General features: G+C 43.3%; 2 protein-coding genes across 7 annotated transcripts in view; both read right to left on the bottom strand.

Annotated features, from left to right (window-relative positions):
- Positions 1-1,366: 1,366 nt before the first annotated feature.
- On the bottom strand, positions 1,367-54,863 carry FAP (fibroblast activation protein alpha). 5 transcript variants are annotated; one of them, XM_083407951.1, is made up of 28 exons: positions 54,710-54,858; positions 50,733-50,819; positions 47,720-47,804; positions 43,853-43,921; positions 41,736-41,831; positions 40,541-40,635; positions 40,389-40,463; positions 38,534-38,586; positions 36,849-36,921; positions 35,015-35,135; positions 33,592-33,746; positions 31,881-31,984; positions 30,828-30,963; positions 25,791-25,835; positions 25,000-25,104; positions 24,822-24,892; positions 22,971-23,024; positions 22,664-22,785; positions 18,083-18,130; positions 16,404-16,502; positions 15,194-15,263; positions 14,240-14,434; positions 10,122-10,176; positions 6,813-6,912; positions 4,169-4,233; positions 3,283-3,355; positions 2,909-2,982; positions 1,367-1,724 (listed from the first exon to the last, which is right to left on the bottom strand). In XM_083407951.1, exons 1-28 carry the CDS (start codon positions 54,794-54,796, stop codon positions 1,626-1,628), a joined length of 2,511 nt encoding a protein of 836 aa, XP_083264077.1. In that variant the 5' UTR covers positions 54,797-54,858; the 3' UTR covers positions 1,367-1,625. The 5 variants fall into 5 exon arrangements, with proteins under 5 accessions (XP_083264077.1, XP_083264073.1, XP_083264074.1 ...); XM_083407947.1 differs by having other exon boundaries at positions 50,733-50,816; positions 54,710-54,830; XM_083407948.1 differs by lacking the exon at positions 43,853-43,921 and having other exon boundaries at positions 54,710-54,863.
- A 2,220-nt stretch (positions 54,864-57,083) lies between these two features.
- Positions 57,084-60,948, bottom strand: part of IFIH1 (interferon induced with helicase C domain 1) — a 28,033-nt gene continuing 24,168 nt past the window's right edge. For both annotated transcript variants that reach the window (XM_083407182.1, XM_083407181.1), the window contains exons 14-16: positions 58,801-58,991; positions 58,063-58,156; positions 57,084-57,956 (exon numbers count right to left, since the gene is read on the bottom strand). In XM_083407182.1, coding sequence (XP_083263308.1) covers positions 57,771-57,956; positions 58,063-58,156; positions 58,801-58,991 — 471 coding nt within the window. In that variant the 3' untranslated portion in view covers positions 57,084-57,770. The remainder of the gene's footprint in view (positions 57,957-58,062; positions 58,157-58,800; positions 58,992-60,948) is intronic.

Here is a 60,948-nt window from a genome sequence, read left to right as displayed (position 1 = left end):
ATCCAAAGGCCTCAAACTCCCCAGACACATCCTCAGAAAACAGGAAGGGAAGACATCAGCCGTGGAGCTGGTTGGAGCTGCTTTGGGACTGTGGAGAGGGGAAAGCTGGGAGGTGGGACACAGTGTCCTCCCTACATGAAAAGGAGAGGACCAGAGAAAGCCTCTCCTCCTTGCAGAGGGGAGGAGTTGTGAGTGGGAGCTGTTTCCCGCGTTGGCAGGGGGCGTTTGGGCCCCTGCCCAGCCATCCCAGTTGCCGTGCCAGGTGGAGGCTTGGGGGCGGGGTTTTGCCGCTCAAATGTGGCTGCGGCAGTGCTTCCCGGCCATTAACCCTTGATAGACTCACCCCTCCCTGAGGGGCTGGAGTCACTCACTGTGGTTAATCCAGTGCCTAAGCCAATACCTCTCACATGCTGTAAACAATAAAGTTGTGGCCTTTTTTAGCCCATTAACCTAATATACCATGTCCATGTGTCTTTCTGATCCTCAAGTGGGTGGCGGGTCCTTGAATCACAAACAACACCATCATCTGCCATAAGTGAGCCCAGTAAGGCTTTGGATTTGACAGTCCCTCCCCCTGGCATCATAAGGTGGGCTAGAGAGCAGTAATGTGTTCCTGCCGGGACATTTCACAGTGCTTCCCCCAGAGCTATTCACACCAGCACAGATTAATTAGCAGCAGATTCGTTTCCGTTTGTGCATACACCGGAGGGCATTGAATGGCAGGAATGTTTTTACAGTGTTCGTCTCATTGGCTGGAGGTGAATTAGGAACGGCTTAAGGACTCCCATCAATTTGTGGTTTGAGAAACAACGCATCCAACAGTAGTATTTCACAACAAAGGACAGGATGCATATGCATTTCGGATAACGTCATGTGAGCATATATTAAAAAACCAAGCACCAGGAAGGCAGTGAGTGCACAGGAAACAAGTGTGAACACAGTCTAGGCTACCTTTACCTGTAGGAACAAAGCAAGCTGCCTTAAACCGAGTAAGTCCATTGGTCCAATTGCCAATATTGACTGGCCGCAGCTCTCCAGGATTTGAGACAGACCATATTTCACCTGGAGCTCCTAGAGATTGAATTTGAGATGCTCTATCACAGAGCTATGTCCCTTTCAGAAATACTCCCTTACCATAGGGACCGAGAAGGCATCAGCCCCTCCAATAACATATTTGATGGGGCTGCACCCCCAAAGTTGATGGGCATTGCCATTCAAATAGTGTGCATGCACTGCATCATGTGATCGATTGTGTAGGCTTGCGTGCCCCAATATTTTATTCAAGTTGGCACCCTGTTCCCTACTCCACGATGGATCCATGTATCTGACCCCTGAGGACTGAAGGAGGAAACGAAGCAAAATGTGCAGCCTTCAAAACACTTGTTTTTATTTTTATTTTATTGTTCATTTGTTTCCTAACAAATACGTGTACCTGGACGCAAACTGTAATATTATTTGCTAATGCACATGTGTCCACAAGAGACTGTCCATACCAAGCCTTCTTTAATTCTCACTTTCTTATCCTGCTTCCAGAATATGCTTAATCTGTGCAGCTCGTGTTGCTTTCTAGCAAAGCACGCGTCGTTCTCCTTGCTGTACAGGCCCATGGAGAGGAGGGACTCTCCTTAAGCCAGGGAAAAACACTGCTTGAGGAAATGGGTCATGTGGGTGTAGAGGTGCTTAAGAGAAAGGCCTGGAATCCCATGGTCCTGGTCCGCATACCACTGAAGAGGAAGAGAAACACACATTGTAACCCCATAATTAATTACAGTACCAGGATCTAAAGCGCCAGTGGAAACTAGTTCTGTGAAGAGCAACCCTCCCCTCCCTGCTGCCCCCAAATGCTACACGGCAAATCACACTTTTGAAAAGAGTTTCAAAGGCAGTCTCAACCTGTGATGAGGCACAGGGAAGGTCCGCTGTTTCAGGAACCAAAGAAGTAAACCTAGCCCTCCTGCCCAGGGGACACAATAAATAACTGTGGTTTTCCTCTTCCCATCTGCTTAAACTTGCATGCAAGGAAATGGCCAGGGCTGCAGTCCCAAAGATCCATCAGGGATCCAACTGTCTCCCAGCTTTTACAGCTAACTAAGCATTAGCTATATAACTTGTTTTCAGTCACACATCTTTATTCTTGGAGCACAAAAGTAATATTGAATAGTGCACCTCTGAGCATGTACAGAGTGGGTAAGGTAAAGGTAAAGGTACCCCTGCCCGTATGGGCCAGTCGTGTCCGACTCTGGGGTTGCGCGCCCATCTCGCTTAAGAGGCCTGGGGTCAGCGCTGTCTGAAGACACTTCCGGGTCACATGGCCAGCGTGACAAGCTGCATCTGGCGAGCCAGCGCAGCACACGGAAACGCCGTTTACCTTCCCGCTAGTAAGCGGTCCCTATTTATCTACTTGCACCCGGGGGTGCTTTCGAACTGCTAGGTTGGCAGGCGCTGGGACCGAGCAACGGGAGCGCACCCCGCCGCGGGGATTCGAACCGCCGACCTGACGATCGGCAAGTCCTAGGCGCTGAGGTTTTACCCACAGCGCCACCCGCATCCCTACAGAGTGGGTAGAACCATTCATATCTATCAGAGATCAGGGAAAGGTGACTTTCAGGTATTTTGTGGTGCTTCGGGAGAAGCAGTTCATTCTCTCTCTCTCTTTGGTTGTTTTGTGTTTTTTTAACGACATTTTAATGTGAAAAACAATTCGAGGGATTTCAGAGTTCTAACCTATTTAATGTTTTCAATACATTTTTTTTTAAAAAAAAATGCCCGAGATTCTTTAACTGGAAACTCAGCTTGGAAGTTCCTGCAAAGCATGTGCTCTCCTGCTGAACTACATCCAGGCTCTGATAAACCTAATCTTGGAATCAAACAGTGCAACATTATAATTAAATTGTTTGATAATATCTACCATTGCCTGGAAATCCACTTGTGCATTGACTAAGGCTTTGGAGATCTGTGCTGAGTTCTGAAAATGTACATTATCTGAAACGAGAAAGGGAAACGAGAAAATGAAAACGACTGGTTAAAAAAAAACCCCAAACACACCTGGTAAAATACCAGAAAGCACACAATTGTGCTGCATTAGACATGCCATGAGTTATTAAACTCTACAGCAGACATAGAATCATGATCAACAATGAGTCAGCTTTGTTTCATGTGCTGGGAAGAAAAACATAAAATGTCTTGCAAGTACTGACCCTAATCGTGGGCACAGAAGAAAGCTTAGAGTTTCCTAACCAAAGTGATTTCCCGATATCTGTACTAGCTTTTCATAAACCTCACCATCTGCTGTTCCATGGATGAGAAGGTACTCCACATCACGGAAGTTCTCTGCTTTTGCCATCACTGTTGAATTCTGCAAAGTGGAGGGCGGGGAGAGACAGAAATGAACAACTCAGTGGTTGCCAAACATAAAACCCTTTTATGATGGTAGCGACCATCAGCAGTAAGAACGGCTTGGCCCCATAGATTCCCTACTAGGCAGGTGGCTGCCGAGCTTTCTTCCCCATGGAAAGCTTGAACATTGCTGAGGGTCTTGGTGGCTCACTTAATGATTCTTCTACCTGATGTAGCAATTGTGATGTGCTGCTTTTTTCTCTTGCCTTTTTAATTTCCCAGAGATTGCATGTTGGTGTGTTACAATTTGAAGATAAAGAGAGAAAAAATAGAAAAGGAGTTTAAAGAAAGTGGCTGGATCTAGACACATAAAAAAACACCATTTCAGGAAAACGTGTTGTCAACCTCATAAGGGGAAATCACGTTAGCGAAATATGGAACTCTACAGTGTCACCTGGTGTCACAATGTTATAACACATTTAGAATGTTTTTCCTTTACTAATGTAGCTGAGTCCAGTGGAGAGAGAGAGAGAGGGAGAGAAATTAAGAAGCTAAGAGGCCAACTTCTAATTAGTAGGTCCAGACTCTGACCTTGAGTAGACAACAGTGCACAATGTAACAAACCATTCTCATCAAACGATTTTCAACCCCTTTCCCTCCTTTCTCTTCTGCTACCAACTTCTCCGAATCTACACTCAAGTATCATGGAAGCAGTGGATGGTAGAAGTGGCACACGTACCACAAAGCCAAGGAAAGAAAGGCAGGGAAGGAAGTTGAGGTTAACTGGTAAAAGGAGAAGAAGAAAGAGAGGAAAATGTTTCGTTGTTCTTACTCTGTAGTGCTCCAGATTGTCTTCTTTGGTTGGGAGGCCCATAAATCGCTCTGTGTAGATGGATGCTGCAAAATACAATAGCATGTTGATGACAGGATATACACGCAAAAGTCCATATGCAAGAAGGTCAATGGCTAGTAGCCATTAGAGAGAGAAGATGGCCTGCCTCCATGGATGGAAGCTGTGCTCCTCTGAATACCAGCTGCTGGAAACCACAGAAGGGAAGAGTGTTGTTCAGCTTGCAGGCTTCCCATAGGCCTCTGGTCAGCCACTGTGAGAACAGGTTTCTGGACTAGATGGGCCATTGGCAAGATCCAGCAGGCTCATCTGATGTTCTTCTTGAATAGCAAATGTCAGCAAGGTTTACTCCTTGCATTCAGATGTTCAAAGATATTGCTCTTAATTTCCCACAAAGAATGTTAAAACCTGACGTTTGCCCTGCTGTAACTCGTGAACCACTGGACACAGGTCACCAGACATACATTAGTGGCCAAAACATAGAAAGCTTTTGGAAAATCTGTATTTCTGAGCTTTGGTGGCTCATAACATCAGTCTTTCTGGGAATAATACCATAAAGTCATATATCATTAGAAAGACAATCCAGTGCAGAATATAATGCAACAAAGTTTGTTGAATCACCTTTATATTATCAAAGGTTATAGCAAAATAAAAGAAGGCATACACCCCAAAAATAAAAGATAAAGGGTATTTCATAACGTCTCGCCATTTAGAGTACCATTAATCACACAAATTCTCCCCATGCCTTTTGCTGTCAATCAGTCCCAGACTAGATGGCAGCTGCATTGCATTTAGGCAGCAAACCTTCTCCAGTTCTTCTTCTTATGCACCTTATTCCATCACTACCAAATATGGATATCCTGTCTTCAGAATAAAAATAATTCAACATAGTTTGTTGCATTATATTCTGCATGAAAGTACAGTCGTACCTCTAGTTGCAAACTGGATCCATTCGGTTTGTAACATGAGCAGAACACAACCCGTGTCTGCTAGGGTTGCGATTTGCTGCTTCTGCGCATGCATGTGACGCCATTTTGCATCTCTGCGCATGCGCGAGTGGCGAAACCCGGAAGTAACCCTTTCTGGTACTTCCGGGTCACCATGGGACGCAACCTGAAAACGCTCAACCTGAAGCAAACGTAACATGAGGTATGACTGTATCTTTCTAATGATATATAATTTTAGTCTTAAAAACACTGTTAAGAGCCATCAAATCTTAGAAATACAGTACAACTTTTCCTAAAAGTTTCCACAGTTTTGTTATTAGTGTATAAAATGGCCCGCAATTCATGTACAGTAGCCTTCTGAGGACTCAATAATGAGCTGTCTGGGGCTGCAAAAATGCAGGGCAAAGCACAATACATGACTCCCAGCATAGTTGCATGTTGTGCAGTCCTGGTCCACATTAAAAGCATGATTCAGCCGAAGTTTACATTCTGAAAATCCCACTGATCTCACTAGGAAAGGAATTGAGCACATGTGCTTATCTCTGCCTTTAGCATCAAAAGAACTTAACAGTGCTTAACTTTGGCGGCACCAGGCCCTAAGGAATTTGCAGAGGGAGTGTTTTTGCTTTACTTCTGGGAATAGCTGCTTTGCAATATGGGGAAAGAATCAGCAGTAGTCGGGGCCAGTCGTGGGAGGGGACTGGTGGAGCCGTAGTTATAAATGTTAGGCTGGCGGTATCTTAAGGCTATGAACATCCACCAAAACAAACTCTTTTTTTTCCTTGTAAAAGGGCCACAGACAACCACGTAATCCAGTCTGTGCAAATATTTTTTTGCAAAGGGAAGGAAAATTTATTAAGCTAACTGCTTCTTAAACCGTGTCTCGTATTCAGAACTCAGGAAGGCTATGGTGAGTGATTTTAATACAATCCTCCGCAAAATGCATAAATTGCAAGTTGGTTTCTTTACGCCAAAGAAACTTTTATTTATAAATTCAGTCTTGCTATATGTGGAAATGGGTTCCTATATGTGGATCACTGCACATCTAAGATGCTGCTGGAGAGGGAGGAAACCTTTGAATCTGGTCCCAAGAATTACACACTTGGCTGTGAGTGAAGGATGGTCTCTGCTGTACTTTGACAGAGCCTCCTTGCACCCACTTTCCCCTACTTTCCATCCTTTTAGAGTGCAATCCTAACCATGTCTACTCAGAAGAAGCTAGCCTTGTTGAATTTGGTGGGGCTTACTTCCCCCCAGGTAAGTGGGGTTTGGGTTGCAGTCTTAGGAAAACATGGACCCTTGCTATCACTCAGCAGGGTGAGGGTGGCACACAATTTTTGTAACAATATTATTCCAAATGAAACACATTCCTTGACTGCCACCTCGGTTTCTCATATTTCCCCAATATTCACTGCTGTAATAACCAGGAACTGCGCAAACCGGCCTTGGGGATTGGTGTGTGTGTGTGTGTGTGTAACCCCAAAAGGCAACCTTAGCCAAAGAGAACCATGCTTGGTGTGTGTGTGTCTGTGTATTTTGAAGAATTTGTTCCTAGCTGAGGCCAGCAGTTCTTGTAAATTTCGCAAGCGGCAGAGCACCTCACAGTGACATCATTGCTAAAACAATTCATTGTCTATGCCCTGCTTCCAAGGTGTGATGTTGACAAGTTGTTTCCATACCATAATACTCCCAGCTGGAGACAGGAGCCACTGCCATCCCACACTGAAACACTCCAGTGCCAGACCCAAGTGCCAGCGAGGCAACGTAGCCACCGTAAGACTAGGAAGAAACGGGATGGAAGTTAGTAACCTTGAAATGAAGTATTAGCTCTCTAAGAATCCAAGTGGTAAAGCACGAAAGCCAAAGGGAATATTTGCTTTGGCAGCAGAGGCAGCAACATAAGCCAAGGATTCTCCAGCATAAGTCTGAGTAATTCTCTACCAGGCACAGGGGCAAGCAAATGGCTTGTGCAGTTTCTTTCCATTTATGCAGTAGCTTTCACATTGCAATCCTATGCACAGTCACTTGGAAGCAAGCCCTACTGAACTTACTCCTGAGTAAACATGCACAGGAATGGGATGGACAAGCGGGAGCTACAAGGGAGCAGCCCACTGACATTCCACATGGATCTTCATCAAGTGCCTTCTCAAAGGAAATAAATCACAGAGCTACTGACAGAACTCTGGTGTGTAGCAGCTAAATAAAGACTTGGAGCATCAGAGTGCAGTGCCTTCGTGCCCTGTATTCAAGACACATCATGAAGCAGGCTCTGATCATCCCACACAGTTACATAATCCCTTGCTTCTGATCACACCCACAATGCTGAAATGCTTAGTTGCCTGCCATCTAGGGTGGAATGGTGGCTGTCACCCACGTCTGCTGCCTCCTGGCAAAATATCCAAATAACTGGGGACTAGTGGGTGAGGATGAGTTCACAGCTGGACCAATTGACTCAGAGAGACAGAGGGCTTAGCATCTGGAAAGAGCAAGAAGGGGACCATGGAGGCCAGTAAGAATTATTATTATTATTATTATTTTTGCAGGGCACAAGGGACTGAAGGGGGAAATCTGTAAGCATCACTTCTCCCTTCCATCCTTCAGCTGATGGGTAAAAGGTAAAAAAGGTAATGGACCCCTGGACGGTTAAGCCCCGCCAAAGGCGACTATGGGGTTGCAGCGCTCATCTCACTTTCAGGCTGAGGGAGCCGGTGTTTGTTCCAGGTCATGTGGCCAGTATGACTAAACCGCTTCTGGAGCAATGGAACACTGTGAGCCAGAGCGCACGGAAATGCTGCTTACCTTCATGTCACAGCGGTACCTATTTATCTACTTGCACTGGTGTGCTTTTGAATTGCTAGGTTGGCAGGAACTGGGACCGAGCAACGGGACCTCACCCCGTCATGGGGATTTGAACCTCTGACCTTCTGAGTGGCGAGCCCAAGAGGCTCAGTGGTTTAGACCACAGCACCACCAGCTGATGGGAATATCCACTGAGCAGAACTTGCCTTAGAGGATGTTCCACGGTTTTTGAAGTGCCCAAAGATAATCAACGTGCTCTAAAGAATTAAAACTTAAAAGACAATTCCTTCCCATGGGCCAAAAAACTAAAATGCCAAGAAACAAGAGAGCAAAATGGAGGGGAGATGGGCAGAGAGAGAAGCTTTGACACACAAATGGCAATGTCAGTCATAAAAGACAAATTATAGTGGTACCTCGGGTTAAGAACTTAATTCGTTCTGGAGGTCTGTTCTTAACCTGAAGAACCATTTTAGCTAATGGGGCCTCCCGCTGCCGCTGCACCACCGGAGCACAATTTCTGTTCTCATCCTGAAGCAAAGTTCTTAACCTGGGGTACTATTTCTGGGTTAGCGGAGCCTGTAACCTGAAGCGTCTGTAACCTGAAGCGTATGTAACCGAAGGTACCACTGTATTTTATGAACTTTCCCGGGGGAAAGAAACATGTTCTTCCTATGTTTTTTATGCTACTTGCCCTTGGGTTTTCTCAGGACTGGGTGAGCTTAGCAAGCTCAGCATGTACACCCACCCACTATTTCCCACCCACTATTTCCCAGATACTAAGCCCAACTTCAGAATACCTTATCCATAGCATCATTCAATCACACCCTGCTAGAAGAGGACGCCTATAGCTATGTCAACGTTGGCCACCAGCCCAATAAATAAAATAAATCAAAGTTTGTTAATATAAGCACTCGGCATCAAAACAATAAAATAAAATAGTTTGACCTCCAACATATCCAATACCAACAAGTTTACTCTGTCCTGTATTGTGCTTCTGGGCAAGCTGCTCTTATGGGAATCCAGGCCAAGGAAGAAAAACAGGAAAAACAAGCAGTGACAGACCTAAGATAATTTTTCCTGGCGAAAGAGCACAGCTGAAGAGAGTGAGACCGTAACACTTCTTGGGAGATAATCAGAGACTAAGTAACGTTAACAAAATGGAAATCATCGGAGACTTGAAATTAATTGTTGGCTAGCAACTGACTTAAGTCTTCAGGCTCTGTACTGGATCCTGATGGGGAATTGTTCATCCTAGGTTTAACAAACTGCCATTAAATCATAATAGGCTCATCCAGACTTGTGCTTGTTCCACCACTTTCCCCCTGCAAAACCCAATCTTTACTGCTGAATCAGAGCAAGTGACAATCGGGTTCTCTGCAGATTGACGTTTGTTCCGATTCAGAGCTAAAGAGTAGGTTTTCTCAGGGAAAGTGGCAGGGAAACAGAAAACCACTCGGACCCATTCTGTTTGGGTTTCCCCTCCAACCCTCTGGAACAGATGTGCAGGGGGAGAGGGAGAGAGAGATGAAGTTCCACTGCTCAAGCAGAAGTCCTTGTGCTTAAGAGATGATATGTTTAGATCAGGGGTCTGCAACCTTTAAGACAAAAAGAGCCACTTGGACCGAAGAAAAAACAACTGGGAGCCGCAAAACCATTGCGACATTTAAAACAGTGGGGAGTGTCGGGGCACACAATGCGCCTCCTCCCCTCGCTAGTATCCGCCCCGGAGCCGCGGCAAAGGTGTAAAAGAGCCACATGCGGCTCCGGAGCCGCGGGTTGCTGACCCCTGGTTTAGATGCATGAAGCACAATTAGATTACAGTTTGCCCAGGTTTGGCCATCATGATGTCTAAAATGGAAGCAAAAAGCTTTCAAAGCTGTCAGCCACACCAGAGGAGGAAGGGAAAGCATGTGATCACAAACCTCATCTATGCTCATTCTCATAATGCTAAACTATGGTTCAGCATTATCTCAGAATCTCATAAAGAATCATGCCCAGAGGAAGGAGAGTGTTGACGCAGCTGGGGTGGTGATTAAATCTAGAATATATTACAGACATGCAACAGTCTAGCTGTCCCATGGAGAAGAATGAACAAAGGGGGGCCCATGCATAAGAAACCTCCATGTGCTTCACCAAGGCATTTACAAAAGGAGCTGTAAGCAGAAGAAGGTTAAACAAAGTATACATACCCATCCCCATATGGCTATCCTTTTTTCGTCAATAAATCCCATGTCTATAAACTTTCTGTTCAAAAGGGGAAAAAATGTTTCGTTAGTTCAAAAAACAAAGGTGATAAAATAGCTTTTGTTTTTGAATATTTTGGGGTTCCATTAAGATTTGTGGTTGTTGTTATGCAGCAGAAAATTATGGTTATTGCTCTAATGAGTTCATACGCTCTATGATTTAAACTGGGGTTTGAAACTAGCAGTGCTGCACACAATGGGACACTTTGGATAGTAACATGAAGCAATAGTTTAGGGCATTATGGGGAGGCTCAGTACTCTTCCCTGTCTTCTTCTGCTGTGCTACAGGAGGAGGAGATTGAAAGCTTCTGGTTTTAATTTAAACTAACCAGAATTCCCCCGTTGCATCTTGAATTCATACAAGCCAGAATCAAACTGTGGCTCGCTATGTTTGGATGTGATGAGGAACCCTGGTTATCTTAGAACTGATCTACTCCTCTTGTCGCATATGCTTGCAAGAATCTTATGCTATAAAATACTTGGTGTACTCAATTTCAAATACTGACTCAGTTTTCATGAAGAGCAAGGTACTGTGATGATGCTAATTTAACATGCAAATTATCAAAGCATATCCAAAGCCTGATTCAAAATCAATCAAGCCTTCTCCCATTAATAATTCGAATCAGTAGTTATGACCTATAAAGCTCTAAAGAGCTTGTTATTTCAACATGAGTTTGTGATTATTATTGTTTTTTAAAGTCTTCATGAAAAGACTTTCTGCCACTCACTTTCCTCTCTTTTTGTCACCTCTCTTTTCACCTCCTAGCCACACACATGAAATTAAGACAAAGACTTCACGTTGCCCACCCTTGTAATAAACAGACCCCAAATATCCACCCATCTTAGGACATGCTTGAAACCCTTTTGCTCTGGTATTTTCCAGTGCAGGACAGTGGCTACCGTGAGGAGAATCCCAAGTTGAAAACCTGACCCATCTATTATGAATGCCTTTAGGCAACTTAGTCTCTCCCAGCAAACCTACACAGCTGATTTGCACAAGACTAAAACTTTTCCTCTGAGTAACTCAGTAATGAACAAGGGGAAAGCATTGTGCCTATTTGTAGCTCTCTAGCTAAAAGAACGAGGAACATAAATGCAGGCTGAAAGGTACTTAAAGAAAGCTCAGACAGGGAAGATAGCTGGCAATTTAAAGCAAAATACAGTATTTTGCATCACAACTTCTGGAGAACCAATAAACAATATTTTGGAGAGTTTTGCCGGCTAAATCACTTGGATTATTTACATCAGATAATCTAAGGGGTTTTTCTTCAGCTGCCAACCACAAGAATGTCTTCATTTCTAAGTTGGTTTTGACAAAGCAACAAAAACAATATACAATCCAGAGAACTAGTCAACAATTCTACAATACATTCATTCCAGATTCCGCCTCAGAGGGTAATTCTGTATTGTCAGTCTATTTTTGGCTACAATATGAGCTTATTCCACATGTGCTTTTATGTATCAACATTGCAAGATATTGTATTGTTATTTTCATCAATAGCCTTTGCTATTGCTTTTGAGTCCTAGTGATTTCGTCTGTAGTTTTTGAGCTTGAAGAGAACCAAAATGACTGCAGATTGCATTCCTAAGACCACGGTGCAGTGTGCTATATCTAAATGGAGTTGTGGGAAGGTGCCAAAGGGGGCTGATTTGACACATTCTCTTAAAGCAGCAGCCAGTTCCATGAAAAATGTTAAATAATAATAATAGCTAAAGCCAAGCTATGAGAGGGCAAGTGGTTAAAGAAGAAGAGGAAATGACAGAACGGCAGAAACAAGTAGGTCAAGCAGCTGTTTACTATTCCCCAGTCTGCGGCTTGCTGTTTTAAATTATTATTACAAAATAAAAACTCGAGGAAGCCAAATTTCAAAGAAAAACAAACAAGGCCATTTTCACACCAGGAACCTCATCAACCTCCCTGAGGAGGAGCCCCCACAGAGCAAGTGGGCAATTCAGACTGGGTAGAGAGACTCAGCAAATTTCTCTCGCCACAGCGTTCTCCGTCGGAGTTCTTGGCCTTTGCAGTTACCTGTTTGCTTGCAGATTTGGAGCTGAAAAGCTGCCACCATTCTAGTGCAAAGCACACTGAATGCACACTGGGCCCAAACAACCGAAGTCAATTGAATGCATGGTTTCAGATATATTTTTCCTTTTATTTTTATTTTGCAGCAAGTTGAGCCATTTCCACACACACACACACACACACACACACACACACACACCTTTTACAGCAGACTGCCAACAGATGTGGGCAGTCTCAGATTTTTCTTTTTTGGGGGGGAAAATGTTTCCACTCTCTCTTGTATTTTTAATGTTGCACACCATTACGATATCTGCTAATGTTTCGTTGTCTATAAATTTCCCGAATTAAATGAATGAACGAACAGAAGAGCAGCTTGGTTTTATCTTAACCTAGTTGGATGAGCACCCGCCACATCCTCTGTTGTCTCTGAACACTTTAGAGCAATTAAAGCCAATTCATAAGTTTTATGGTTACTATAAAACAAGGTGTTCTTGTGCTGTGCAATAGAAAAGCAAGTAAGTGATGGCTGTGGGGCTCAAAATAGTGTAACGTCTCATCTGTGTCAATCTTTGTTGCTGGGTGTTTTTTTAAAGTGAGGTTAAAGCAACATGATTCTTGATACGAAGAGGAAATGGAAGAGTCAATAAGCAGAAAGAGGACATAAGAGATAAAACCTGTTTAGATAGGCATGTTATCAGGTATATAGATCACAGGTGTTGGAGACCAGAGTTCATGGGTTCTACTTCCGACTCTGCCATTCAGAAGCTACCCTACATCATTTGCAAAGCCCTTTTACCAACGGATTGTAAAAAATAAAATAAAATTTAAAAATTCAAAGAGGTTCACCAATAAAATAAGACATAACATTAAATGGTTAATAAAAGACAGTTAAAAACATTCAAAAACTGATAAACAATTAAGATCAACAATAAGCTAAAACAGATGCAATTACTACATGTCTAGGTGGGCAACAAAAAGCTGCCTACCTGATATCAACAGGCAGGGAGTTCCAAGGTGTAAAAGACTGATTTGTTTCAACTGCAGAATTAGAAATACGTGGCACCCTGTAGCAGGGCCACTTCCGCAGACTGAAGTGGTCGAATGGACGCATATGGCATTAGGGAATATTGCAAGTAAACTTGTCCCAAACCATTAAGGGCTTTATATACCAATGGTAAAACCTTGAACTTGGCCCAGTAACAAATCGGCAAACAGTGAAAATCTCTGAGTTGAGCTGTTATATGCTAATAGGGTCTCACTCCTGTCAGCATCAGTGCTGCAGCATTCTGCCCTAACTGCTGTTTCCGGGTCAAGTGCGACAGAAGCCCCACATACAGTGCATTGCAGGAAATCATTATTGAAGTCACCAATGCCTGAACTACTTTGGTCAAGCTCTCCCAATCCAGGAATGACCACTGCTGTTGTAACAGTCACAGCTGCTTCAAGGCCCCACTTCAGTGGGAAAGCTGGGTCCAGAAGCAACCTCTTTCATCAAGTAATGCTCATTTTGCCAAAATGGGATTATTTGCTCGGTGATAATGGATGATGAGTGTGGGAACAAGCAAAAACATTGCTTCATCCCCAAACAAGTGACCAAGCATCTCATGCATGAAAAGCACACCCAGATGTTTGTTAGTATATCTAAATTCGAGGTGTTCTTTGTAACGTTCCCAGAAGAGAATGAAATTTGAACTAGCATGATAATTAAGAAAATTCAGACAAATTCATGGAGAACTTATTCCTGGAGAATCTACTACTTTCAACTCCTATGCACTACCTCCACTGTTGTACACCAGTGAACATCAGTTGCTAGGAAGCGCAGGTGGGGAGAATGTTGTTGCTCTCAGATACTGTTTGTGGGCTTCCCATGGGTATCTAGTTGGCCATTGCAAGAATAGGATGCTGGACTGTATGCAGCTAATATTTAAGATGCCACATTTGTCTAGCAACAAGAGCTATATCAGCACTATACAGAAGCCACACAGTCCTTTCTCCTAGAGGCTTGCAATTTAGGTTTGCAGAACTGCACTCTTTCCCTTACCTTACAGCTGAGATCTGATCTTCAACTTCATAAACCCCAAGTTTCCGATAGACCGCGTATAACATTTCATCTCCTTGGAAGGCCGTCCCCCTTCCATCCACGAAAGCCACCACAATCTCTTCTTTGCTCGCAAGGTAGGTCGTCCAGCTAACCCCAAACGTATGTTTCACGCTTTGACTGCAAGGTCCTCCGTACCTGCAGCGAAAATTCACAGAATCTCAAATTCAGCGCTATGGACTACGAAACACTCCCTTTTTATTAAAGAAAGGGGGGAAAGGAAATGGTGGTCAAAAAAATAAAGCTTTAACAAATACAGAGCCTAGGCAAAATGGTATTGCTTAGGTTCACACCTGAGAAGGCTTGGGCACATTGCTTTCCTTTTTGTTTCTACCTTGTGGTACATAATATATTGTTACTAGGTAAGGTGTTTTGTCACGTTGCGTTGCCTAACACAGGGCTGGGGGATGCGGGGCGCTCCAGATTACTCCAGCTCCCATCAGCCCCAGTCACATTCCCTTGCTGGAACCTGCTGGGGGATGCATGGCAGAGGGTGGGGGCAGGGGAAGAAAGTGAGTGTACAGGAGGCTATAGTCAAGGGGTGGAAAACAACTGAAGTTCCCACCCTCCCATTCTCTATCCTGGCAGACAAGTGGCATTATCACACTTAGAAACACCTTCCAACCAGGCGAAAGCACTTGAGGTAGATGCAGAGCAAGGCTGGTGAGGGGCTTAGCCTTGGGCAGAGATGTAGCTTGGGACGAAGAGTCCCAAGGACCAGATAAAAGTGGCCCTCAGACCTGAGGTTCACCAGGCCTGATCTTATAACTTAAAGATATTTTACTACTCTACGGTCATTAGCCGTGAGCGTATTTGACAATAAGGGACACCCAAATGAAGCAAAGTTATGTTAAAGAAAGGAAGCAAGCAAGGAAAAATAAACACAATTTTACATACACCTGTATGAGAAGGGGATACTTCTTGGATTTATCAAACCGTGGAGGGAGCACCATTTTGTACCACAAGGCTGAAGAGAGAGAGGGAGAGGGAGAGAGGGGATTACAAATAGCGAATGCTGAAGATCCATCGCACATCTTGTGATAGCGAATTCTGCAAACGAATTGTGCATTTTGTGAAGAAGTAGTTTGGAGGGGGGGGTCTCTCCTGAATCACTGGTGCATTAAGTTTCATAGAGTGACCTTTCCCTCAAGTTCTAGTACTATGAGGGAGAAAAGATGTCTCTGTGTCCACTTTCTCCACAACAGGCATCATTCTGCATACCTCCACCATGCCCCCTTCCTGCCAGTTGTTGTTTTTTCTAAATTACAAAGGCCTTTCTTCACAAGGGAGCTGCTCTAGCCTCTTGATAGTTTTGGTTGCCATTTCCTACAATATCATTCTGGTTGTGGGGCAATCAGGACTGTGCACAGCATCCCAGTCACGTTAGGCGTCCTGCACTGCTCAAGGTGGTAAACTGCCATATTTCTGGGCAGTTATGGGGCTCTTTCAGATGACCTGCTTATGTGTCTTTTACCCTGATTTGCCTGCACAAAGCTTATGTGGGGGTTAGACTATGGGCTTCTCCACACTTCCTCTTTCCCCTAGATAAAACCACTCTTTAAGGCTCAGTCGGAACAAACAGCAATTTGGGCTTTCCCTGGATTGCCATCTGTTCCAATCTAACTCTAAAGAGCGGGTTTTCTCTTAGGAAGGAGCAGGGCAAGGGAGAAAATGGTTGAACCCATGCTTTCTAGTTAGGGCACAAGCAGATGTGTGTACAAGCCTTATGTCTACTTATTACTAAACATTTGTTCTGATTTCTTTGCAGGGAAAGTATATGACAAAGAGCATTCATCCTGTTTTGCTTGTGCTGTGGTTATACATTTTCCTGCATCCCACACTTTTCAGTGCAATTTCCCATCACTTTCCCAATTGCAAAAAGTCTCCTTAAAAAAGAAAAAAGTGGGTTTGTTGAGTGACAGAATGCTTTAATCCACTTCAATTGCACCAACTTGCATTTCTGGTAGATGATTGAATCCTTGGCAGTCTGGAAACGACTACAGTAACCAAACATGAAGCCTTTAAATAGCTACCATAGTCACTACTCTTCCCTTGTCACTCATAATGTAAAAGCAAAAGGGGAGGGTACATAGTCGATTGTACTTACTTATACCATCCACTTCAAGTTTGTCAAAATCTGTGGTAGGCATGCTGATCTTTTGCAGAGAAGATTCCAAATCCCTGTTGTCTTCCAAAATTCGAATTTCTACATAGATGAAAATTTAGATTCACAAGACATTTGCCATTGGTTAGCGTTCTTGTTATCATCATTACTGATTTCTGAATCTCCTTCCAAGTTTGTCCTATGACATTTCACAGACATATCCTCAAAAAAGAAAGCTAAAATAATTTTTAGAAACGGTACAAGAACAACCGAGTACGGTTGCAATCTAATTATTATGTGACAGGACACAAATAGAGAATACATGTCAAATCTGCTAAGGTCATGTGTATAAGTGAATATCCTGTATGCAAATAGCAAGCACCTGTGTGGTTTTAGCAGTAACAGAGTGTTCTCTTCTATGGAGGAGAAAATAGGAAAATATTTGCTGGGACTAAACCTCCTTGGATCTATGATAACATCTATTGCTGAGTTGGGATTTATTGCTGGGTTGTAGTGCTTGACAGAGTGTTTTTAAACCCTCTCTGGCAGGCATAGGCAAACTCAGCCCTCCAGATGTTTTGGGACTACAACTCCCATCATCCCTAGCTAACAGGACCAGTGGTCAGGGATGATGGGAGTTGTAGTCCCAAGACATCTGGAGGGCCGAGCTTGCCTATACTTGCTCTCTGGGGTTTGAGCAGGAAAGAGATGTATTATGTAGAAGAGCTGGGAGACGGAAGTGGTAGTCTTTGAAAGAAAACGTTTCAAAATCTATTAAGTAATGAAGTAATAGGATTAAGTACCTGAAGTGTTTAATGCGTTCCATCAATTGATTAGTTAAAAGAGCTCACTCCCCCCGCCCAAAGGATCTGTATATAATTTTAGATTGCCCTATGCTACAGATGTATGACCTAAGATAACACCAGACAGTGCTAGCACATACATAGCAAAACAGTTACAGCTAGATTACTTTGACAGCAAAACTCTCCCCCTTACCCAGCACTTAGGGAAACCACTTCCTGGTCATGAAATACCAGAAGATTTCCAGCGTAATCATGAACAGGAAATACCAGAAAACTTAACAACTGACTTAGTTTTGCAGGCAGGGCAATGCTTAGACTGCTGTAAGTTTAAAGGAAGTGCAACTCGTAACCACGTTGGCGACAAATATTCACACAGTTGTTCAAAAATAATTTTACACCATTTATCAAATATGTGAGAAAGAGACAATTACGTACAAAGTGCCATGAAAACTTACAAACCACCTAAAATAAAGTGAACTTGCAACATCAGATTTTACTAGGTTCTTACAAATTCTTGACTCGGTTTTTTGTTTTTTCTTGTTTTTTAAACAAGTTCAAGAAGATTCAAGAAAATGCTTTGAGATCAAACTCGAAATGTCTTCATCTTTAGCTTTATAGCCTGTTCCTATATTTGATTGTAATAGGGACTTAGTCATGGGTAAGAGTACATAGGATTTCAGTAGGTTTAAAAGCACATTTAGGCTGCCCCTAAAGAATCCTGGGAACTGTTGCTTGTTAAAGGGTGCTGGGACTTGTTGCTCTGGGATGCGTAAACTACCATTCCCATGATTCTTTGCTTTAAATGTGCTTTAATTGTACACCGTGGATCTGAATTTAAACCAATCAACAGGGCACACAAACATGCATAGTGAAAGATACCTCTGTCATATCTGCTCTCGTAAATAGTAGAAATGGGAATGCCTGGACCTGCGATGGTGATTGGAAAAAAAGAGAATTGACATTGAGAGAAACAAGAACTGCAAAAAAACCCAATGCCACCCCCAGAATTATTACTTCTGAAAATAGCACGAATTTTGTTGGCTAGATACTTGCATGTAACATGTTCCTCTTTTATTCATCACAGACAGTATTAATATGTAAGATGCTAAGGAGCTTTGGGTGTTAGGGTGGCAGTATTTATATGTACACCAGCAGAAAGCACTTATATTTACACACACACACACACACACACACACACACACACACACGGCAACATTAATCAATTCTTCCTTCCTGCCACATCCAGCTATATTGCATGCATTCTGGAGGGTCCTGCAATCTTCAGTAACTCTTTTGAAATCTGTTCTGAAAGGTCCCTCACCACCACAACCCTACATAACTCTCTCTCTCTCTCTCTCTCTCTCTCTCTCTCTGTGTGTGTGTGTGTGTGTGTGTAGGGAGCTGTAGGAAGCAACAGAAGGAGGAATATGTCCTGCTGCACGGGGGAAAATAGTGGTGCAATTGATTTCCGACAAGCACACAGAGTGCGAATGTATGTGGGGTGTGGGGGTTCGTTTAATTTCACTGCACACAGGTGGTGTAGTGACAATAAAGGTTTATTTATTTTATTTATTAGTTCCCCGGAGTGAAATGGTTCCTAGCATTCTTTCTTAGCACTTTGCAAACTACGATTTCTAGGCTTCTCCAGGGATGGGAGAAAGGACAAACAGTAAAAGAAGATGTAGAAGTTAAGATACTGGTATAAGGGTATCAGTACAGCTCTTCTCTAGTGAGGCTCCAGAGCCAAAATGTGAACCTAAACTATATCTGTCTGTCTGTCTGTCTGTCTGTCTGTCTGTCTGTCTATCATCTATCTATCTATCATCTATCTATCTATCTATCTATCTATCTATCTATCTATCTATCTATCATCTATCTATCATCTATCTATCTCTCTATCTATCTATCTATCTATCTATCTATCTATCTATCTATCATCTATCTATCTATCTATCATCTCCCTGTGGTCTTTGGACTTCCCTGCAGCTGCTCTTTATATAAGTGAGCTGGGGGGGGGGGGGTTTAACCCCATGTGGTCCTGGCAAAAATCACACACACACACAAACACACACACAGGGCTTCAATTTTCATTAGGACCACAACCTCCATTGCTATCCCTCCTGATGATTGCAGCTTTGGAAAGAGAATATTTTTTGACAGGACTATGCGTGGAGGGGAAGAGTTACATTCTCCTTCCTCATCTCCCTGCGGCTCCAATGCCAAATTCACAGTGCTGACATCATACAACTCTACTGGGCCCTGAAATGACCATTTCCTCACTTGCGTTCTCACACAAAGGCGTCCTGCAAACATATTTGTTGACAATCTTTCCCCCGCCCCCGCCCCCGCTTCTCCCCCTCTTATTTCGTTGCACCTTTAAATCATAGGCACCTCTAAACCAGGAGCCTGCCTCTTACTTTAACCCTGTAAATGCCATGATTGCTATTGGTATTAGAAGAAGAAGAAGAAGAGTTTGGATTTGATATCCCGCCTTTCACTCCCTTTAAGGAGTCTCAAAGCGGCTAACATTCTCCTTTCCCTTCCTCCCCCACAACAAACACTCTGTGAGGTGAGTGGGGCTGAGAGACTTCAAGGAAGTGTGACTAGCCCAAGGTCACCCAGCAGCTGCATGTGGAGGAGCGGAGACGCGAACCCGGTTCCCCAGATTACAAGACTACCGCTCTCAACCACTACACCACACTGGCTCTCGATAGCGCAGTGCATAGCAAGAGTGGCTGAATAACTATGTTCGGTGTCACGTTGGCATAAACGGCACCTGTGCCAGAAGCGCTGCTGGGGAAACAAAGAAATGTTAACCTTTACATATTTCAGAGAATCTCTTTGCTCTCGCAGATGAAGTGATGCCCAGCTAATAGTTACATAAGCTGTGCCCCAAATTACCCATGCACAAAAGGATCCGGAGAAGTTGTCGGAACTCATTTCTCAAGGTGAGCACATTTCCTGTGCGATAACATCCTTGGCAAGGATGATTGAAAGGCATTATCATTTTGTTATGTTTGGTTCTTTGCTTAGCAAGGGGGGAACTCTATTATTTGCACGCTTGAGCATCCGGTCCAGATCATAAAACACTGATCGGAGTAGCTATTTTCTCCTTAGCATGATCCCATGGCTACCGTCATGGCGATATTTCTGCCTTGTGAGCAGTTTCATGTGTTCCGTACTCATCCATCAACCTGTACACATCCAGATCTACTACTTAACACTTGATCTCTACGCTTCATTAAACACCAAATGAGTCATTTTGGTTGGACTTTGTGATGCTTTTGGATACAGTTCCATGAGAGCAAACCTGGTTGAGCTTATTTCAGAAATTAACACAGAAACCCTCTGGATGGATCTTTCCCCCTTCGCCGACTCCATCAAATAAAACGTCACATGGCTCATAACAACTTAAAACTTGACATGCCAAGAGCTACTCATTAAAATAATGGAAGGCTACGGCTTTCTTTCGTGTTGGCAATTTGTTTCTGCCTTCTCTGGTTAGGAGGATCGAAAGTGAATTACAGTGCCTTGCAGGTCAAACCTCCAAGCTTTTGCAGTTTAAACAACCATGTAATGAATTAGATTATTCCAGCCCTTATATGCATGATCTTAAATTTTCCTACTAGTAATTTAGGCTGTTAACAGAACCATTCATGAAAAAAATTATATACTGCTGTCATGATAAGCTGCCCCACTCCTTCCCAATGCAAAGTGTGGAGACAAGATTCCACACAAGAAGCATACTGAAACTCTGAAAGGTGAGAGCAGGCTAGTTTCTCACAAAGACAACGACATGTTGCCTCATATCTCAGGGTCTGTAGAATTTCAGGGGAAGTGGGGCGTTCAACCAGTTCTCAGACTTGTATCCATTGCTGCATCAACAAGGGTTCACTGGTGCAGCAATGGGACTTCTCTCTGTCCTCCCTGCGCCCCCCAGAATCTGTTCTGGAAGGTTCTCCAACACTCTGGAGCCAATCTGGAGGTCATGCCCTGTGAGGGGCTGCTTAAGGGAATAGAAGAGGATGGGGCGGTTCTGTTGCATACTCAGAAGTCCCTTGTGCCAACAAAGTTGCAGTGTTGGTTAGCAGACCTCAGTCTACTGCCCCCACCCAACATACTCTACCCCCACAAGGATTCAGGTTGCTGTTTTATGCACACTTTCTCACGGGGCTGGCTCAAGGCATTTTTCTGCAAGATGGTGCCCCGCTCCCATTTCATGCATGGAAACTGACCAGACTGGGAGTTGAAACGTACTGCAACACTGGTGATGTGGAAGCATCCTCCATCACATCTAAAGGATACAGGATCGCTTAGAGCAGGCATAGGGAAACTCGGCCCTCCAGATGTTTTGGGACTACAACTCCCATCATCCCGAGCTAACAGGACCAGTGGTCAGGGATGATGGGAATTGTAGTCTCAAAACATCTGGAGGGCTGAGTTTGCCTATGCCTGGCTTAGAAGGTACATACACACAGTGGTTTATTGCTGGTCCCTGCCGTCTAGTATCTGCTGCCTGAGGTGAGTTCCTCCCTTTGCCTAATGGCAGGGCCAGCTTCACTTATATGGGTGATTAAGTCCTACTGAACTTGATGGGACCTACAGCCAAATAAACTTGCCTAGAATTGGGTTGTGCAATGCTTTGGAAATGGATCTAGCACCAACTTTGTGGATCAGTTACTGACATTCAGAATTTGCAAACGAAGTTAGGAAGCAATTTCATTCCCAACTGTGCTTTAAGTTTGAAAATGCAGAATTGATTTCAGTGTTACAACTTCCCAACAACACCGCAACCATTTATAGAGTGCTTTTGAGCATTCAACTGCAATCATTACAACAACCTTGTAGGCCAGCGATATTGTCTTCAAAATTACGGGGGGGGGGGGAGCGGGATTGAGACAAAGAATGGCTACCTAAGGATTTCATGGCAGAACTGAGATCTAAAGGGGGGGGGGGGAGCACAGAATATCCTAGTTAAAGCTTGAAATATCCTAGTTCAAAGTTTTCTAGATCTCTTCGAAGCATGGAGAGCCAGCATGGTAGTGTTAGACAAAGGCTGCAGTCCTAACTCCCCTGAGAGTAAGCCCTATTGAATTCAACCAGGACTTACTCAAATTCCCACTTGGCCATAAAGCTCACTGGGTGATCTTGGGCCAATTACTTTCTTTCAACCTGATGAACCTCACAGGACTGTTGTGAGGATAAAAAATGGGGCTTGTTTGAGACCCATGTGTGCCAACTTGAGGAAAGGATTGCTATAAATGTAATTCATTATGAAGCCCTGTGCAAATTCACACTGAAATAAGTGTCCTTTTGCTCCCTGGGGCTTTTACTCAGTTAAGTGTACATAAAACGGCACCTGTAATGTTCCATTTATTAATAAGATGCTTTGAAGCAGAAATACCTGACAGGTTCCTGAGAGAACAATGAGGATTTAATAGTTCCACACATTTCACATACCGTAACAGAGCAAAGCATAATAGTTGGCATTGTAACTGAAACTTGCTGCATAGTACTGGCATCTTTCTTTTCTTAAATAACAAGTAATGCACTGTCTTGTCCCAGGATTTCTTCTGTTAATTCTGTAAAACAGCGGAATTTAAAAACAAAAACAAAACTTCAGCCTCGATCTAGAATGCAGAAGCAGGCATGGAAACTGTAACACATTCTTGCTGCATGCGGTGCAACACAGTGTTTGGAAATAACTTACTGGGCACGTCTCAGAAACCAAACGAACAACAGTGCAAAATGTTTGATGATAACTTACTTGTAAATATTTCTTCTTCCTGGATAGCCTTCAAATTCATTGCTTGAATAGAATCTGAAAGGCAATGTATGTTGTTAAATAAAGCATGCTTTAAGAGAGCAAGGAGATCATGCAGTGTTGGCTGCCATTAGACATTCAACAAGTAGAACCTACAACAAAATGTTGCAGCGTGCAGCGCTCCTGGTCAGGGTTCCAACAACAACAACAACAACAACAACAATTCATTATTTATACCCCACCCATCTGGCTGGGCTTCCCCAGCCACTCTACAACAAGCTAGCCATTCCCCCTTTCCCAACAGCATGTCAGCATTCCGTGACCACGGAGCATGGTCAGTCCTCAGTAGGCTGTTATAAGGGGTTCTTCCCCTTAAAGTGTTTTCCTAAAGATTTGCTGTACTTTTGCAAGTTCCCTCGAGCCTACTGATAGCAAAATACCTGAATCAAGGCTAATATGCCCATATACACACATGTGATATTAAAACTTTTTTTGGATAATTGCGCTACACTTCAAGTATTGCAGTCATCTTTTTAAAAAAATGTATAGTTAAGATTGTTCAGAGACAGGAATGTTATGTTACAGGTCTGTGTTATTGTTAGTGCAATCCTGTAGCCAGAAGCACACCACAATGTATTCAGTGGGGTGTTTCTCAGAGGTAAGTATGCACAGAACTGAAGCGTGAAATTATTCTGAGAGTTAGACTAGACAAAGAAGATATTTGATTTTTAAAAGTCAGGTGGTCTGACAGAATTAGGGGACATATGCTCCCCTCTGGTCAATAGGCTTCTATGGACATATCTCTACTTGAATTAGGAACTGGGCACCTAATAGGTTTTATGCTCACAGGCTGCTCCCCTGCCCCCAATCAGAGAGGAGGAATGTGGGGTGGAGTAGATTTATTCCCGTTCCATTTTCTCCTCCTGAAAAATGGACTGCTGCTTTTGTAACTGCTCTGTAGCATTAAGTCTCAGAAGCTGTGTGACCTCACCGTTGAATTGGAACCAAAAGGTTTGTGATGTGCCAGAATATATACACACACACACACACACCCCCCGAAGACCTTCTCGGTAGTGGTGCCTACCCTGTGGAACAGCCTCCCCTCAGATGTCAAAGAAATAAAACAACTATCTGACTTTTAGAAGATGCCTGAAGGCAGCCCTGTATAGTGGTACCTCGGGTTACATACATGTCAGGTTACAGACGCTGCAGGTTACATACACCGCTAACCCAGAAATATTACCTCGGGTTAAGAACTTTGCTTCAGGATGAGAACAGAAATCGTGCAGCGGCAGCAGGAGGCCACATTTGCTAAAGTGGTGCTTCAGGTTAAGAACAGTTTCAGGTTAAGAACAGACCTCCAGAATGAACTAAGTTCTTAACCCGAGGTACCACTGTATAGGGAACGTTTTTAACTTTAGGTTTTTACTGTGTTTGATGTTTAATTTGCTAGAAGCAGAGTGGCTGGGGCATATAAATGGGTGCATAATAATAATAATAATAATAATAATAATAATAATAATAATAACACCAATACTATTTAAGCAACATATAAAATGTGTCTATCTCCTTGGTTATATTATTAGATACCTCTAGTAACATGCATCTTTACCTAAAAAAAGCAGTCTGTCTGCCCTTAAAGCACAGGTTCAACCCAACATCAAGAGCTTTCCAGACAATAACTAAAATGGGTAATCCATTTTGTCTTGTCATCTGGAAAACTCTTTGCAGATGCCCGACCTCTCAACATGGGGTTCTGCTATTTGTCTGAGGGAGAAAATCATTTTTGCATTGAACGTAAATTTCCATTGACAGGTGGCATAACCAACACTCTGTTCTTGGAAGAATGCTTACATGGCGTCATCTGTGACTCTGTAAATGTATATGGCCTCCCACTTTCCACTAGTGATTTGGACAGCTTTTTCCTATTAAAAAAAAGGGGGGGAGAGAACACATGTAAAGTCAGGTGTCTTATTTATGGCAACTATACTGCAGAGTATGTGAAAATTGAAGATTAAATTGCTTGACATACCACCGAGTCTTTGACGTAATGAATATGTTTGTAACCATCCTTGTCACTAAATATTTTGTAGTAAGAAATGCCGTCCGAAGTGAAAGAAGGTGCTGAAACAAAGAACTGAGGCAAAAAAACAAAACAAACAGAAACAAAATAAAATCAACTGTAGATGACAAAGAAGCGAATACCTTTTCAGTCAGGTAAAACTGCATGGAATAAGTGGTCCTTGCTCATATTAGGTTATTTTTAATTAAAAGCAAAATGTGTGAGCACATTGTTTAGGGTGTAGTTGGTTGCCTTTATTCTTGTTATGCCAATGACAAAAAGTGCAATCTAGTATGATCAATAGGGAAATTCACTTGGTCCCTTTATGGTAAGAAGAAGTAAATACAAATGAGAAACCACATATGTGAACATGAGAATTGTACCATTATTATGCTGAGAATTTATATTTTCATATAGCTGCAATATGCAAATACATCCTCCGTTCTTCTTCGACTTCTACTTTCCCCCCTCCCCAAGATGTTTCATTTCCATTTAAAAGACCATCTGTGCTTGTTACAAGTAAACAAAAACAGTTTTTGAGTTGGAATGAAATTTGTGTTAAGTGCATGGATTAATAACTGTGAAAAGCAAAAGTCTTCTGTGCAGATCAGTCAGGAAACAAGGCTACAATCCTAACCCTACTTAACTGGGCGGAAGATCCATTGAATTCAACGGGACGTTCTTCAAAATAGACATTGCTAGGATTGCACTGTTACAATATTTCAACAAAATCAGAAGTGTAAAGATAATAAAAATCGTACTCCACCAGCCCATCCTGTGTGACTTTCTTCTATATGTTGCTGCTTCTGCAAAATAAGAACAAAGGCAACTGTGTGAGGATTTGTGGCATAAGTGAAAGAACTTCATTTAAAGGAGAAAGGAGTACAGTTTTCAGTCTGGAAAACCCTGAAAAACAAGCACTGGTTTAGACATTTTCCTTGGTGTTAACTGTCTCTCTGCAGTGGAGAAATGGAGACATCTTTTTTACCGGCTTCCAGGAAAAAAAAACCTGCATTATTCGTCTCACTGTCCAAACATGGTGGCATTTAACACAATGAATTACATTACTCCACACCATTCTTTTCAGCGTAAAGGTTGCGTTTCATTTCAGAGCAAAGGAAACACAATACAGATTGGGAAAGAAAAGCAATCAATCGTGTATCATTTGCAGACCAAAAGGAACAACAATTTGTTGAACGTGAGATGAATAAGGGAACATTGGCAGTTTCTGTTCCTGTCTGAATTCCCTGGCATCCCTAGTTCTGCTTTAGTCTTGTGGAACTTCTTTTTTTAGACACAACACCACCAACAACTTGCCCCTGCTGAGCAATAGGTACTGTTCATTTTTGAAGGCACCTCCAAAACATCCCCATAGTTCTCTGATTGTTTCTTCCACCTTCGTTCAACTGTTTGAACGAATGTTATGTACAAAACCTGATGGCATGCTATTACAGATCAATACAATTACACGCTGATATTCTAAAAGTCTTTTAGTGTGTTTAAACATTGGCTTATGAATCACTTCAAAGTGCTCAGTGACCTGCCAAAATTAATGTATGGCTCAGATGTTTAGCACTCTAATTGCAAAATGAAAATGAAGTAATAGCAGGCTACGGCTGAGTGTTGCATACAACTCATTTATACATATACATAACATGTTTATTTTCTCTTAGATTTATTTAAATGCTGTTGATGAAACATTTTTTTTTCCACAGTCTGGATCCCTGTGGAATGTTTTCAGTACATTTGCTCTCTGAAGGAATTATTTTCCATTTTTAAAAATCCACCATGTTGCAGCTCAGTAGCAGAGTTATGACTTCTCTGTCAACTATTGTACACCCAATTCTGTCAATAATTTTATTAAGAGGGGAAGGAACCGCCCAATATTATGTGCACTGGCTAGGGATGTTTGTTTGCATTTACATCATGTAAGAGAAATAAAAAATACAGTCAAAGTGGGGGCCAGCAGGTGCTACTCTCAAGGAGTTGCCAAGGATCCACCAGTGCCCTGGAGCCCCTTTAACAGTGCCCTGATGAGTTTTGGGTGGCCAGAATTATAATTGCCCACAATGCTTTGCAACACTGAGCCAATTGTGGACAATTACATAATGGTGGTGATCGACAACGCTCATTGGAAGGATACCACCACACTTGTGTTGCTGTCCTTTTCTGGCAGTAAGCCTACCTATTCTTTCTTGTGCACAAACAGAAATAAATTGGAGGTAGATAAGAGGGATTCTGACATGGGGGCCACCAGAGGCCCAATGCCCCATCAAATTCATTGGACAGATAGTGTCAGGCTTTAGGGAATCTGCCACGGTAGGCAGCTAAACAAGGAGAGTTATTACCAAGAAGATCAAGGAGAGTTCTTACCAAATCTTTTATTCAATATTCACAGAGAGAGGGCTAGAAAAGGTGCTTCTAATGGCATTGCTCCAAGTAAAGTCACACCCCCTCCGTCTCTTCTATTACGCCATCCCTATGTTGGCTGATCTGTGCTTTCTGCCTCTGAGCTTTCTGTTCTCCTACTTTCAATGCCTGCTGGATTCTGGGAGGGGGAGGGTCTGGAATGCTTTCTAAAGACATTGAGTCTGTCAGCTGTCTCTCCCCTGGTGCTTCTTCTTCTTCCTCTCCCTATATTTCCCAGTTTCTACCCTCTGCAGCCTCTGAGCTGGGACCTTCCGCAAGACCTCTTCTCCTTCCAGAGGGGAGGAGTTGTGAGCGGGAACCGACTCCTGCGTCAGCAGGGGGGCGTATTTGGCCCCCTATATCAGCCTTCCCCCAGCTACCTTGCGAAGCCTATTAGCCAACCAATAGGGCTGGCTCGTGGGCGGGGTTTAAGCGGGGTTTAAGTGCTTAAGCTGCGGCGGCGGCACTGGAGCCTTATTTGGCTTCCTGTTTTCTTCGAATCACCTGCCCTCCCTCCCTTTAGGTCATGTCTATGTTTCTGTTGACCTTGCTATGGACTTCGGTTGGTTGCCTTGGTTGCCCAGGGGGCCTGGTAAGAATTTTATCCATTTGGCAAATTGCCACCAGCCTCTTGGTTTTCGCCTACCTCATAGCAAATCGTCACAACTTATTGGGTATTGGCGGTTAGGCATTGGAATGTGTGTGGTGTGTTGGAGGGCAGGTTGTGGCCATCACCTACCCCTCCCCTTGTTTGGGTATTCCGTTAAAGGAATCCGGCAGTCGTGGATCCCGTCCGATGCCCTGCTGGTGGCAAGGGCCATGGCACGACCCCCGATGATGTCTGGGGAAGCTTTCAGTTGTATTTGCATCAACAAGCTCCTCCCATTGGCTGTTAACCCTTGATTGACCTCGCTGAGCGGGGTGGGGTCAGGTATAGATTGTTTGATCCAATGCCTAAGCCAATACCTCTCACATGCTGTAACCAATAAAGTTGTGGCCTTATTTTAGCCCATTAACCCAAAATACACGTGTCCTTGTGTCTTATTTAACTCCATGCGGGTGGCGGGTCCTCAACACACAAACTCCTGCTGTAAATCCTTACTATCTCCCTCTTCTCTGGAAGGTTCAGGCTGAGGAGGCAGTATCCACCATTCCTACCCCTCCTCTCCCAGTCCCTGACAGAGAGTGTGGTGTATGGAAATACTGAATCCAGAAAGAAAGCAAGTAGAGGGTTTTTCACCTCCTGCATGGAAACCATGTTAAAATAACACACACACACACACAACACAGAGAGTTTCTTGGCAAAGGAGTACAGTCTGTTTCCAGAGGTTTCTCCCAAGCATATTAGCAAGATAGTTGAAAACATTGCTTACATGATTGATAGTTGGAAAGCATAATGGGGCAAGCAGATTAACATATTGCGTCTTCCTCTGATGCATTTTCCTGCACAACACCTTCTATTAACTAGGTGCCTCTGGCCCTGTATACAATTAGGCATAGCTACAGTTTAATTCAAGTGCGGGGGGTGTGTGTGTGTGTGAACAGAATCATGTCCATGCTTTAATTTCTATAAGCGATCCCAATTTAACTTCTATTTCACGTTCAAAAAGTTGAGTTTGGTGGGCATTTCTGGCTGACCGCACAAATTCTTGCCTGCATTTAACTTTTATTCATCGGGACATATTTGCTGAACGTAAACATGAAGTTCAGCGCACAGCTCTGAGTTTGCAGCACTGTATCTCCTCACACTGTTTTCCCACTGCATTTTTATTATCTTCCAGTATATGAAGTAGTCCACATTTCTTACGCATTATTACTTCCGGTTTAATCGGAAAACAAAGTAAGAGATGGAAATATATTCCCCTAGAGATCTTTTGAGCAAACACTGCTTAATGGAGTTCTCCCATCTGCTCGCACTCCTGTTAACTAACCATTGGTGCACAGATTGATATGGTAAAAAGCACTTGATAAACAGAACGTGGTGGAGGTTTCAGCAGTGACTCTCATCAGGCAACATGCGGAGAAGTGCAATTATCCTGGAGTTTGGACCTGACGTTGCCACGATGCTGGTTCCAAGTCCAGTGAGCATAATTTGGCAGCTTGAAACCTGACTCTGTGTTCCGTGTAGATGAGCAGGGCCACTGCCAACGATGGTATGAATAAGGCAAAGAGAATTCAAGCACAGTAACCCCATTAGTAGGTGTAAGAATATAAGGGCAGGGCCATAGCCCTTAGGCAGTGCTATTTTTCCAGAAAAAGAGGTGCCAGAAGTCACCATGAAGGCCTCCCGTGTTCTTTTATAATGGCAATAGTGCCATTCTGGCTGAAAACAGCCCTGCCTGTAGGTCAGTGGTAGCTACTCCTTTTTAGGGTATCCCTTACAGAAGAACTCCTGCCCACCTAGCAGTTTGAAAGCACGTCAAAGTGCAAGTAGGTAAATAGGTACCGCTCCGGCGGGAAGGTAAACCGCATTTCCATGCGCTGTTCTGGTTTGCCAGAAGCTGCTTAGTCATGCTGACCCGGAAGCTGTCTGCAGACAAACACCAGCTCCCTCGGCCTTTAGAGCGAAATGAGCACCGCAACCCCAGAGTCGTTCGCGACTGGACCTAATGGTCAGGGGTACCTTTAAATTTACAGAAGAAAATCTGGATTGAGGGAGGGGAAAGTGTGGGAAGGCCATGATTTGGAGAATGTAGTATGGACAACAAAGATTTAATGGAGATCCCGGAAGCTTCCTACCCACATGAAACCACAGTATGGATGAGCCCTGAGTCGGGCCGAGGGTTCATTTAGTTCAGACTGGCAGTGGCTCTCCCGGGTTTCAGGCACTAAGTCTTTCCTAGTCTTCCCTGGTGATGCCAGGGACTGAACCTGGAACTTGTCAGTGAGTTACCGCCCTTCCTTGGGCTTCAGGGGAAATTGCTGAAAATTGCCCCAGGCAATTAGTGGGAGCTGTCAGTGAGCACAGCCCCAATCACAAGAGCATGGGGTCCAACCCAGTGTTTGGAAAACTCTTCCCTTCCCCCCACTTTTGCACAAAATGAATATGACTGGCTGCTTACCTGGTGACAGGGTGGGTGGCTGTTGCGGCCCGTCATGTCCAGCTCCTTCCCCTCAGGAGTAACACTGGGGCTAGGCAGTCGGCCATTGGGGAATTCCCAGGCCAGCCACTGGAGATGGGCAGGCTTTCCTGCCACCTGTTGATTTGAATCCTGGCCAATCCGGCCGGGCCAGATGGGCGGGGCTTGGGAACCAATAAAGGCTGGCTGCCCTCCCCGGCATACAATTTGCACAAAAGTAATACAGTGATCGTGAATGCTCACCAGTGGGTAACGGAAGCTACTTCTGCAAGTCTTCTATCAAAATACTAGCTTGGTGGGAAACAGTACCTGTGGGCAGTCCCAGGACCTGGAGCGGTCATTGTAGTCACAGATGGCTGACACAGAAAAGTTCTGGATCCTTTTCAGCCACTGAACGCAGATTCGGTTGTCTCTCACCCAAGTAATCCAAGTGACATAGTGATCGCTGGAAAAGAAGAGGGGAGAGAAAGGGGCTGTTTACTATGAGAGGGGTCAGCATGGCGTGTTTAATAATACATCTGTGACAAGACAGACCTCTTTCAAACCAAGGACTGCATTCCGACCTGGGCAACCTTTCAAGGCCACACTTACACATCCCACAGTTACAGATCCTCTAGCCAGACTAAGGGGAAGCATTCTCAGTGTTCAAGAACATATTCTAGCGAGGTCAAAACACTTGAGGAGGGTATGTTGAAGGGTGTGGCGTGGGGAGAGGGGATGTGGCTGAGAGGAGTGTATGGTCTAAGGGCCAGACAGAGGTTTGGAGGGCCACATGCAAGCTCCTGGCCCCAGGTTCCCCACCATGGGCATAGCCAGGATTTATGTGGGGAGTGGGGACAGGACACCCACCTGTCATCATCCTCTGTCTGGCTTTGTCTACCAGATTTGGAATGAAATGTCTCGACAACAGTTGTTTTAAATTGCTTTCTTTTGACTCCAAATGCTCAGAAAAATCTTCCCAAATCGTTCTACAATTTCTACTTTTAGTTCAATATTTTTATTTATTGATTTGATGGTGAAGGGGACAGCTGCCCCTCCTGTTCCCCCTGGCTATGCCCATGTTCCCTATGCCTGTCGGAGTAATGTCCAACATTTGTCTTCCTCAGAGTAGACCCATTAAAATCAAAGGGGAAAGGGAACATAAGTTCACCAATTCCGGTGGGTCTTTGACTTAGTAGGATATCACCTGCAGTTTTTCAATGGCAGTGGAAAATGAAAAGCAAGCATCTACACTATTTCCATAGAACAGATCTGCAAGGGGCAGGGGTGGTGGGGAGCCCAGGGTCAAACTATTTAAAATAAAAATTCTATTGCTAAAAGAAAAGAAACAAAGAAGAAAATATCAGTTTCACAAAATACTACCTTGATGCTATCGCTGCTGGAGGAGGTACTTCCTTAGGACCTAAAGCTTCTGGATATGTAGCATCAACAATAAACACTCTGACGGTAGGATTTTTAGCCCCAGCCTTCAAAGGAAAACATATAATCAGGTTCAAAATAATCTCCAGGGAATTGAGGGAAGCCTGATTGCTCCCCCAGGCCCACTCCCAAGAAGCTCTGACCTCCGTGCCAGCCTGCCATTGGCCAATTTGGCAGGCTGGCACGGAGCTGGATTCAAGCTGGGAGTGCAAGCCAAAGTTCGCACTCCAGCAAGAGCAGCCCCCGGTGCCCCAGCTCTGCATCATGGGGGGGGGGAAGCTGGCCATCCTGCAATGCCACCCCACCCCAAAAGAGGGTAAGTGGACTTCAACTACAACTCCCATCCCCCCTGACTACTGGTCCTACTAATTGGGGATGATGGGAGTTGTAGTCTATCAACATATGGGAACCCAAGTTTGAGAAAAGCTGGCATACATGTGAGCCCTGTTCCTTTACGGAAAGAAAGTTTGCAGTAGGCACTGAGCAAAATAATTATAATATATTTCATCATCATCATATGTTTTACATCTATATTGCTTTTTGGCCAAGATTTGTATTAATACAAAAGAAAATACATTAAGACCACGGGAAACGTAAATACAAAGATACAATAAATCAGTTTTTTAAAATAGCAATATCCCAGGCATGCCATGAATCACACTTTACACATTCGCAAGTTGCATTTGTGCTCTCACCACAACACAACTGCCATCCACAAATGAATTGCCCACACAATAGGCTTCTCCCTGGAAGCAACCCAGAGCTGTGGTGAAGTTCCTACAGTAGCTTTCCAGGCTAGCTGGCTCAACTTTGACTGACCCAAACACTTCCCTTTCAAAATACTGAAGGGAGGGATCCAGTCTTTAGCTGCCTCTTCCCCTCCTCTCCCTGAATGCATAAGAACCTTTTACAACCAGTCTCTATCCTTTTCTGTCGGCAGCCATCCTGGGAATGCTACCAGAAGGGATGTCAGGGACTGGACAGAGGAGGAATGGTGGAGCCCGCCTACCCAGCCTGAACTTTCCAGAGAAGAGGAAGACAGTATAGATTGACAACAGTGATTTGCCTGAGGTCACAGCTTAGAGGTAGATGACAGGAAGAGCTGGGAAATAACGAGAGAGGAGGAGGCAGGGGAGCCAGAGCTAGAGCAGCTGGCTGACACGTTATCACTAGAAAGCTTTCCAGACCCTCCTTCTCCCAGAACCCAGCGAGCATTGAAAGTAGGAGAGCAAAGGGCTTGGAGACAAATCGCCCTAAGTGTAAGGCAGGTGGTGCTGTTGACAATTGGGGTGTGTGTGGAGATTACTCAGAACAATGCCATTACTCAAAGAGGCAGCATCTCTGTGAATATTGAATAAAGGACATTGGTAAGACTTCCCTTGTCTATCTGTTCCTGGCCGCCTACTGTGTGGGGATCAGATTCCCTGATGCCTGACAAGGGCTGAGTATGTCCAACGGTAAAGGTGAAACGATGGACCAGGCCCTTTATTATGTCATCATCAAAATATACAATGCTTAACCCAATAGTTAGTTTAATAATAGGCATTAAAATCCAGCAATTAAATCTTAGAAATCCAAGCGTTTCGACGCTGAAATATAATCAGATCTTATTCAACAGAGCCAAGCAAAGCAAACAACAAAACCCCAAACATACCTTTGGATATGGTATCTTTATTTTTCTAGGATATTGATCTTCACCGTAATATGAATATTCAATAACTGGTATTCCAGTATCATTAAACTGTAGGTATGCCACATTCTTTGCATTTGGAGACCACCACAGTGCATATTTTACAGCAAGCATTTCCTCTAAGAGAAATCATGTTAAATATATGTTATTCTACTACAAAAGAGGATCATGAGCTACCGTTATCTTGTAAGGACACCAGTGTACATAGAACCCATTTATCTGATAAGCTGCTATGCATCAAAGGCAGCTCTGTCCCAGAGGTAAGCCTGCAACTTTAATGACACGTGAGACATTGTTTCTGCTGTACAGATTTGTCCTCATTTTTTTCTGGATAAATGCCATGGCTAGTTTAAAAGGGAAGGGGAGAGGATAGGGCATACCTATTGCTAAACTAATCTAGTGCAACAAAGCATAGCATTATTCCAGCCTTATTGGCAGTGATGGATTTATGTTATGAGGGTTCCCTGTTTGGGAGGCCCTAGTTATTCACCTAAATCAATGTAACTATGTCCAAGAACATTGCAGAGCTAAATGTGTAAGAATGTTAGTTAATAGCATGGGTTATATATTTTTTCTTCCTATATACATAAAAATGCAAGGCTGTCATCACGCAGTCCCCATTGGATTTGCATGAAGTCAGGAGATAGATGCGGTTGGCAAGCAACGTGAGCAGGAGCCTTTTGTTTCTAATTCACAAAGTACATATAAGAGCAACAAGAATGACAATTCAAAGAATGTAAAATATTCACAGATGTTAAATACTCTTGAGATAAAGAACGTGAATAATTTTGACTGAAGGGTACAGGTAATATTCGCTGAAATGGCCAAGCGAACCAAATGATGAGGCTTGGGCCTTATTAGCCCACAAGGCAGAGTCTCTTTTATCAGTGGAGTGTTTTAGAAGCCAAATTAGAAGAAATTGTGTCCTAATATTACAGATAAACACTATACTAGTTCTTAAGTTAGACAGATAGTTTTATGACTGATATCTGAGGAACGTACAAAAGTGGGTAGGTCTAAAACCTAGCAGAAACTAACAAGGAAATATCCCCCCACCCTATTCTGAAGAAATATGTGGCAGGATGTGAAAACCCAAGATACGGGATGTTAGGAAACCACAGTGAGAATGCATGTTATTGCTGTAAAACGTTGAGCAAAGCTGTTGACAAATAGTAAATTATGATGGTGAATAACCATGCTGGCTTGTAGTTAGCAGTTAGCTTTTTGCAGTTTTGAGGAAGGGACTCCTTATGAGACATATAAGCCTTCTACACAAACACAGCACTATGAACAACATTTGGCTGCAGCTCAGGGCATCACATCTTTTTGCTGCCCAACTCTTGCCTCACGTGGCAATAATATTGATTTCAGGTTGGTTGATGTTTACCTTCATAGACCCAGTCAGGGATTCCATTAAATATTTCATTCCAATAACCATTTGTAGTTATTTGAACAGCAGGTTCTCTGGGGCCTTGTTTCAAATAGATATTATTCTGATACACATAAACCTGGGAAGAAAAACCCCAAAATCATTTTATGCAGTCAAAGTTATTGAGGACAGTAGCACATCTAAACAGGGAATTAGATGCAAAGGACAGAAGGCACTTCTGTTTCTACACAACAGAGAGTGTGCAAGTTTTCACTCCCCTAGGCTGCAAGGAAAATCCTTTGGAGTAATGCTCAGTGTGGCTAGGGGCTGACAAGTCGAGGATAAAATTATATCTCTCCTGTGTGAATGGGGGCCTTTTCACTCACTCACACACAAGAATTTGGAGATCTGATTCATGCCATGCATATCAGCAATGAAGAACCTATTGCTAGACTGCAGATTCGACCATCCCTAACTAGTGACTATGCTGGCTGGGGATGATAAATAAGAATAGTTGTATCCAGCTAAGTTTTACTCAGGCATAGGCCTATTTAAATGAATGCACCCAAGTTGGCCATGTCCGTTATTTTCAATGGGTCTCCTCTGAGTAGCAATGGATACCACCCTACTATTCAACTGTCTTTCCTGCCCTTCCTCTCACAGAAGCCCAGGGCAGCAAACACCTAAGTGGTAAGACAACAGAGTGGAAAGATAAAACAAAAGCATATTTAAAACATTTTTAAACAATTGGAAACCTGTTCAGTGGTGGGAATTGAAGCCCAGCAGCGTCTGGAGGGGCAAAGCTAGTATGCTTGAGTCCATACAATATTGCCAGTGGACTAGAAAAATCTGGGTTCAAGTCCGCCGTGGGCAAGACAATATTTCCAAGCCTACCTGATCTCACAGGTTTGCTGTGTGCATAAAACACAACGGCCATATATTTATTTATTATCTGCTGCATTTATACACCACCTGATCTTGTAAGAACCCAGGGGGTTGAACCATTCCAAAGGTCCAGCTGGTCCAGCATTTTGTCCTCATAGCAGCCTACCAGATCGCTGCTGGAGTTCAGTATTCAGAGGCATTTTGCCATGGATAGTGGAGGGAGAACATCGCCATCATGGCTAATAGCCACCAACAGCCTCACCCTCCCTATTATTTTGTATATTGTCCTGGAGAAATAGGGCACAAATAGGGGCCCTTCTCTAGGTTTTTGTGGAACAGGACAGCTCTCAGTGCCATGGCATGCAGAAATAGACTTGTGGCTAACAGGGCTGAGAGGGTACATAACAAGGGACCTGAATCATGGCCATGTTTTTGGAAGGCCACAAGCAATGAATTTTAAGGGCTCGGTCCTCCCGGCAGAGGGCACGCTCCTCACTCTAGCTTCACAATCCTTAATCCACTCTTCCTGATGCTTTTCTCAGTAGGGAGGGTGGGTTAGAGGTTCATGGTGGTACAGAAGAAATATGAACCCCAAGAATGGGGAAGCTGCTGAAATGAACTGCAGTGTGGCAGTAGTGCTCTCTTTGCATCTGGGCAGAGGGTCAGAAACTACAGTCTTTGGGTAAATAGCAAATGAAGAGATCCTAACACCCTGGTCCCTGTACCTTCGGTTTGTCTAGTTTTCAGAGAAGACAAAGTGGTCCAACAATTACCAGGGCTCTGTGCTAAAGCACCCACAGTTCCAGGCAGCTGTGGAGTGTTTATCTTTTTAAGAGTCAATATTCTAAAGCACAGCTGATAAGCAGAGATAAGAAGGCCTGCAAAAACGATGCCTGCGCAAACACTGAAGGCAAACGAATCTCATAAAAATAGAAGCGTTATTCTCACACTTCGTGAGCTTACTGACCAATTTGTGTCCAACAGGTGACCAGGCTATATACTGAATGCCATGTGGAAGCTCGTGTCCTTTGACAAAAGCACTGCAAAGGGAAAGAAATGAAAGATACAAAGGCAGGCTCGATATTTCAAGGTCAGATTTCATGTAAAGCCCTTGGCTTCCCCAAAAGAATCCCCAAAGAAGGGTCAGCAGCAAACCCAAAGGACACTCGTGGGCACCTAGGTGGGCATGGGCACAATGGAGCCCACCAATGCCGGTGCTTCTTTTCTTATTTAATTTCTTGTTATAGTTGGGGGCAGCCATCTAGGCATGTACATGGTTACAGATACTCATTTTATTATTTTTTTACTTTATAAAACTCTCTTTTTCAACAATTTGACTGAGCTTATTCCCAAGTCAATGTGTTTAGCATCTGGGCAGCAGAGGCAAGCCCCATTGTATTCCTGTAGTCATGGCAATGCTGGGATTTAAGGGAGCCTAAAAACTGCACACACCAAGTATATTTGGGTCATATCCTGTGGTGGAGTTCCGCGAGTGCAGTAGACTTCTGCTTGTGCAACAGAACTTTCCTCTCCCCTTCCTTGGACACCTTTAGAATCTGCTCCAGAGGCCACGCAGGGAGAAGAGAGGAAGGGGAAGTCCCATTTGCTATGTGCAGCATTGGATATAACCATTTAGAAGCAGATAATTTAGCAATGTCACTGGAAACAATGTGCCCATTAGCTAGCCTAACTAATAGAAGAACATAAGGAGAGCAGTGGTTGATGTAGTCTAGCTCCTTGTTCTCACAGTTGTCAACCATAAGGGACCCCTCAGGCATAGGCACCAACTCACAAGAGCCTGGGGCACCTCGGCACCCACAAAATTCCCATTATGGGTGCTCAAGCATATCTGTGGCAAGCCCCAATAGAGGCCCCACAGCAGAGGCAGAGGCCCTGGCCCAGTTGCCACCACACTGGAGAGCCAGAGGAGGCAGTGAGTGGTGGCGGCGGGCAGAGGCCAAGCAGCATGACATCACACAGCACGTGCCGCTGGACACCCACAATCTGGGGGCCAAGTTGGCACCACTGCCCTCAAGCAGGACCTGAGCACAAGAGCACACTCTACCTTCCTGTGGATACCAGCAACAGGAATTCAGAAGCATTGCTATCTCCGACCAGTATATCTGAAGGAGCGTCTCCACCCCCATCGTTCTACCCGGACACTGAGGTCCAGCGCCGAGGGCCTTCTGGTGGTTCCCTCGCTGCGAGAAGCTAAGTTACAGGGAACCAGGCAGAGGGCCTTCTCGGTAGTGGCACCAGCTCTGTGGAACAACAACTACCAGACTTTTAGAAGACATCTGAAGGCAGCCCTGTTTAGGGAAGCTTTTAATGTTTAATAGGTTATTGTATTTTAGTGTTTTGTTGGAAGCCGCCCAGAGTGGCTGGGGAAACTCAGCCAGATGGGCAGGCTATAAATAATAAATGATGATGATGATGACTGTGGACGCAGAGTATAGCCACTGTATCTGGTAGCCATTGACAGCCTTATCCTCCCTGATTTTGTCTTTTAAAGCCCCCCAAAGTTGGTGGCCATCAATGTTCTCCTAAGAGGAAAAAAAGTATGCCTTAAAGGAGCCCAAATAGAAGACCAAGAGCAAACACGGAACAGATTGACTCGAGGGTCAGTATAAAAGATAACCTTTTCAGTCTTACCTGTTTCCAAGATCATAAATGTGATAGGATGCTGTATAAGAGTACCTCCAGAGCTGAAAAAGTTACAACAGAGACATAACATGATTAGTTATTATTACAGCCGAAACATAGTAACATACAGTATTCCTCCCAACACTTTTTTAACAGAAGACAGTTTCACTTTATGAAAGCTCTGCAAACCTTCACAATGGCACTGTCCTAGCACCAGTTAACACAACACAACTTTGTGGAAGCTGCTGGAAATGCTTCCTGGTGGTGATAGCGGGTTAGCTTCCAGAAAGTATAAGGGACAATCATCACACAGGTTGTTCAGCCAAGTAGAGTGTGTTGACATCTACAGTGCACATCCCTGAGACCCACCATGAGACTCAGGTAACCCATGGGCAAAGTTTTCTCGCATTTCGCATTTCGTCATAGGGACCTGTTATTGCTAGGGGTGGGCAAATCTGTCAGCTTCAGTCTCTCATTTTCCCCAGTCTGAAGTTCAACTCTCCACATTTCCACTTCACTTTGTGATTTTTATTTTTATCCTCATGAAAATTCATTAAGCTTTTCAGTGCACGTTTTCTTTCAATACACACATTTTTCTTTGCAATTTCGCATCGTGCACATTGTTGGAAAGTGGCTTTTCCCTTACACAATGCGTTTTAGTTATTTTCACAAACATATGCACCTTTATCCACACTTTAAGTAAATGTAGTTTTGTATAATTAATTGGCTGGAAAACTGCATTTCACAAGTCAGAGAAGTGCAGATTTCCAGAGACAGCTGTGCTTTCATTTGACTCCCTTTTGGGGGAAATGCCCAGTATATAGATTCTCTTTTAAAGGTGAGCTAAAAGTCTCCTCCATTCCACTAAGAAATATTTCCACACATGGAATGCAACATGGGAAGGATCTTTTAGACATTTGATGTATTTCTCAGTGTAGTAAAAATAATAAGTTGCCCACAATCTACAAAAGCTGCATAGCAATTCCTAAAATGACCACTCTGCCTAACTGCTAATGGGAACGAAAGCAGAGTAGGATGGGGCTTCTTGATTGATGTTGCCTCCCCTCCCCTTGCAAAACCATGGTGTCTCTATGTGGAGAGAGCTCAGAATGTTCTCCTTCATCTCAGCCCTTATCACACGAGTGTGTTTGCCTTGGACCACTGGAAAATTTCCCTGACAACAGAGAAAGTGCACCTCTTGGTTTATTGCAAAAGGATCCTTTCGTCAGCAGAATTAGGAGATGCTTGCTTATACAGAAGAATCACAAGAGGAATTCCACTCCCCATCACCGCCACTTCTGATTCATTGGTGGTGGGAAGCAGGGGTGATTGTAAGCTAAGGAATAATAAGAAGAAGAAGACTTTGGATTTGATATCCCGCCTTTTGCTCCCTTTAAGGAGTCTCAAAGCGGCTAACATTCTCCTTTCCCTTCCTCCTCCACAACAAACACTTTGTGAGGTGAGTGGGGCTGAGAGACTTCAAAGAAGTGTGACTAGCCCAAGGTCACCCAGCAGCTGCATGTGGAGGAGCGGAGAAACGAACCCGGTTCCCCAGATTACGATACTATTGTTCTTAACCACTACGCCACACTGGCTTTGTATCCAAAGTAGTGCTTTGTAACTTCTCCTTCCCAATGAAGCTTCCCTCATCTTCTTCCCCTGCACCCCCTCCCCCAGACTGTTCCACGAATTTCCTTAAAACCTATGGAGCAGATTTGGGGAGGACATGAGGAGTCCATGGGTGGAGGGGGGAGTTCTATTGTTCACTAACAACGTGACCAATGTTCACTAAAAACGGGGAGTTACACAAACATAACAAGTGCACTGGATCCTGCCCACAATTCTCAGCTGAAAAACGTTTTACCTTAGAGTAGTTGCTTTCCAACAGCATGAAATTCTGGTCAGCTGACAGGATATAGTTTGTGGCATTGACTTTTTTCTAAAAGATTTAAAGATATGAATTAGAAACCAAAGCATGGCCTTTTGATCAATTTTAAAAATTACAGTAATACGTACAAGTACGCTGTTAGACAGGAGTGTGTGTGACTGCCCATATTCAACATTGTAAAGAATTATATCATCTTCTGAGAACTGATGGAGATATTCATTTCCTTAGGAGGGAGGAGGAAAAACATAGCCTGAATGATTACAATAAGCTTGGTTACAAATTTCATCTCACTACAGCATCTGTTACAGCAAATGACGTTGGAAATGGATGTAAAATAACAATACTTTGATGCTGTAATTCAGGTTGTGGAGGCCGGGGGGGAGATGGAGCCATCTCAGGTAGCTCAAATCCTGGGAACTGTAGTTTGTTAAGCATGCAGGGGACTGCAGTTATGTCGGGGGTAAACTACATTTCCCAGGATTCTTTGGGGAAGTCATGTGTTTTTAATGTATGAAGAAGAAGAAGAGTTTGGATTTGATATCCCACTTTATCACTACCCTAAGGAGTCTCAAAGCGGCTAACGTTCTCCTTTCCCTTCCTCCCCCACAACAAACACTCTGTGGGGTGAGTGGGGCTGAGAGACTTCAGAGAAGTGTGACTAGCCCAAGGTCACCTAGCAGCTGCATGTGGAGGAGCGGGGAATCGAACCCGGTTCCCCAGATTACAAATCTACCGCTCTTAACCACTACACCACACTGGCATTACGCAGCCTGAGATAGGGGCAGAGATTAGACGATGCACAATTTATACTGCTGGGTTCTATATTATGCTTGCTTTACAGAAACAGCAGAAACTTTCTCTTTCTACCACCTCCCTCCCTCCTTCCCTCTCTCTTTCTGTCTCTCTCCCTCTGCCCTGCTCTTTTCTTTCATTCTTTCTGCCACCCCCTTCTTTCCTGCCGTTTTTCTGCCACCCTATTTTCTGCAAATCCTATTGATCTCAATCTGCAATCACTAGTTAATACCAAGGCACTTACATGGCAGAATGAAACCCCATACACCTCACCTTTTCCCATTCCTTGAACATTTTAGCCACACTTACTTTTTCGTTTTAGAAACCACATACCCCATACTTCCATTGCATTTACATTTCTCAGGGCAGCTTAAAATATTTAAAAACACCCCCCATAAAAAACATAAAACAAAAACAAAAGCATCAATGGACACAAGCTTTGTAGTTTGTATGTTTTTTAAAAAAATAATAATCCAAAATGATGTTTCAGCACCACATACTCATTGAACCACAAATCATGCCGTCCCTTACCCGAAATCCAGTAAGGAGAAATTGTTTTGTAACTGAAGTCTCCATCCAGATATTCTTTTAATGTTAAAGGTCTAGGATTGCTTCCTTTGTTTCGAACTTTAAAAACAGAACAGGAATGAGATATTTAATAACAACACGGCCAAGAGGCACAAATGGTTTCTAGAATTTTATTCCTTTGAATTGGCCACTAATCTGAGGGTTTGGGAGGTTGTAGACCTGGTAGGATGATATGACACATACCCTTCCGCCTATAACCACGCTGAAAAGTACCAGGCTGGGTGAACTGCAGTAACCCTTCATTTCACACAAAAGATGTCTTCCTCAGACCAGAAGGAATCTGGTTTTCTATGTCTCTGAAGAATGCCAGTTTTCATTTTGACTGATAACTGGAAACACCCACATGTCAATTCCACTTGTTATGTCATGAACTAAGCAGGTGCACTCCAGCCTCCTCCAATCTGGTGCCCATCAGCCCCAGTCAGCACAGCTGAACTAGTCCATGTAATGAGTTAACAATGAAACAACATTTTCCATTCATATCAAACATAGGTGGGCTATGTTCAATAAAGTTCTCTGTCCTAGGTTTTAGAATCATTGGTCCCTTTCCTGTGTTCTTCAGTGTATTTAGGGTTGCCATATTTCAAAAAGTGAAAATCCGGTGAAAGGATTTTGAGCCTTTTTTGGGGGGCGGGGAGTTGTTGAGCTTTTTTCTTGGGGGGGTGGAGCAAAGTTGTTGCGCTTCTTTGGAAAATCTAAAAAAGAAGAAGTAGGTTCCCCCTGTTGTTGTTTTTTGAAAATCACCCCTAAACCAGCACTCCTATATAGGCTGCCATATGCATGCGTTTTCTCAGACATTTCCCCCCCCCTTTTTGAAAATTCTGCCAGGACATCATTTTTGATGTCTGGGAAATTCCGGACGTATATCAGCCGTAGCTGTATTTCTCAAACTGTATTTATTTTTAAAACACGTCCATGTGAATGGCCAAAACTTGGCAGACTTTAACAATCCAAGACTAATTTTGTGAATGTCCGGAAATTTCAGGCGTACGCCAGTAAATGCTGGCACTGAACAACCACCTAAATGAAAGTGAAGGGGGCATCCCAAAAGAGGAGGGGGGAATGAAATAAAATCAAATGAAATGAGTGAATGAAATGAGTGAATGAAATTCACAAAAAATATTTTGGAATAAAATTCAGACTGCAGAAATTCACCAATTTCAGGCATTCATCATAACATATTAAGTCATTAAGCTCTGTTGGCTCAGATCAAAGAGTCAACATGCCATTCCATCTTGGTTTCCCTACGTGGAGCACATTTACTGTAACATACTTATGAAGGATTAGAAAGAGAACAGCTGAAAAACACAGTTGTACAAGCCTCATATGAGTGTTTCCTGCAAATGCTAGCTTTGCAATTGTTTCCTGTTGCATTTCTGTCCTTGATTTACCCACAAATGATTTTACATACTTGTGTGTTTGTGTGTGTTTTAAATTCATCAGAGAGTAATCCCTGGAATTCTGGTTAGTGCCAAGGAGATCGTTCCATCAGCGTAAGCATTTCTGTTTTCCCAACAGAACGATCTCCCCTCTCCTACCCCCTGGGTGCTGTTCTGGGGGTTCCCCTGACCCAGAGCAGATCTGGGGCTGGGAGGCATGGGGGGGGGGTTAAGTAAGGGGAGCAGTGGAAGGAATGCAGGGCTGGCCCACCCATGAGGGAAGGTGAGGCGACTGCCTTGGGTGGCAGGATCTACAGGGGCAGCAGATCTAGCCTGCAAGGAATGTATTGCCCGCTGGAGCAGTGCCAGCAATGGCTGCACCACACTAACTGGAGGCTGAATCTGCTGCCCCTTGGCAGCTCCCCCCCCCCCATGTTGCCTCTATAGCAGCCTCTTGGAGAACGAGAGGCGCTGCTAGCCTTCCCCCACCTCAGGGAGGAAAGGGGGTCTCCTAGGCTCTGCACCCACCCAGAATGATTCAGATCAGGCATCTTCGCTCCCTCCCCCTTCACAAAGGCCTTTGATTCCTACTTCAAGCATTGGGTAAGATTGATTTGATTCCTCCCCCAGCTTCCTGTTGATCTTTATTCTTCGCTTGTTCCTGATGTATACTTCACTCACCCCTTGATCCCTGTTGGGCAGGGGGCATTTTGTCGTTCGCCTCAGGTGCCAAAATGTCTTGGGCTGGTCCTGGGGAAAGCATTGTTGCATTAGCAGGAGTCTTTGCACTGGCTTCTGCTAGCAGAACGTCTGAGCTCAGTCTGTCCCTCTAAGTCAGCTAAACAGAAAGCTAGCACATCTTTGCAAAATGTGTCTGTTTTTAACCTGGCCTAGTTAGAACAATACCTACCACAAGCCTTAAGTTGTTTCTGAGCAAGCAGTTTCTCAGAAACAAATATCTTGTTTTCCGTAGCTAGGTGTTCAAATCAATTTTCAAAAACTTTGTGACGCTGAAGTAAATAAGGAGATTTGAGATGACCACCATTTCAGTAGGTGCTCAGAGGAGAAACATATTTGGTCGTTGCATCTGGTGATACTTGCTCCTCCATAACTCCCTCACTTAGGGACTTCCCTCAAGGTCATATACTCAGACTCCTGATGAAACATATCACCACGTTTACTTTAACAGATCAATATTTAAAAAGGAAAAGGAAAGATAATGCTTGTTTTTCTTCTTCTATGTAACTATTAGTTACTCTAGAACACACATGTCACTTCTATTGTTGACACTGTTCCTCGCCAGCGCAAATGCAGAAGAAAGCTGTCAAGATAAATAAACCCGAAGGCCAGTCTAGGCACACGAATAATCACTATCATAGCAAATACTGAGTTAGCAATAATCTTTCAAAATAAATGTTCATGAAAGAAAAAGAAGATGCTCGTCTCCCATCAGATGGCAGTTTCTAATTGAGAGCTTCAAAAAAGCCAAGGATAAAAAGCTTACACTACAGTTCATTAAAACACAAGGGTGTCATTTTAATCAGCATAAAGTGAAAGGAATCTTATGACTCGCTGCACACATTCCAGGAGAAAAAAACTTTTGAAAATGTCTATTGCGAGCATAGAATTAACATAAAACACCTGCTATTAATAGTATTTCTGGTATATAGGATATTTAACAATGCCATTTGGGCGCGAGGGCAGTGGGGATCTTAAATGCTACTGCCAGCAATTCTACCAGAATGCCTAAAAGTATTAGGAACTTACATGATTCATAGTTATAAGGTCTATTCACAGGACATTTGTCACCTATTTATGCAGCTCAGGGCTGGGGAGCCTGTGACCCTCCAGATATTGTTGAGCTAAAACTCCCATCTGTCTTCACCATTGCTCATTCTGGCTGGGGCTGATGGCAGCTGGAGACTATCAACATCTGGAGGGCTACATGGTCTTCATCTGACTCTTGCAGGGCTCATATTTTTCTTCAGGACTGACGGCATATTTGCGATATAATCTATATTGCAATGTACTGAAGGACATGGTGGTGGCTGTAGCGGATCATCGCGTACAGGGGTGAGGAATCTTTTTCAACCTGAAGACCATACTCCCTTATGGTCAACCTTCTGAGAACCACCTGCTAGTGGTGAAGTGGGACCAGAGGGTAGAGCAGGTGAAGCAACAGATGTTCCTCACAGCAATCAGAGATTTCTACAGACACTTCTCTCTTTTGCTCATCCTGGCAAGAAAGAAACATTATCGTAGTTCAATGACACGTTCCAGCCAGACAAAAGCACTTGAGGTGCCTGGTGAGGGGAGTGGTCTGATGAAGAGCCTGGTAAAGAAATTTGGAGGCCCACATTCAGCCCCCCCCCCGGGGGGGGCCTGATATTCCCCATTCCTGCTCTAGTACCTGCCTACACACTGGATGAACTGTTGTGGTATCATGGAATGTTCATGAACATTTTGTTTGCTGAGGGAAATCAGCACCAGAAATGTTCACAATGGTCGCTTGAATTGACCAGGATGGTCGCAACAACAAATAAACTTTGACTTTGACTTCACAATGGTCCAGCTTTGAGGCCTGAGGCAAAGGGTCCACTTGGCTGAGAAAAAGGGCCTAAGGACAGAAGCTGTCTGAAGACAGAAGTTGCCCCTAAGCTTAAGCTGGAACTTCTTGTCCTGGAATCTCTTATTCCCAGTCCTTAGATATATTATGCAGGAATAGCTCTTCATTGTGAAGAAAAAGCCATTTTGTATGTGTTCAAGGCAGTCTTGTCTCTTGTGTTATCTGTTCTGAATACAAGGTTACTGGGGCTAAGCACAGATGAAGGCCAGTCTAATTAAGTCCCAGCTGACTACAGAGATAAAATATTAATCATATTATCATTATTAATTACCTCACCTCCCTGTCATCCTAAGGTCTCAGGGCTGGTTATGTTAAAATCTAATATTAAAAGCAGTTTGAAACAGCTCACAATCACTGACATAAGTTGAGCCCTAAAAATATGCACCCAAGTGCCAAAAGCTATCTACTGCTAGTAGAAATAAATGGCTGTCAAGATTACTAGCTATGAACGTTTTATACCCTGTAAAATGTTAGCCTCCCATCAGTAATAAAATTCATTAATATCTGCCCTGTTTTTCAAATGCTTTGCCTGTCAAAAGTTCAGGCTAAGTATCTCTCAGCTCTGCTGTTAGCCATAGTAGCTTAAGGGACCTTTTGGTAAAGCAATTGAAGGTAGCATTTAAGGTTTGCTGAATAATTGGTTTTCTACCACACACAGAGGGGACGTGGGTGGCGCTGTGGGTTAAAGCCTCAGTGCCTAGGGCTTGCCGATCAAAAGGTCGGCGGTTCGAATCCCTGCGGCGGGGTGCGCTCCCGCTGTTCGGTCCCAGCGCCTGCCAACCTAGCAGTTCGAAAGCACCCCTGGGTGCAAGTAGATAAATAGGGACCGCTTACTGGCGGGAAGGTAAACGGCGTTTCCGTGTGCGGCTCTGGCTCGCCAGAGCAGCGATGTCACGCTGGCCACGTGACCCGGAAGTGTCTTCGGACAGCGCTGGCCCCCGGCCTCTTGAGTGAGATGGGCGCACAACCCTAAAGTCTGTCAAGACTGGCCTGTACGGGCAGGGGTACCTTTACCTTTACCACACAAATAATTAATAGAGGATATTTTCTGTTTTATATAAACATAGAACTAACGGAGGATGGATTCCCCTCCCCGCACAATATGCACAGCAACAAAAATAACCGATACACATTCCCATTATTTTATCCTGATGAAAGAAAGGAAACATTGATTCTTCTCTTTTTTTAAAAAAATGAGTAGGATGAGCTTTTTCTTTTCTATTTTTGAGAGGCTTTCTGTTACGGCAGTCATGGGGTGGTATCTGTCACTCATTAGTTAAGATCAGTTGACTTAGGAGCATTCATTTCGGTGGGTATAAGCTGAGCATGACTAATGTTGAATCTCTGAGTGACTGTTGGATAGGCCTGACTTCACGTGTACATACAGGAAGATGCCAGATCCCATAAGGAAACCCTATCAGACTCAAGTGCTTGCACACTGTATGTACCCAGGATTATCAGTAACCCGATCCAAAGCAACGGATAGGAGGAAAACAAGCCATAAATGTCATGAGTTCGGAAATGCATGCTAACAGGTAGATGGCCGTTCCAAACACTGTTTGTAGCCTTGTCAAAATGTATTACTAGTGATGCGCACCAATGGCAATGCAACTAGACTTTTCACTTGAAAAGATTCCTTGCATCGACACATGCAGGCATCTGTATTTTTCCAGGGTATAGATAATGGCAGCCCCCAAACCCTATACCTTAGGTAACCCACAGTAGCGCTGGCAAGAAGACAGCAAATGGATTTTTTCCCTATTGTTAAACTAGTTAGCTGTAGCTTAAAAAGAAAGAAAGAAAAGCTAGGGTGCAAACTTACTCAAAGTTACATGCATGTTAAGTCCTGCCGAAAATAATTCTGCTTGCAGACACGTTTATGGACATAGGATTTTGTATTTTCCAGGAATGAAAATTCTTACCTTTCGGAGGAATTAATACAGCTAACATAATGAACAAAGACAGGAAAAGACATGAGATCACTCCCACTAAGATTTTCAGCTGGATCTGTAGAATAGAAATCAGTTACAATTCAAGTCTTCCCTAAATGACAGTTCTCAAGACTTTTGTTGTAGTCCATTCCCCTCCTCCCAAAGCAAAACTATAGGATTTCAGCAGCATATTGTATGCCAACAGCTGAAGTCTCCTTCAAGTATGTCTCGAGCCATATGCTTTTTCAGTTTCTTTTTCCTACTGAGAGCTTGCCTTCTGCCTCTGATATTTTCTCACAGCCGAGCAACAGAACAAAAAGTTTTCAAAGCTCTCCAAAATCCAGACCTATTTATGTATCACTTTATTATTTTTTACAGACCTTCATTCTCCCGCTTGTTCTCTTAAGGAAGATTTTTTAGTTCTCCTTCCCTCTTCTGGATGCCGGTCACTGGATCTCTGAGAGCAGTTTGCAAAAGCAGCGTCAGCTTTCTCAAACGGAGGCCAAGCCTCAGACAGTTTTCTTTATGTGCTTTCAAAATCCATGCCAAATTTCAGAGGTTTTTCCATAAAATAGGAAACAGATTTTTGAGGGCGTTCTCAGCCCTGAAATGAACTGTGGGTGGCTGCAGCGGGCCGTTCATGTAAACCATAACTTAACGATGCTTACATGAAGGGTTTGTGGGTCCTGTGACTCAACAGCAGATTGGAGATGTGCTGTTTCACCCTGAGAAGTATTTACAGTGCGTTTTGGCAATACTTGAAGTAGGAAACGTTTTCAAAAGCAAGATGGTGCACTCATAATACAACAACAAATTAAGGAAGAAGTGGAGAATCTGTGGATCTACATATGTAAATATAGTTGGGGGGTTTTGTATGTGCGCACACACACACACACACGTGTGATTTATACTGCAGCTCTTTGGTAGGGCCCATGCTTTACATGCAAGGAGGTCAACTTCCAGCACCTCCGATTAAAAGATAGCAGGTAATCACACAAGGTGAAAAACTTCTGCCCAAGACGCCAGGAGAGCCACTGTCAGCCTGAGCAGACAATACTGGACTGGATGGAGAAATAATATGACCTGCCATTAGGCAGCCTCCTATGTCCTCATCAAAGACCCCAAACAGCTCTTTGATTAGCACTGTGTTTTTTCAAAGGAAATTGAAACAATTTGCCTCTTCCACACAAGCTATTAACCAGGCGTTCTTCTCGATTTGCTGGCACAAAGCTTTCCTTATGAAAATGAAGAAGGCAGCTGTTAGGAGTGACTCTTTAAGGGTGAAGATAGGGTGTCTCTTGCAGACAGCCCATTTACTGAGCATTCGTTCTGATACTTTTGCAGGAAAGTTATTTGAACATGTCCGGTCCTCTCATATTCTGTTTTCCAAATGTTACTGAACTATAACTCCTGTCAACCCCCAAAAAGCAGTGGCGTAGCATGGTTTGCTGGTGCCTGGGGCAGGAGGGCATGGGAAGTGGTGATTGAATGGATCCCGCTGCGCCAGTCCAGTTCTTGCCATCACTGGAGCGACACCTGCTCCAAGCTGCTTTGCAAGGTGGGATCATCCCAGAAAAATGTGCCCAGAGCCATTGCCCGGGCAGCCCCTCCCCCATGCTATGTTTCTGCCAGCAAGTATCTGCGTGTGTCATTTTCACTGATACATACACATGTACACTTTACTCTAGTATTTGTGTTTTTGTACACATTGCTTGACTGGAGAACTGCAACAGAAAAGTCAGAGAAGTGTGAATTTGGAAAAGTGGCTCATGTGCCATTTCAAAAAGTGCAAATTTGGTAGGCTTGCCTTTAAATGTGAACTGAATTGACTGTCTCTCCCATCCCTAGTTTCAACCTTTAACCTGCAATCCTATGCACACAAGCATACCTGCACACGTTTATTTTGGCGTAAGCTCCATTAAGCACTTCTACATAAAACATGCATAGTATTTAATGTATAAAGGGAGCAGGAGAAAAATTAAGGGGCACCTTGCCTCTTAGCATGCACAGGACTGTACTGATGAAGAAATTGTGCTTATTGCTTTGTGCAAAAGGCCAAGATGTACTGTGCAGTTGTGCCAGCAGCCAACTATCCTTCATGCTGCAATCCTAAGCACACTAAGCTGAAAGAAAATTGCATTCAGTGGAATTTACTTCTGAAGAAACACGCTAAGTAGGATTCCGCTGTTGGTACCTTGGTTAATAACACTGATATTGTTTGTGTATCAAAGACTGTGTCCCCCTCCTTTCTAGATTTCTAGCCTTCCCTTCAACATACTGAACACAGAAACTTAAGCCCCAACCTTTTCTGGTTAGGTCTGCCAAACAGCATTTAATAACATTCTCAGCTGATGACCTCAGATTGGAAGTGGATCAGAGCATTCAAATGTTAGCAAGATTGTCACACCCAGCTTGCAGCTTTCGCTGAAAGGACACCAGAGCTAAGAAACTGGGAGAGCTTTGTGAGGTTGAGTATGAGCCAACTGCCTTTTCACCGGAACCGTTTTCTCCTTGTTGCATTTTTCATGCGAAATAGCAGCAGGAGGAAAGAGCTGGCTTACACCTGGCCACCAAGCTAACTAACAGTCCGCAAACACAAGATCTTCTCCAGCAGATGCTGGAAATAGAAGCTGGTCTAAAAGATACACTTTATATTTGAACAATGAATGGCCCAGACAATTTTCTTCCATGGCAGCTTCTGTGTTTGGGGAGATCTTGGCAGAAAGCCTTCAATGAATTGTATGGCATGAGAACAATGGGGCTCATCACTTTTTCTTTTCTGCTGAAGAGCCTCCTATGCCTTTAAGAGCTGCATGGCGGAGATTCACCAGGTAGAATTTCATGCCAGTGCAGAAATACACTGATAAAGTTCAGCTTGTTGAATTTCTGCCTCCCTGTGGCAATCAAAGGAACCACAGTCTTGCCAAGGGAAAAAAGTTAATGATGGGGGGGACAACTTAGCTTTGGCGTTATTTGCTCACGTGGTCAATAAAAGCATGCTCACCTCCATTGTCTTGGCTTTCTGCTTCTTCATCCTCATTTCTAGGTGAGGAGCGATTGCTTCAAAAAACCAGCAATGGCCTGTGTGCTGCTGGGTAGAAGCATTAACACCAAGATATTGCTCGTCCATTGAAGAAAACTCACTAAACCAAATGAGGGTTAAAAAAAATTAAGGCTGCAGTGTTTAAAGCATTAACTTACACATGTCTACACAGAAGTCCAATGGAGTCCAATGAGATTTACTCCCAGGTAAGTGGGTATAGAATTGTAGTTGTGATTGTGGCTGAGATTAATCTATTGTAAAAGAATTAGTTGATTACAAAGATGCCTGGATTAAACAGGCAATTATTGGCAATACAAGTACGTATAAAAAATAGTGGCTGGCAAAATGCTATCTTAAAAAAGTGAGAGTGACTGGTGAATGACTCTTGTAAGAAGGTCGCTGCTCTGACAAAGACGCATAATCTAAAAACATTTTGGTTTTTCTTTAGAACTATTCTTTTCTCTTTTGAAAATTTCTACAGATTTAATCAACCGATGGATTGAATAAAATGTATACAATTAATTGACAAAGATTTCTTTAGTTGGGTGAAAGCCCTACAATGATTTCTTTTCTTTTCTCCCTTTCTTACCTGGTGAGAGCATGCTTTACACATATATGTGTAATTTCTGATGTCTCTGTAAGAAAGAATGGTCTCTGCCCAGGTTCCTAAGGAGTCACTGCTCCAAAGAATAGGCCAGGGATGGGGAACTGGTGTCTCTCCAGATGTTGTTGAACTATCTCTCATCTGCCCCAGAAAGCATGAGCCTTGGCCAGGGATTGTGGGAGTTGTAGTTCAGCAACATCTGGGGGACCAAAGGTTCCTCACACCAGAGCTGGATGGACTAGCGGTTTCTGTAGATTTACAAGTTCAGTATGGAAAGCCTGAGTCTTAGAAGAACCGGATGCTGGTAAACAATAGTTAAAAGTGTGGAGCCTAGATCCTTGGGGGAATTTAACATATTGTGGTTTGTGTTCATTTCATTGGTTAGAAGTTTCCATTGTTAAGTCGGAATGTTTTGGAATGAAAGGAAGTATAGAGCCAACATAAACAAACCCTTCAAATAACTTGGGGTAAGGGAACTGCCGCCACCCCCCCGCTAGCACAGATGGAGTAGAGCTGTATGAATTTTGTAGCATCATGGTTAGGAAGCACAGGAAGTTGCCTTATACTGAGTTAGATCACTGGTACACCTAGCTGAGAATTGGCCACACTGACTGGTAGCAGCTATCTAGGGTTTTTTTTGGACAGGAAACATTCCCAGGCCTGCCTAGAGATACCACTGAGCTCTGGCTATGTCAGTTTGCATTTCTTGGTATAAAACGTATCGATCCGATGTGTAGAGCTTTTTCCTATTCTACTTAATTCAAGAGGGTTCTGGAAGCTTCTCTGTGTGAAAGAAACAAGCAACCAGGAGGTTCGTGATCTTTGGGTTATTCCTTCAGAGAAGCTGAGTACAGCAGGCTTAAACTGGTTCTCTTATCTCTTCTGCCAAGGTCATGCTATAATAAGAGGCCAGAAGGAGCCTGCGATTCACTTTGTCTTTTCTCTCTCTTTTCCTTCTGGCATGGTGTTCTGTACATAGTATGCTTAGTGTTAAGGTTTAGACTTAATTATAAGTTATTGTAAGTTTAAGTCTGCTGCAACTGGATTTCTTATGGACAGTGCCAATCTTGAGTGTATTGGATTTGTGACCATTATACTCTTTTGCCTTCAGTAGCAGTAAAGCTCTGCTGAATGAAATACAATTGCCTCTGGTCTATTTTTCGGGAGTCCTGCAACGTGTTTAAGTTTCTACTCTGCTAACTATACGTCGGAATCTACTCTGGATCAATACTGAGTAGAATTTCAATGACAGGCTATTCCCTACAGGGGGTAGAAAGAGATACCTGTTACCACCACAGCAGGATCAGGACCAGGAACCAGTACTGAAGCCTACTGATTTCTTTGAAATATCCTTCTAGTGTTCCCAGGTTCGTCTCTCCTTGCTGGATATGATTGGAGAGAGCGGATGAGCAGAGAGTCTGCACAGCACTTGGTAAGCACTACAGCGGGCTCCAGTGGCCACTTGGCGCAGCTGCAAGCACCTTCCGAAAGGATGCTGATGCAACCAACACACGTGGACAAAAGTCTGTTCCAGTGTTACACATTTTATTTCACTTACGCCATAAAAAGGAAAGGCCAAATTGAAATTACGTGCATATACATTTTCATATTTGTTGCCTCAATAAACACTTCCTACTCAAGAGTACACCTGTTGAAACAAATAGGCTCTTATTAATGTCAGTCAGTCTTCTCTGAGTCTGACTGCATTTGAGTCCTACCCTTGGGGGCAGATTCAATTAATGAGTCCCAGTAGTGGAAAGTCACATAAAGAATTCTGCTAACACATTGGGGTCCTCCCCCCACGCCCAAATGGCTCAGAGTAGTTGCGAGAACCCCTCCAGAACAGGGTGTGGGGAGGGGGGGAGATGTTCTATTCCATCTGGCAAGCAGAAATTATGGCACTGACAGAATGATTGCCATAACGCTAAATGTTTAGTTGATTCCTCAACTAAAAATCAGTAATTTTGATTGAAAATACATTTCTAATTAAACAGGCTTTTTTTGGGGGGGGGTTAAAATTACTATTTCTGTTTTTCTTTTTTTCCTATTTTGCTTAAATTTCTATTCAATTGAAAAGTAAATTCTAAATTACTTTCTATTATTTTAATAAGCAGCATTTAAAAAAAAACAAAACTACTCTTACACAAGATACACGGTCCCCATTTAAAATGGCATCATACTGTGACATGTGCATACATATGTTGTGAACAACTGCTCATACATTGTGAACTGCCCTGATACCTGCGGGTATAGGGGAGTAAAGAGATTTAATTATTATAAATAATAAAGTTACGGAGGGAAATATTGGGACTTTTGTCGATTAACATTAAAATACCTGCTGATTTACAGTTCTAGCCCTAATAGTGTCTACACTGAATGAAGTCCCGTTGAATTCAGTGGGTCTTGCTCCTAGATAAGAATTGCAACCTAAATTGATCAATTGAATTAAAACTCATTCCATTACCCAGCTAAATGCCAAAGTTAGGCAAATTATATCCCCTCGTTTAGAAATAAATCCTTGCACAAGGAAGGAGCTGGTTCAATATCTATGTAGGATTTATATAACTCATTTCAGGCATTCAAAAGTACTTCATAAATGTTAGCTTAGTAATCCCTACAGGAACTCTGCATAGCACGTCACCAAATGGATCTTAATTCCTGCCTTCAGGCTTCCCACAGGTTATCGGTTATGCATGAGGGTTTTACACTGCTTCTTGGTAAGGCTTTAAACACAAGCCAGTAGCAGGATTTATTTTAGTCCCAAGGAAGGTATGCAAGCAAGGGTCTTAAGCAGGGGTAGGCAACCTAAGGCCCATGGGCCAGATGCGGCCCAATTGCCTTCTCAATCTGGCCCGCAGACGGTTCGGGAATCAGTGTGTTTTTACATGAGTAGAATGTGTCCTTTTATTTAAAATGCATCTCTGGGTTATTTGTGGGGCATAGGAATTCGTTCATTCCCCCCCCCCAACAAAATATAGTCCAGCCTACCACATAGTCTGAGAGACGCTGGACTGGCCCACGGCTGAGAAAGGTTGCTGACCCCTGGTCTTAAAGAGTACAGTATTGTGGCTGGGTGGCTGGGGAAGAGAATCTAGCTAATTAAAGAGATATCTCTGGCTGAGACGAGATTTGAACCAGGGACCACCTTAATGCAAAACAGAGCAGTTGCAAGCAAATTCAACAGCAACGACAACTTGCCATGCTCTTGGATCTGCAAGCATTTTAAGAGTCTTAAAAGTAGCAGAGACTTGAGTCCACGTGTAAAATTGCCACCCAAACTGCGCACGTGTTAACTAGAAGTCTACCTCGGTGCAAGATTGCCATTTTCCCTTACCTCCTGCAACTGAGGAGCAATTTTATCCAACATCTGCTCACAGGAAGGCCTTGGAAGAGAAGATGACCTCCTTTCCTTCACCACCATACTGAGCAAAGCAGGTAGGTTCTCTGAGTTTGTTTGTTTTTTGGCAGGGAGGCTTCTCACAGGCCTGTTGGTGAACCAGCCCCCCCACCCCCAGTTGTCTTGCCTCTTTAAAATATATTTTAAAAATAGCAGCTCTGCCTTGCATTAGAGGTAGGCCCGAATCCAAAGGAAAGCCAATTGCATAAGAAGGACTTAAGTTAGTAGCAACGAATGGGTGGAATTAAGATTGGCCGTCCTCCTTTGCAGAGGACAGTCCTGTTCTCCCCTCTATCTGAAGGTGTCCTCTGTTCGTGGGTTGCTCTGGACAAGTCTGGTTTAAAGATAAGGAACCAAGATGATAAGAATTTTTTAAAAAGCATGGTAAATATTTATTATGTATTTGCAAAAGTATTGTAAACAGGTTAATACATTTAAACAGGATTTTAAGAACATGTGTAATTTCAGAATATAGGAAATTTGAGGCAAAAAACCCAATTTGGAGTAGAAATGACATGCAGTTGAAAAGGGGATTTAAGGAACAAGGGGAGGGAAGTCACAGGAGAATCCCATTTTATGGATTTGATATTGTTGTGTATAATTTTCTTTGTTTGTGGTTGCTTGTTGTTTGTTATTTTTGTTGAAAAAGAAAGAAAGAAAGAAAAGGAAGCATAAAAATATAGAGGAACCTGGAGCAGCACCCTGCCAGCAGACTGAACGGGCATCCAAGCCACTTGGTGTTTTCCCTTTTTGTTGTTGGTTTAGTCGTTTAGTCGTGTTCGACTCTTCGTGACTCCATGGATCAGAGCACGCCAGGCACTCCTGTCTTCCACTGCCTCCTGCAGTTTGGTTAAACTCATGCTGGTAGCTTCGAGAACACTATCCAGCCATCTCGTCCCCTGTCGTCCCCATCTCCTTGTGCCCTCCATCTTTCCCAACATCAGGGTCTTTTCCAGGGAGTCTTCTCTTCTCATGAGGTGGCCAAAGTATTCCCCCCCCCCCATGGAAATGTATTTCTATTTAAATTGCAACGTGCAGTTGCATCTATTAATGTACATTACCATATACATAGGACACGGGTGGCGCTGTGGTCTAAACCACTGAGCCTCTTGGGCTTGCCGATCAGAAGGTCGGCGGTTCGAATCCACGCAACAGAGTGAGCTCCTGTTGCTCAGTCCCAGCTCCTGCCAACCTAGCAGTTCGAAAGCACGCCAAAAAAAGTACAAGTAGATAAATATGTACCTCTCCGGCGGGAAGGTAAAAAACAGCATTTCCGTGCGCTGCTCTGGTTTTGGTGTTCCGTTGCGCCAGAAGCGGCTTAGTTATGCTGGCCACATGACTCGGAAAAACGGTCTACAGACAAGTGCCGGCTCCCTCGGCCTGTAAAGTGAGATGAGCGCCGCAACCCCAGAGTAGTTCACGACTGGACTTAACTGCCAGGAGTCTTTTACCTTTACCTTTTTTACCGTATGCATATCTTATGCAAATCGGGGTCCTTTTTGGTGTAGGAACTGACTAATGACACAACAATTATACTATTAATTAAAGTGACAGTGGCCTTAAAAGCCCCAATAATTCTTTGCAAATCTACACTGGGTAGGTTCACAATATAATTGTGCTTTAAGACAAAAATCCTATCCCAGAAAGACAAGAAAGCAACATGAAAAATACCAGAAGAGACAATGTAATCTGAATTCTCTATAAAAATCTGAACTTTTTTTTTTAATGGAATGAATGATGCCCACTCCAAATTAAACAGCTAGTGTAGATGCATCACACAGTGAATACAATCCACATACATACAAGTGCTAAATTACTTGCCCTTTCACTTTGCTTCTTTATGGTAATATTAAGAACCTGTTTAACAATACTTTCTCTTTTATCCAAGATGTTATAAATATACAATGCCGCTCACCTATGCCCCAGGCTTCCTAATGTATAAATCCATACTCTTTTTCTTCTGAGAATACATCCTTTTACTTTTAGAGCAGGTGTGGGGAACCTCTGACCCACCAGCTGTTTCTGAACTACAACTCCCATCATGCCTCTGACCCGCCAGCTGTTTCTGAACTACAACTCCCATCATGCCATGCCACTGGCTATGCTTTATAGGGCTGATGGGAGTAGTAGATTCAGCAAACAGCAGCACAGCCAGATTCCCCATGCATGACTTAAGTCAAAAAACCAACAAGTGCAGTCCTATAGGTGTTTACTCAGAAATAAGTCCCAGTGAGTTAAATGGGTTTTTATTACCTGTTAAATGGGATTGGGATTGCAGTCAAAAACAGTTTAAAAGAGAGAGAACAGAAAGTCACCAATGGTCTATTTTTAATTTTATTTTTATTTAACAGGAACATTGAGCAACAAGCTGCCCGGTACTAAAGTGCAAAACATTTTGTAGCTGAAATACATATATATTTGTAACATAAACAAGACACTAGATTCAGAAAAACATCAGCAGACTTTGCCTCTTTTGTTAAAGTTTGATCACAAATCAATTTAGGAAATGTGCTTTTATTGATGAATTGCACGGGAACTTGAATATAGCATCAGCTGTGTATTAGGCAATAGAATAATTGGTAACATGGGTTTTATTTAATGCTGTTTGCTGATTAGAGACATGGCTCCACATGGTCTCATGACGTTGGTCCACCCTAGACAGCCACTGCAGGGTCGAATGCAAACTCCCAAGCAAAATGACCCTCCCCAGAAGCTTTCAACTGCACTTGGCAATTCCACATTGTTGAGCTAATTTATACAAGTGTGGGCATCACGCAACTATTCCTTCCCACTCCGTGACTCACAGCTGAACGCATGGACTGACTCTACTCAGAATTTGATGCGAAAAGAAAGCTCTTGCCATGCATACAAGCCGTTGCTTGGTGCTGTGGTCCTCAAGTCATAAACATGCTCAGGTAAACTTTTCCCTATTCAGAACCTGAGTGCTCAATCTTAGCATCTCCACATGCCTTAGAGTCTCTCTCTCTCTGAAGCCTTCTTAATCATCATCACTGGAAATGCAATGATCCGCATAACTGAAATCTGGAAACTTGATGGGCAGCTCGCCCCATCTTTTGAAGAGCTTTTTAACAGAAGTTTTCTTGTCGTTGAACGAAACCACAAAATTTTTTATTTGCAAGCAAGGCAGGTCTAGGCCTCGGAACACCATCATATTTCCCCAAACCTGGGAAATAAATGAAGGAATCCGTAAGGAAAAGATGACAACTGAGTAAAACAATCGCTGATTATTAAGGCAACCGAAATTTACAAACCCATAACAAGACACTTACTTGTCCACAATCTTTGCAGATAATTTCCCAATTGGTTTGATAATCCGCTGCTTTTGCTTGCAGAGTCTTGTTTTCTCTTTTAATATAAAGGTCCCTAAAATGATAGATAAGTAAGAATTAGGATAATACAGGTCACAGCAATGAAAGGTCAGGGAGGCAAGGGAAGGTGTGTTCCACCCCTTTCCACTTCTGGACATTCCTCCTGCTCTCAGCTGCCTAAATAATAATCCAGAATGAGGCAGCAAGACTGGTGACTGGGAGTGGCCACCGGGACCACATAACACCGGTCCTGAGAGATCTGCATTGGCTCCCAGTACGTTTCCGAGCATAATTCAAAGTGTTGGTGCTGACCTTTAAAGCCCTAAACGGCCTTGGTCCAGTATACCTGAAGGAGCGTCTCCACCCCCATCGTTCAGCCTGGGCCGAGGGCCTTCTGGTGGTTCCCTCATTGTGAGAACTGAGGTTACAGGGAACCAGACAGAGGGCCTTCTCGGTAGTGGCGCCCACCCTGTGGAACACCCTCCCTTCAGATGTGAAGGAAATAAGCAGCTATTCTATCTTTAAAAGACATCTGAAGGCAGCCCTGTTCAGGGAAGTTTTTAATATTTAATGCTGTACTGTTTTTAACACTTGATTGGAAGCCATCCAGAGTGGCTGGGGAGACTCAGCCAGATGGGCGGGGTATAAATAATAAATTACAAAGGCTTCTCTACCAAGAGGCCTGAGCAGGACACTTACGCAAATTCCGTTTTGACACTGACATGATGCATGTCTTCAATGACCTGTATGTCTTCTCCTGAACAGGTCAGCTTGGTACAGTTTTTGCAGAGGAACTTGATCAAGGATGGTTGTTCCTTGCATTTCTTTGACTGTTCTTTCCTTTCTTTCATTTTTGCCTCCATCTTGCTTTGCAGCTGAAAGTCTCGTATCTAATGAAGGAACAAAGTGCATATGAAGTCATCAGCCTACCCGCCCCCCTCCAAAAAGAAGTCACAAGTCTGAGGTGAACCTGAACACTTCATGTTAGGAAACCGATTCAAGAGACATTTAATAATAATTAATAATAATAATAATTTGTTATTTATACCCTGCCCATCTGGCTGGGCTTCCCTAGCCACTCTGGGCGACTTCCAACCAAATATTGAAATACAGTAATACAACAAGCATTAAAAGCTTCCCTAAATAAATAATAAAAACCACTCTTGTTTTTCTGCCTGTTAACCAAATAACCACAGTACTAAAACAACCACCTATATTATATTAGCTTACTTTGAACTATTTATCTTATTTAGTTTATAATTTGCCACAACAGGTAATGACTCTTCCCTTTCCCTCCATATTCTTAGGCCGCTTTACAGGTTAACATTGATCTATTTTATTTCTACTTATTTTTAAAATGTGTAGACTCTGCTTTTCGCCATGGATGCAATCCCAAAGCGAGTTCCAACATAAAATAAAAGATTTAAGACAATATGACATCTGAAACAGAAATTAGAAGCAGAAGCAGCACTACACAATGCAAGCAATCACAAAATGTCAAATCAACAAGCCATTAGTAACATGCAATTATTTTAAACTAAAAAAGAAAAAAAAATGCACCCTCCTATTTTTTTACAACTAAGAATGTTTGAACCAAAAATATGTGGGTACACTCGCTCCATCTGCTTTTCTCAAGGCTAAACTAAACTGGTCCATCTGTGTATAAGACGGGATGAGAATCTTTCCCTCAGCCTCATTTAACTTTGCATTCTCACTGTAGCAGAGCCAAAATGAGAGATACCCACCTGAGGCTTTATATGTAAATGGGGCAGATAAACTAAGATTAATAAATAATAATAATAAATAAAAATAAAATCAGATTTATATACTACCCTTCATCATAAGATCTCAGGGCAGCTCACAGAGGATAAAAACAAGTAAAAATGTAAAACAAGACAGCAAAACAATAGCTCTCCCTTCCTGCAGACACATTTAAAATGAATTATTATTATTATTATTATTATTATTATTATTATTATTATACCACCCTATACCCAGGGGTCTCAAGGCGGTTTACAGAATAAAATCAAGATATAAAACTGCAAAATACATAATTAAATAAAAACAACCCAATAGTCCCCCCCCCCCCGGCAAAAAAGGGCATTTTTAAAGGGTATAGGATGTAAATCAGATCAGCCAAAGGCCTGGTTAAAAAGCAACATCTTTTCCTGGCGCCTAAAGGTGTATAATGAAGGTGCCAGGCAATATTCCCTATGGAATATCAATCAGCCAAAGATTAAGAGAACCACCACACTGAAGTAAAATAAAGAGAAACACCGCACTGATAGTAACACCGCCACTTGGGATTTGCACACCATTTGCCCTGCCCCACATTCAGAGCCTTATCTTGTTGCAGTCCTATGTCATAGGTTGGTAAAAGTAAGTGAACCAGTATAAAGGAGGGGTTTGAGTGTCAGACTAGGACCCGGGGGCCATGAAGCAATCTGGGTGGTTTCACACGCAAGGCCACAGATCTTTCCGGATCTCCTCTTACTCTTTTACCCATCTGGTCCTCTCAGATCCATTTGATGCCAGCTGAAGCAGTCAGTTCAAGGGAAGTGGGGGAGCAAATAACCCCAATCCACTGGCCTCACACATCAGCCCAGAGCTTTCCTTTACAGTGGTACCTCGGGTTAAGCACTGAATTCGTTCTGGAGGTCTGTTCTTAACCTGAAACTGTTCTTAACCTGAAGCACCACTTTAGCTGCGCCACTGGAACACGATTTCTGTTCTCATCCGGGAGCAAAGTTCTTAACCCGAGGTACTATTTCTGGGTTAGTGGAGTCTGTAACCTGAAGCGTATGTAACCTGAAGCATATGTAACCCGAGGTACCACTGTATTTGAGA

The sequence above is a fragment of the Podarcis tiliguerta genome, assembly GCF_965153285.1.
Source record: "Podarcis tiliguerta genome assembly, chromosome: 1".
Lineage (NCBI taxonomy): Eukaryota > Metazoa > Chordata > Lepidosauria > Squamata > Lacertidae > Podarcis > Podarcis tiliguerta.
Note: the sequence above shows the minus strand (reverse complement) of the source record. Positions and strands in the feature narration are given on the sequence as shown.

Excerpts from the sequence above, each read along its gene's own strand:
- FAP (XM_083407951.1), bottom strand. The coding sequence starts at position 54,796 with ATGGTGGTGAAGGAAAGGAGGTCATCTTCTCTTCCAAGGCCTTCCTGT. Across the intron at positions 43,922-47,719 it reads TGTATTAATTCCTCCGAAAG|GACCAGCCCAAGACATTTTG; the intron begins GTAAGAATTTTC and ends TGCTTTCCCCAG. Across the intron at positions 4,234-6,812 it reads CTCCAGCTGGGAGTATTATG|CATCCATCTACACAGAGCGA; the intron begins GTATGGAAACAA and ends TGTATTTTGCAG.